At 43.8% G+C, this 63,624-nt stretch overlaps 3 protein-coding genes across 4 annotated transcripts; 2 read left to right on the top strand and 1 right to left on the bottom strand.

Moving 5' to 3' along the window:
- The first annotated feature begins 4,855 nt into the window (after positions 1-4,855).
- Positions 4,856-39,234, top strand: dlgap4b (discs, large (Drosophila) homolog-associated protein 4b). 2 transcript variants are annotated; one of them, XM_030776538.1, is made up of 12 exons: positions 4,856-5,282; positions 5,732-6,540; positions 8,937-9,163; positions 11,008-11,106; positions 12,294-12,447; positions 16,073-16,343; positions 31,829-32,229; positions 32,769-32,857; positions 33,716-34,221; positions 37,028-37,119; positions 38,411-38,566; positions 39,014-39,234. In XM_030776538.1, the coding sequence occupies exons 1-12, from the start codon at positions 4,856-4,858 to the stop codon at positions 39,224-39,226; spliced, it is 3,444 nt and encodes a 1,147-aa protein (XP_030632398.1). In that variant the 3' UTR covers positions 39,227-39,234. The 2 variants fall into 2 exon arrangements, with proteins under 2 accessions (XP_030632398.1, XP_030632399.1); XM_030776539.1 differs by lacking the exon at positions 11,008-11,106.
- Positions 39,235-46,815: 7,581 nt separating this feature from the next.
- Positions 46,816-52,035, top strand: tgif2 (TGFB-induced factor homeobox 2). Its single transcript, XM_030778195.1, has 3 exons — positions 46,816-46,834; positions 49,993-50,252; positions 51,073-52,035. The coding sequence occupies exons 1-3, from the start codon at positions 46,816-46,818 to the stop codon at positions 52,033-52,035; spliced, it is 1,242 nt and encodes a 413-aa protein (XP_030634055.1).
- A 4,459-nt stretch (positions 52,036-56,494) lies between these two features.
- Positions 56,495-62,359, bottom strand: myl9b (myosin, light chain 9b, regulatory). The gene is made up of 4 exons (XM_030776547.1): positions 62,276-62,359; positions 58,407-58,608; positions 57,931-58,092; positions 56,495-57,671 (listed from the first exon to the last, which is right to left on the bottom strand). The coding sequence occupies exons 2-4, from the start codon at positions 58,588-58,590 to the stop codon at positions 57,496-57,498; spliced, it is 522 nt and encodes a 173-aa protein (XP_030632407.1). The 5' UTR covers positions 58,591-58,608; positions 62,276-62,359; the 3' UTR covers positions 56,495-57,495.
- Positions 62,360-63,624: the final 1,265 nt, after the last annotated feature.

Raw genomic sequence — 63,624 nt, 5'->3', positions numbered from 1 at the left:
CTGTCAGCTGTATGCTCAGGGACCAGATGGAAAAGCTGGTTTGGTGTAAAAGAAAAAAAAAGACCCATTGCATGATTACAGCTAGGCTGTTTTAACTCACTTTTACATTTATGATGAAAAGACTTTCTGGTTTTTTTACTTATTTCTTTAGTTATGAGAGTTTGGAGCTCTGTGGGAAAATTAGTGGAACTTTGATGCATGTCTTTTATAGGCAAACGAGGGCCCACTGTTGAGGAGGTGTGTGTGTGTGTGTGTGTGTGTTTGGGCATCTGTGTGACTGTTTATGTGTGTGTGTTTGAGCAATATGTGTGACTGTGCATGTGTGTGTGTGTGTGTGTGTGTCTGTGACTGTGCACTCATGTGTGTGTATGTGTGTGTCTGTGTGCGTGTGTTTGTGTGCAGATAGCTTGTTGTTGCAGAATTAAAAATAAATAGAAATGTTGGAACATGCATTTTAGTAGCTTCATACTCTAAGTAGCAACTCATTCATGTTTACATCGCCAGGTTCCAGTGGCCATATCAGTGCTGTTTCTCCCTATTTAACATTTAAACAACTGTTTTTCTTATGGGGGGATCATCATTAATATGCAGTACTGTGGGTTTTGTATGCACATGTATATATTGTTTTAAATATACTTATATGTGACCTGAAAAACATGACCATTCCCATACTGCATGTGTATGATGTATATGTGTGGTCAATGTGTGATGTGAGTGTGTGTGTGTGTGTGTGTGTGTGTGTGTGTGTGTGTGTGTGTGTCTGCATAAAGTAGGTGTTTATTTGGAGGTCGGTTTTAGGCATAAATTTTGAATCTTTTCTGCATTCAGCACAGTGTGTACTAGAACTCAGCATATGTGATGTGTCTGCGTGTGTGTGTGTGTGTGTGTGTGTGTATGAGATTCTTTTGACCGATAGCCCCCTCTGCTGGTGGGTGCAAATACAGATCTTGTTCATGCCAATGTGGCTTTATCTGTATATGTGCATGCGTGTGCTTGTTTTTGGAGGGGGGGGGCGGTCACATATGTGTGTGTGTGTGTGTGTGTGTGTGTGTGTGTGTGTGTGTCTATGCATGTCCATGCGTGTGTGTGTGTGAGAGAGACACTGAGATTGAGGGAGAGAGAAAGACACTGTGTATGTGTGTGTCTGTATCTGGGTCTGTGCATGTGAGAGAGAGAGAGAGAGAGAGAGAGAGAGAGAGAGAGAGAGAGTCTGTGTGTCTGTGTGTATATGCATGTACTTTATCTGAGAGAGAGAGGTGTGTGTGTGTCCATGAGCTCAGTTTCTACAGAAGGTTGAACACACCTGACTCATATCAACCTCAACAGATGAAGTGTTTTATCCTCCGGGACCACAGAAATACCCCCCCCCCTCTCTCCCTCTCTCTTTCCCTCCCTCCCTCTCTCTAAATGATTGAGAGACATGCTTCCCGACAGTGTTTTATCTTGCAAGGGTCTCTGTGATGGTGCTAAGCTAAGTTAAACTAAGCTAAGCTAAGCAGCGTGGCGGGCTGTGATAGCATTGGGTTTATACAGGGTTTATTGGACTCAGTCTAACCTTCAGGGCTAATGCTCAGAGATTGGATGTGGTAATAGTGTTAAATGAGCACGTGTCTGGTTATTAATGATATCAAGAGCTCTGGCCAGGCAAAGATATGAGTGCAAAAGAGACATGAAGCTAATCATTAGTGCCAGCTAACATCTCTGGATAAATGACTGTTACATTAAGCGTTTAGGATATTAAAAATGTGTGTGTGTGTGTGTGTGTGTGTGTGTGTGTGTGTGTGTGTGTGTGTGTGTTGACTAAAATGAGATTAATCTCATTTTTGTTGCACACGATAGCGACTTTAATCTAAAACGAATGTGGATTTAAATTAATTGTGAATCTCATTATGCATAATATATTTGCTGCCTGCTGGCTTTTAAACAGTCGCTTCACAGAAGTTATGGTGAAGAAGTCGTGTTTACTGGTTTTTCTGCTGTGTTGTCCCCATTTTAATCATCTTTGCAGCACACAGTATTGCAGAAACGTCGTTTTTACTTTGAGGGGGGAAAAACACTGGATGACTGCTGCTTTAATTATAATAAGTATGAGTAAATTATTTAACATAATCCTGAAGCCAGCACTGCAAATTCTTACCCAGGAAAAGAGTTAGAGAGAGAGAGAGAGAGAGAGAGAGAGAAGGGGGGAGTGGGGGGGGGGGGCAGAGAGAGAGAGAGAGAGAGAGATCATCTCTAATTTCATGTGGGGGTTTGGGGGTGGTTGGGTGTTGTTTTGTTTTGGTTTAGTTGGGGCATTTTTTGTTTATATTTCTACCACATTTGGTTGTGACCATTCCGGTGAAGTTTCTTTGAATTTAGATTTCATTGGAGAGAGAAAGAGATTACTTGAGAGAAAGAAAACACAGGACAGCAGAAGGTAGCGTTCACTGGGGTTTAGGCACGGTTGGAAAGCTGAACCACCCCATCAATATCTGGTCTCCACACCGAAGCCTCCTTTACACTGAGCCCAGTGTTCTGTCTCAGCACCACAGCTCTGCCTCTGCCTCTCAGCCCGGTTATGTTACTGACAGTCTCCTGCTGTGCGCAGTTAAGCTGTTTCCTTTTCTCTAAAGACAGTCTGCTGGCTTCACTCATGTCTCTAATCCCAGGCTGTGTGTTGCTACGTGAAAGCATTACAACTCCATGAAAATCATCTCTCTCTCTCTCTCTTTCTCTCTCTCTTTCTCTCTTTCTCTCTCTCCTTTGCTGATACGAGGGTTTTGTGCAGATGCCTTAGGTTTCCATTCTGTCTCCTGGCGACGCTCTCTACTTGTCTGCTGTTTTTTTTGGAGATGTTGTTTTGTGGTAAATACAGTCTTGGCAGGCAGCCCCCTCTCTCTCTCTCTCACACACACACACACTAATGACTAGCACTGAGATAGTTCTCAGGGTGGCTGTGGTATTGTTGTGAGGGGGTTCTCAATTGCTCCCGTTGGCAGCCAAATCCTCCGGCATTCGACACGCAGCGATTTTGTGCCAGTCAATACTGCGCCTTGGTCTGCCGAGCTCCTGAAATGTCTTGGGTGGAAACAAAAGTGGAACGGTCTAGAGGTTTATCTTCTCTCAGTGTGTGTGTTTCCTACAGCTCAACAATAACCAGATTCAGACCTCGGAGAGGGAGAGTCTTCCTGTGTAACCCATTTTTAACCCTGACCCCAGGATTTGGGCCCCACCTTGAAAAAAAAAAGTTGTGAGCATTCTGTTAGCCAGTCAGAGACACATATCCTGTGGCAGTGCCAAAGTTCAAGGTTGCATTCATACTGGTGATTGCTATGGTAACCAAGGTCACGCCTCCCTGTTCTGAGTGAAGTCATGTAACTTTTGTTTCGTTTTATGAGGGGAGTGGGGGTGAAGCAGGGAGGGTGACCAATCACATTATTATGAAGCTGTTCTAATTTCTGCTAAGAAGCTTCCTCTCTTTATCTCTTTAGGAACTAATCATTAGAGCCTCACAATGTTTTTATTTCTAATTGTCTGACTTCACCTGCCCACTGCTAGTCCATAGGGCTAGTCCATAGGGCTCTGAGAATAAAGTGCTTACACGAGTAGAATGGCTTTGTCTTTAACTACTTTGCATTCATTCTGTCAGTTTTTCTCTCTGGTTGTTTGGTACATACTCATGCTTGTAGCTAAACCTGTTCAGACGAATGTCTTAACAGTGGCAGGCTGTGCTCTCTTTTCTGTGCGTGTTGTGGCGTCTGGTTGTAGGTCCCTCTGTGCCAGTCTGTCAAAACGCTGTCCCAGGGCACAGACAGCCAGGGCACCGGTCTCCCGTCATCTCAATCCTCTTTAGCAGGCCGCGACGCCAGTCTCTGTGCCAATCCTCAGCGTGAGACATGAGGGCTGGAGTGAGGAGTGAGGGAGAGGTAGAAAGAGAAAAGAGAAAGGGGGGGGGGGGTGACTAGGAGAGCCTCCAGTGCCAAACAGAGGGGGGATGCTATAGAGGGAGTACCCTAAGACAGCAGCACTCTTCTGGGGTAGATTACAGCTCAGGGATCCCTGGAGGAGGCAGTGAAGCAGAAGGAGAATTGTGTGTGTGTGTATGTGCAGGTGGCAGGTGGTTGACTATCAGGGTCCACCAGAGACAGGTGGTGAGTGTGTTTCTGGGTCAGGACTGGGAAGGAGGGAGGGGGCATATCAGTCAGTCATGAGGGTATTTAGGCAGCACTTCTGTGTATTGACCTCAGTATTATAACAGATAAATACAGTGTGCAGTTTTTTGTTTTTTTTTGTCACCAAAGCAAGGACAGTGTTTGTGTGTGTGTGTATGCGCATGTATGCGTGTGCATGTGTGTGAGTATGTGTGTGTGTGTGTGTGTGTGCTGTTAAATAAGCTGATACATACAGTGTGAATGTTATTCCAGGGGCGCAATACGAAGGGGCAATTTTACGCTCGGTCTTATTGTGATCTCTGCTCACAAGGTATTAGAAATCTGACTCTGACTGATGCACTGATTGTAAGTCGCTTTGGTAAAAAGCGTCTGCCAAATAACAAAATTGTAAATTGTAAAATTGTATTCAACATAGTCAATACCATCCCTGTTGAATCAGTTGATGCCTGATGCAGCTTAACATACAGGTTTGTTTTTCTGCACAAATCTGTCTGTGTGTTTGTCTGTGTGACCAATTTTTTTATAAACTTTACAGCCAATATTCCTCTCTCTCTCGCTCTCTCTCTCTCTCTCTCTCTCTCTCTCTCTCTCTCTCTCTCTCTCTCTCTCTCTGTAGGACTCTCTCTGCGGGGCGTGTCTGAGTCCCTGGGCAGGGCTGTCATGATGTTTTAGAGGAGGGTGGGGGTCTCTCTCCCCGCTCCACCATGAAAGGTTACGGTCCCCAGCGCAGCCGCCATCTCTCTGACGCCTGCGACCCGCCCGGAGATCACTACCCTCCTGCCGCCACCCTACCTGGCAGCCCTTACCTGCTCACCCCTGACCACCGAGCAATGGAGCACTATGGCGCGCTTGACCCCCACCACTTCTCCCCGTCCCCCGCCCCTCCCGGCCTGCCCCCGGACTGCCTCATGCCCCTCAATAACCAGCTCTCCACCAGTAGCACCTTCCCCAGGATCCACTACAACTCCCACTACCAGCAGGGGGACTTCTCACCCCCCGGCGGGGGAGACAGCATCGGTGGCATCAGCACGGGCACGCTGGGCACCTCCATGTCCATGGGCATGGGGTTGGGAATTGGCATGGCAGAGAGTCAGAATGCCATGATAACCAGTGGATCTGCCACCATATCAGGTAAACAGGACTGTTTAAACATGACTGGGAGAAATGCAGGAAACATCAGCTTGAATTGGCTTGTTTTAATGTTCGCTGTTATCAAATAGAAAAGCCTTCTTTGAGTCGATTTGTACTGAATTGAACTGAGGACTGAGGTATGGGGTATTTAACATTTAACTTTTTAGAGTCTTAAGGCTGTCGATTCTGATAAGGTCTGTGCTATACTAGAAAAAAACACGTAAAATCTCTTACAAAATGTGATAGAATTACAATTGTGTGGAGTTGTAATGAACGGTTTCTTTTGCCTAATTTCTGTATGTCACAGCTTTTAAATAATTAAAGCCAAATTATTATGTTTTCTTTACTGAAAACATCTATGTAGCAGGCAGCTATTTTTTAGGAAGTAACTCATAGGGTTATTGCCATTTCTGACTGATAAATATTTGATTTTTCTGTCTCCATCTCAGGCAGGGGGAAGATGAACCGTTTGCCGCCCAACCTCTTGGACCAGTTCGAGAAGCAGTTGCCAGGGCAACGGGACGGCTTCAGCACGCTGCAGTTCCACCGGAGTTCGGCTGTGGCAACCACCAAGCAGCAGCAGCAGCAGCGTACAGACAGTCCCGGACGGATCCGATACTTGGTCCACTCCGTCCAGAAGCTTTTCGCCAAGTCTCAGTCACTTGAGAGCTCTGCTGTCAAGGGCAACCACAGCAGCCGCTCGGCCAATGCCACCTCATCGTCAGGAGGCGAGGATGGCGGCAAGCAGCACCGTCGGAGCAAGAGCAAGGACCGGGCCAAGAGTGAGGGCACCAACAAACGCCGGCCACGTTCCAACATGTCAGGGTACTGGAGCTCAGACGACCTGGACAGTGACATCAGTAACTATAGGAACCCCATGGCGATGATGACACTGGGCCGGGAGAGCAGCATGGGCGGGGTTGGGGGCGGGGCTGGTGGGATGGTCCATGGTACTGAGGGGAACTCCAGGTATTTCATGCATGGTTACAACACCATCAGTGAGCACACGCTCAAGTCCTCCAAAAGCAACAATGACCTGAAACTCCAGGAGCTCCCTGCCCTCTTTGGCCCCGGGGGAGGGACCGGAGGAGGGATCGGGGACGGTCAGTTCGGGAAGGGGAGCCCTTGGTCCACGCTAACCCTCGGGACGAACAGGCAGGTGTGTCAGAAGGGTTCTGCCACACTGGACCGCTCTCTGCTCAAGTCCAAATCGTGCCATCAGGAACTGGCCTGTAATTACCTACAGGTCAGAGGCAGAGTGAGTAGATTCTATGCTCTCTAGTCAGATGACTGTCTACCGCCTGATGGGTGAAAAGTAGGGTGAAAGGGTGAAACTGCTTATAAAGCTTCAGAGTGAATCAGACTGTTGGAGGGTTCGGTCTAATAGGATCAGGCAAGTTGCACTGATCTGTTGGTCATTTCTTTTTAGTTGACTGACAGAGCTGTAACTCGTGTTATCATCCAATGATTGTATGTGGGCATAACATTGCCTGCCATATATGAGCATAACCTGTCTGTGTGTGTTCATGTTACCGTGTTCAGTCCGTAAATGACATAGATTGTTAACAGTGAAAAAAATGTTAAGTGTGAAGGATCAGCTCTGAGTAGCAAGGCTAGTTCAGAGTAAGATATCTGAAAGGCCCTTGTTTTCAGTCCCTTTATTGAAGTCCCTCTGTCCTGCATATCTTTGTTCTATAACCTACATTGTCACAGCTGAATGAGCTAATGAAGGGCTAGACGATTAGTTGATCAATGGACTCATCACGTGTTAGTTCTGGAATAAAACAAAAGCATGCAGGGTGAAGGGACTCCTGAAGAACAGACTGTACTTAGGGTGACCATATTTTGGTTTTCAAAAAAGAGGATTGGGGTGGGGGGCAGGGGGGCAGGGGGCAGGATGCATTCTCCTCCTAACTTATTGGGAAATTTAAGTGTATGTCATTTTCGGTTCCTGTCGTTGCGCATGTAAGGTTGATGCTTGACAATGTAATGTGATCCTGCATCTATACTTAACTGTCACAATGCATAGCCAGCTGGTCTTTAATAAAATAAATAACTACTAGCGTAATAACAGTGGCAAGATGACCTTTTTTCTTTCCATTCAAGTTTTGGTGGTGTTACGGCTTTCGTAAGTTCTTTTGGCTGTTAACGGTAATGAACGGTAATGGCTGTTAACGGTAATGCTGTGTTAACGGTAATGAATGAGATGCAGTTTATCCACTGTTTATGGCATGATAGTGTACATGACCGTCCATTGGTGGCATGCGGGACGTAAAGAGAAAGGTAAAAACAATGCAAACGCACACACAATGAATGGCGACTGTGGAAAGCAAAAGCCAAATCCCGGACATTTTGGCGAAAATGCTGAACGCATTCTTTAGGTCCAAAAAAGAGGATATGTCCAGGAAAAGGAGGACATATGGTCACCCTACTGTACTGGACTAGAGTGTAGCAGAGTGTACTTAACCACTAAACTATGGGGAGCAGGCTTTACTAGACTTTACCAGAGTGTACTTAACCACTAAACTAAAGGGTACAGGCTTTATTAGACTTTACTAGAGTGTACTTAACCGTTTAACTAAAGGGTACAGGCTTTATTAGACTTTACCAGAGAGTACTAGAGTGTACTTAACCACTAAACTATGGGGAGCAGGCTTTACTAGACTTTACCAGAGTGTACTTAACCATTAATCTGTAGGGAACGGGCTGTATTAGACTTTAGCAGAGTGTACTAGAGTGTACTTAACTACTTAACTATAGGGAACACACTTCACTAAACTATGGGGAGCAGGCTTCACTAGACTTTACCAGAGTGTACTTAATCACTAAACTAAAGGGTACAGGCTTTATTAGACTTTACTAGAGTGTACTTAACCGTTAAACTAAAGGGTACAGGCTTTATTAGACTTTACCAGAGAGTACTAGAGTGTACTTAACCACTAAACTATGGGGAGCAGGCTTTACTAGACTTTACCAGAGTGTACTTAACCATTAAACTGTAGGGAACGGGCTGTATTAGACTTTAGCAGAGAGTACTAGAGTGTACTTAACTACTAAACTATAGGGAACACACTTCACTAGACTTTACCAGAGAGTACTAGAATGTACTTAACCACTAAACTATAGGGAATAGGCTTTATTAGACTTTACCAGAGTGTACTAGAGTGTACTAGACCTCTAAACCAGGGGTGTCAAACTCCGGTCCTGGAGGGCCGGGGTCCTGCTGATTTTTGTTTTCACCTCTTAGTTACCTGTTGATTTTCACCTTGAAAACAGGTGTGGACACTCTTCAGCCAATCAGAGATTCTATTTAGTTGATCTACAAGAAAAACAGCAGGACCCCGGCCCTCCAGGACCGGAGTTTGAGACCCCTGCTCTAAACTGTAGGGAACAGACTGTACTAGGCTGTACTATACTGCATAAGAGTGGTTTACACCACTAGATTGTTAGTTTCAGAACCAGCACAAATACAACTATCCGCTTGAACCCACCAAATAAGTTGATCTGTATTCTCTACCAAAAGACCAATTTAAAGGTACATATTAACGTTATTGCTCTCCAGAGCTTTATGTTCACATCTGAACTGTTTTCCTCCCTGGTGAATGGCCCTTTTAAAACTGGATGTTTTTCCATGTTGTGTGTCATTTTGGAAAGATGCCCTCTACCGGCGACTGGGGCGGAACTCTGGGAAGAAGCGGTGTTCCAGGGGAGATCCCCTGTCGTAGGATGAGGAGTGGCAGCTACGTGAAAGCCATGGGGGACCTGGAGGACAGCGATGACTCGGACAGCAGCCCCAAACCCTCCCCAAAAACCGCTGCCCGTCGTCAGAGTTATCTACGCGCCACACAGCAATCACTCAGCGACCAGCTTCCACCTCGGAAGTAAGACAACACACACACACACACACACATGCACACACACACACCCAGACTCACATATATATTCTTTTAGGGTATTTTTGTGTATAGGCTGATACTTGAAAAGAACCAAACTCGTATTCAAGTGAATATAGAGTAGAGGAGAATTCTGTCCACTGTCCATTTGAGAGAAGACTCACACTTATCACTGCTCCACGACAGTTTTTAACCTAGAAGGTTTTGCTTAGAACCGCTCTGGGGGCATGGGAACTCCCAGGGATTTTTTGTTCATAATGCACATACAGAATGAACTGCACTGCAGACTGACAGACAGCTGGACAGAACTCAGATGAACATTGTTTGTAGTGTCCCCCACATGCTTAAAAATGATGATGAAAAGCTCTGAGTTTTGAAAAATTGGAGGAAAATGACCGAAAGTGTGAACACAGCCTTACGCTCACACAGCAGAGGGCTGCTAGAGAGCCAGGAATCCCGCTGGGAGTGGAGGTGTGATCATCCAAAGGATGGAGCTCAGGAATTCTCTCTCTCTCTCTCTCTCTCTCTCTCTCTCTCTCTCACACACACACACACACACACACACAGCCAAGCACACTGTGCTTATTCATGCATTCAGTTAAACATGGCTGGTCTGTTTCCTTCTCCAACATATGCACCCTCTCACACAGGCACTTAACTAAAAGCAATGATATGATCTTTTAAACAATTACACACAGTAGTTATAAACACACACACACACAACCCACAGACACACACACAAAACACACACAGAGCATGCACACAACCCACCCACACACACATACACATACACAACACACACACAGACACACGGAGAGAGAAACTGACAGACAAAAAGACATTCAGTTCAGTTCAGTACAGTAACACAAGGTGGCACCAAACTAATACAGTCAAAGGAAAACACACACGTGCACACATCTACACCCACACACACACACACACACACACACACACACACACACACAGAATACCATGGAATAGTGTGTGTGCTAATGTAGATGGTGTAGATTTATTTATGACCGGTTTAAAGATCAGCATTTCAGACTTCAGTGCTGATCTGTGTTAAATATTCTTCTGTGTTCTAGAGTTTTAAATGAGTTTTTGGTGTTGTAGGTTCTCCCTGTTTTTACATACACAATTGCAGTTAAGAAAAGTGTTGTGATGCAACTCCCATTTATAAACAAAACAGATAAAAATCAGGGTATATTGTCATTAAAAGTGAACATCCACCGTTCCTTAAATACCAACACCTCTTCTCCTTATCTCCTAACATTTCTTCTCTCACTCATTCATCCAAACATATTCCACCTCACCTCACAATTCTTTCTCTACCTCTTCTTTTGATTCTTTCTCTCTTTTCTATGTTTCAATCTTTCATTTCTGCCTATTCTTGGATTGGTGTCTGGGCGGCAACCCCATTGTTTTTGCTCTCTCTCTCTCTCTCTCTCTCTCTCTCTCTGTCTCTCTCTCACACACACACATAAATAAATCAATCTACCACTCTGAAACTTCATGCCCCCCCCCCCACCTCCTTAACATTGTCCACTTCACTATCATCTTCCCAAATTAATCTCTCCCCCTTCCCTGAAATGCTTTCCACATGCTTTCCATACCCTTGCCCCTAAACATACATGCACATACATGCTTTCCATACCGTTACCCCTAAACCCGAACCACGGCTTCTGCACCACTTCTACACCTGTAACCCGAATGCTCTCATTCCTCTCCATAAACTGTCTCCACCCCTTCCCCACCCTACTCCATTCCTGCCACTCCCAACACCAAACCCCTCTCCAAACACAACCCAAACCCTTCGTCCACCTCCACTGCAGTCGTATGTTGGATTACTCCATGCTGCAGGGCGATCTGCAGGCCCTGTGGTCTCCCCTCCACAGCATCGCATCTCTACAACAGATTGGAAGATCTGTCAGGTCAGTGTAGCCCTCTGCCGCTGTCTGGCATCGTCACGCTGGCCGCTCAAAAATGCTCCACTCTGCGGTCACAGCCATCCTGTCTGAGACCTCCTGAGGGACGTTCGACCCTCAGGCTTGTCTGACGGCGCCCGGACGGGTGAAAGTGATTAATATAGCCAGCTAAAAGAGAACCCAGAGGTTCTAGACGCGGACTGTCACGCTGCTCAGACGCTCCCCAGTTGGACAGCTGCTTTTGCTTAAAGCATTCTCTGATTGGACATCAATGTGAATCAGCTCTTTGCTGATTGGCAGTTGTCTACATCAGATCAGTTTAGTAAGGCAGTGCAGTGAGTCGGTCTGGTTTATCACAATGAGAAGATTCCTGCTTGGATGGCATGTATGCTCAGCTTTGGCTATTTCTCAACTGTGTTTGTCTTCATTAAAATCCTTCAGTGAAGTGCTAAAGCATACGGTCCTGTTTGTAGTTCAGGTTTTCACATTATGTTCCAGAATGCCTTCCCAACGGTTGTTCCATATGTGTGTTTTATGGTCTTACCAACTGATTCAGGACATGTGATGATGGACACAGCTAAGAATGAGGAACACCTGACCTGAGTCAGTTGTGTAATTTGATGCAGGTATTCATAGCTGCTTGCCTTGCTCCATCAAAATCCTTTTGTTTCAGTTAACTAGATAAATGGATGGATGGATGGATGGATCGATCAATGAGTGAGTGGATGGATGGATGGATGGATGGATGGATGGATGGATGGGTGGATCGATGGATGGACTGATGGATGGATCGATGGATGGATTTATGGATGACTGGACTGATGGATGGAACAGATGGACAGACAGATGGGTGGTTGGACTGATGAATGACTAAATGGATAGGACCTTTATATGGACAAAGCACATTAGTCAGGTTCTGTGTGTAATTTGAACATGTTGCAAACCTCATATAAAAATAATACGTATACGGTCATGCTCTTTTTCACTGCAGAGAGCTTTAAGTGTGTGCTTTATCTCTTTCCATGAGCTCTTCCCATGTGTCTGAGGAGTAACATCACATCGCAGTTTGATGGGACATACTGATTTTCTCCTCTGCTCTCGTCTCTACCTCCACCCCCCCCCCCCATCCTCTCTCTCTCTCTCTCTCTCTCTCTCTCTCTCTCGCCTTCTTTCTTTCTCTCTGCCCTCTCCAGTTGTCTTCCCTCTCTTAGAGAGTTCTCTGGGAACCGTAGTTTGGATAATCTGGACTGTATCGGGGGCTCGTCTGGCTCTCCGTTCCCACGTTGGGATGACGACGACTTCAGCCAAGGCTGCAGTACGCTCGGCCGCAACAGCTGCATCAGCCAGGTCAGAGGTCACCTATCCCAATACACACCTACGCTATGGACATCACAGTATGACTGGTCCAGCTGGTGTTAGGCGAAATTACAGCTGTTGTGTACACTGTAGTCAGCACCTTATCAACAAAAATTGAAAAGCTGTCTCTTTCCTGTGGCTTTTGTCTCGCTCATTCATAAATATCAGTCAATTATAGCCTCTTTATCTGGTCCACGCGTCACTGGGTGAGATAATCATTCCTACAGTGGTAATGACCGGAGATAATAGATTGGCATCACACAGAAATTTCGCAGCCCGTTCCTGAAAGCGAGTCATCAACCTGTAGAATTAGCCCTCGTCTTTTCTCAAAGAGCTTTACGTCTTCCCCCTTTCAGATCCACCCTTCCCCGCCCCGCCCCACCCCATGCCTCCCTCTTCACTTTGCCTGAGTGAAAGCAGAGTAGTTTTGGGCCTGCAATAAGAGCGAAATGACTAAAGCCCCCTTTTATAATGGGAACATATCTGGGCACTAATGCATTGAGTTGTCGCAGTGATATAGTGTATGACACTAGCTCTGAGAGGAGATCCCATTGGTCCATACACAGAGAGCCCATTAACCCTACTGTCAACAAGGTCACTCCAGTCACTCTGACGCACATCCCACAATCCAACGTTTATTCCACACAGGGCTTCAGTAAGAAGGTCAGTCACAGATACACTGCACAGATGTATCTCTGTCAGGTTCTTTACAAATGAAAAGGTATTTTGTGCCTCTCAGAGAGCTACCTGCATTTGTCACTGTGCAATATGTGTGCGTCACTCACGTCACATTAGACAGACGGTCATATCGGAGAAGGTAGATTTAAAGTAAACTGAGGCTGTGTTATTACACATGCATGAAAAGGTTAACTAATATAATTACCAAAAGACTTAGAGACCATTAAGCATAAACATAAAATTAATCAGGACAGTGTTTTTGTGAAACCTTATTCATGCGTACTTTAAGGCTTCCAGTGACTGGTCACTGGACTCATGGTATCACCTGATTGCTTTTCTTTGTGTCAGTGTATTTCCCAGTGTCTCAGTTCACCTTCAATAACAGTCTCAATATTATATTTAACTTTCCTTCCTCTGCCTTCCTACACTCTGCACCCAGGAGGCCTTAGAGGAAAATGATTATTTTTGACTTTGTAAGATGTGGTATATTTTTGTGTGTCAGAGATCTCACACGTGCAGCGCCTTTATCACTGATTCAGTCGACTCTTTGATTATTGAGAACTTTCTAGAGAGGGCTTATTCTTGGACGACAGTGCTCTCTCTCTCTCATCCCTTTCACTGTCTTACAATTCTGCAGCAGAGTTCTCCCCTGTCAAAGAATTTTTTAAAAGGGAAAAAGAAAAAGAAAAGAAGCACTTTTAAGATTAAAATTTGAGTATGGTTGAAAATTTGACTTTCATATTGTTCAGATTTAATCTAAAATAAACTTGCTTATTTATGTTGAAAACCCATGCTTGTTCTTATAGCACGGTTTAGATTAACATCCAGTGAAAGTATTTCAAATTTTTTCACAGCAATTTCTCAGACATGTTCTTGTATGTGTGGGTTTTCCTAACATAACACTAGAATTCTAATTGTGCACTAGGTAAGCATGACAGACACACACACACACACACACACACACATATATATATATATATATATATACAGAGAGAGAGAGAGAGAGAGAGAGAGAGAGAAATATACAAATTTCAGATGTGTTTATCTCTCATACTGCTTAAACTCAAAGACCTTCGTCTTCCACCATCTTGGATTTTTGCTGTTTTGAATTTCTCAAAATACATCTAATGCAAACCAGCTCTGGAAATGCTCTGTCATTGAAATTGTAATGAGGTCCCTATGAACAGAGGGACACCACAGCTTTGTGGGAAAATGCATAATAAAGCTCTTGTTGTGACCAGAGAGTGAAAAGTCTGGACAAATTGGTCTGGCCTTCTTATTGTCTGGAATTTTGGATTAAGTTTAGACAGAGACTTGATGTGTAGTGCAACATGTGAAAATAAAACAGTAGTCATTAATTAATCCTGGATGGAGAGGGTCGTTTTGTTCGTCAGACGCAACAAAGACCTCCCCTGTGATGTTTCAGCTGGTGAGAACAAATTGTCTTTAATTTGTCTGGCGTTTGATTCATCCAGCAAGTTAGTCCTAGCCTTTTAAAAGAATCCCTCTCTTCTGTCTTCTCTTAATCTTTATCTCCTGCTCTCTCTCTCTGGCAATCTCCCTGGCATTCTTCCTCCACACACACACACACACACACACACACACACACACACACACACACACACACACACACACACACCTCTGAGCTTTGTTCTTAGCTATGACTCACCCCTCTGCTGCTTTATTGGATCCCAGCTGTGTGAATGACAGATAGAAACACTGTGCTTTCCTCCCTGTTTCCCTCCAAACAGCTCTCCCAGGAAGAATGGCCACATCCCCCATCCATCCATCCTAACAGCCCTTAACCTCATTTACCTCATATTTACAGCCATTTCTCTGTCTCTAAACTCAATTTAATCTGATCTAACCCAATATAAAACTCACCTCAGACTAACAACATTTAATTACAGACATAAATAAATATCAGTCTATAGCACAGACTAATCAGTATTATTATGAAAAATATAAAAAACTAAATTTAAAAAAAAAGGGACACAGGAATCCCTAAGGTACAGAACTGTATTGGCTGTAATGGTTTGTTACATGGATTATGTTTCAACTGATTATCATTTTATTCAGTGTGTCAGATGAAAAGAGCTTTATGCTGTTTCTAGAGGAATTCACTTGATTTAACATTTAAATGAGCATTTGGAATGAATGGATATTTTGTTTATTTAATTGTTTATATAAAATTGTTGTATATTATTATTAACTTGTAGTCCATTGCGTGTTATTTAAGAAATCAGTGTTAGTATATCTATCTTGATGCATCTCAGAAAACTCCTTAAACTGTGTTTGTGGCTCTGTGAAGGCAGACGTGTCTTAGAGGAATGCTATGCTTGTCCATTCTGTTTGCTATAGTGCTGTTCTGGGCCCATTTGGTTCAGTTTTAGTGCTCTCACAACAGCTGTTCCGCACAGGTGCGTCTCTCACTCGCTCTCTCTCTCTCATTCTCTCACTCTCTCCCTCTCTCACACACACACACACACACACATATGCACACGCACACTCCTCACTTCTCTTTTCTTGTTCTCACAGGATTTTGAGTGAGAATTTTTGTGGTTGTTGTTGTTTTTAATATACTTGTGGCTTGTTAGAAGGTAACACTACATTACAGTAATTTGTTCTTATCCTTTAGAGGTTTCCCACAGGAAATTACATCACTGAATGCAGCAGAGGTCCATATAGTTAAACACCACCGCCACACCCACACCCACACCCACACCCACCCCTGCCACTTGTCAGCTGCAGAGCCTTGTTTGGTTTATATTTTCATTCCTTTGTAGGGTTTGTTCAGAGTGTCTGAGCAAACTGATCAGTGACAGCCACAGCTCCTCAGGCCAAAATCAGTACCACATGCTCCACCATGCACCACTGTGAATCAGGCTCTTATCACACCAATCTGGCAACCTGTCTGAACCTGCCTTTGTTCCACCAGGTGCGAGACCTGGAGCTGAGCCAGCGTTACGGAGACGAATCCTGCTCGGAGTCTGTGTTTGGGGAAACCCACATCCACACTCACTCACGGTCCCACTCGCGGGCTGACGAACCCCCTGACCTACCCATGCCCACATGCTTCCGATCCCGTAGCCATAGCTACCTACGCGCCATCCAAGCAGGCTGTTCCCAGGACGACGACACGGCCTCGTTGGACTCGGATTCCCCGCCTCCCACTGCCACCACTGTACGCACCTACAGCACCAGCACTGGTGAGTTCACTCAGAGATATCTGGTAACCTCTGCATACCAAAGAGCTCTGCGCACTAACCCTGTGAGGGGCTATGACATCATCACTTCAACCACACACTGGTCATACCAGATAATGTGCCAAACGTGAGTTTTGTTTCATGGTCAAAAAATACATGTTATGAATAAACTGGTCAATTAATGAATGAATTAATCAATTTTGATTCAAATTTATTTACTAATTTCAGTCTCAATTAAAATGTAATTTGAATTCAAATTGAAAAAAAACATTAAGTAAATCAAACTGGAATAACAATGAAATTACAGGCTGTTAAACAGATTTCCAGTAGATTACATGTAACTCCACTCTGTGGGCACTGAGCACTAGTAGAGTTTTTTCTAATTTGAATGTTTGAGCAGTTATTGAGAAAAAAATGTATTCAAATACATTTCAAATCCGCTTTCAGAGAGCAGCTTCTAAAATACAACATAAATCATTCACATTAACTCTTTTTGCAGAACAGTATGTTTTCTGTCATGTGAAATGAAAAGGTCTCATTTACCTGAGTGTCTATAAACGAGACTACAATACTGCATTCTCTATTTTATTTTATGCTGTACTATTTAATACAATTTGTATATTCAATAATTACAGATTACACCTCTCTTGGTTCTGAAACTACAAATAATTTCTTTGAACTGAATTCAGTTTCTCGCAATTCCGATTCAATTCTGCATTCTCAACACTGAGGCTAATTCCAGCTCCAGTAGATTACAGCAGTTTTGCCTATCAATAGAGTTGATCTAATCCTGTGAGAGACAGGACTGTTATGCTACACTTACAGGGAACGGATTTCTGAGGAGTGAAAACATGACCCATTATTTACATTTTGCAGAGCATTTTAACAAACAAATGCTATGAGTTTACACAGGAGATTCACACCAGTGATGTTAACTACACAGAGCCTGTCTCCCATGTGCCTGTGAGAGCTTGTGTTTTGCAGTCACTGTGTTTCTGTTTGGGAGTCACCATTTCTGGGTAGCATGCTGTTGTGTTTAAGACAAAAGACAAAGTTTTCGATATCTCATGAACCTTCACACGTGTGTCCAGTAGAGGGCAGTCTTAGTTAGATTGTGTGTCACAGTAGGTCTGAGGCTCTTTGCTGTATAGTACAGGTCAGTCCTCATATGCTGTGTACTAAACACCTTACAGCTGCCGCAGATTGCAGAGAATTGACCACGGCCCTCTAAGTCATAAATCCTGCTCACTGACTTCACCATACTGCAAGTTACAGAGCATGTACTAAAAAAAAAACCCCTGAACTTTTGTTATTGCGAGTTAAAAATATCGAGGTGCATTACTTCCTGTTTTCCACAATTTCAGTAAGGTCAATGTTCATGGAAAAACAATGCTCAGGAGAAGATACTCTTTCTTAAATTTTCTTAATAATGTAATAATGTCACAACGTCATAATTTCCAGTAACTATGTCATATGGAGGTAGGATGTCTTTGAGTAACCACATGGCGTCTCTGTATGTGCGTGTGCGTGACCATGTGTGTGTGTATGTGTGTGTATGCGTGTGTGTGTGTGTGTTTGAACAGTCCACTCCACTGAGTAATCCTGTATGCTGACTAGGGGATGTCTGCTCTGTAGCAGGGGAATTAGGTCAGTACTTTGCTACTGGATAGAAGCTTTTAACTTTATTCATTTAACATGCACTAAAGTCTTTCGCTTATGTACTCTAAACCCGTTTGGGCCTTGTCTGTCTGTCTGTCTGTCTGTCGGTCTATCTATCTATCTACCTATTTCAGAATTGAAATATTAAGATATTATGCCCCTGCGTTTTGATTTGTGATCAGTAGCGCCATTTTATTCAGAATAGCTAAGACTGAGGATAAATGGTTGGATAAGCTGTGTCTTCCGCCGCACTCCTCTCCAAGAATGGAGAAAAGCTGAAGTCAAAGCACCTCATTCCCTCCCTGACTTACTCACAGGCACACCACTAGCCATTTGCGTCAGAGAGGGCGGGAGCTCAGCGGTATTACAAGGATGTTGCATGCGAGGTTTTTAAGGCGGGGTCTACTGAATTATAGCCCAATTATTACGCCTATAGCAATAACTGACAGTTTGTCTGCCCTATGCGTGGTCTCGATGGTAGGGTTTCCTTAAACAATACTCCAATACACAGTATGGAGGGTGTGCCTACAGAATCCTTTCTTTCTGAGACGTGGACCGCGGTGCTACACTCAATTACGAAAATAACGATTATCTAACGGAAACATCGTCTGCAAATACATAATTCCCAGGAGTTATCTGGTTAGACGATAAAGAAAGATAACGTCTCGAGAGTACAGACTGCTAAATTTGCTCCAGAGAAGCGGGATGCAGAAACCATTCACTGCATATTTGATAAGGCAGCGTGGAGAACATCATTCTTGGATTCGGTAAATGCCTTCTTACCTTCATCATAGAGACCGTTAGTAGTTTTATTCCCCTAGTTGAAGTTTCATTCGGGTAGCATTTCTGTATGTTCTTACTGGATGCTCTCCACCAGCGAGACTACCTGCTGGTCTACGCCTCGTTAACCTGGACTGATCTTAGATGGTGTTAATGAAGGCGATTAAACTGACTGTTGCTCGAGCGTTTTCCACGCTGTTTAACTCCTATATTAACCGTCCCGTCCAATGTATATTATCGCAAAGGGATAAACTGCGTACTTTGCTGTGCCTGATGAGGGCTACCCTTGTTTCAGGATTAGTGAGTGAGAGGAGGTACGGCATGATTGTGCCTCCATCTGCCGACAAGGCATTGCGGTCTTGTGACACGAATTAACGGTTAGCTCTTTGTGTAAAACTTTGTTCATTATGAAAGCAACTGTGACATTCATGAATAAAGTGTGCTAGGTTTAGCTATATTGGTTTCGACTGTATATTGTTTTCCTGTGTCAAAATATGTTTCACCGTATTGTTGCCAAGTTCATTTGCACGTGTAGCTTGCATGAGCCCGGCCACAGAGAGGCGCTATTCGCTCTACCGCCACGCCTCTTCCTACACATACCGTTCCGCTCCTTTTAAAGGGATAGATTTCTTTATGGTGAGATATAGATGTGTAGTAGGAGCATAGATTTAACTTTTTTCACTTCCTTGGGAGTGGGTTTCTCTTTCTTAACCTGTGGTGTCCTATGTATTTATCACCTTTCGTTGAATACCCCAGTGTGCCCAACCTCGTCGAGTTAAGACGGACACGGTAGGTGTAGAACTCTGCTAAACTGGTGGATGTGGGAGGAAAATTGTGACACTAACAACTGGTAGTACTCTAATCAAAGTGAACTTTGAGGCGATCGTTTCGGTCGTTTCAATACGAAACCGAAACTTTTAATAGCATCCTCATATATTATGCTGACAAACCGTATTAGCTTGTTGTAGGTAAGGTTGATTTTTAGCAAATATCAAACAGAATGGCAAGAGTGGGTTAATTGCAGTAGATGCAGCCTCTATAGTTTCGCCCTCTGGTCTGCAGGTAAAAGAACAAATTATTCTTGTGGTTTATTGTTTTGGAGTCGGAGTTCATTTTATTAATACTGTTGGTTTATCTATCCGATAGACTGTTGGAAATTTCGCGTGACGTTGCTTTGGTGTACTTGTTTTAGAAATGCAGTATGGGCTTGCTCCAGTGGCCACTTGAACGGAGAGACTGTGATAGCTGAAACCGGTCTGCCTTTAGTTTTTGTATCGTAGCGACCCGGTATAGTTGAGGGTGTCTCTAAATAAAACAAACTGTAAACTTGGTGCTGTGCCGCTTGAAAAATTGCATGACGACCTGATGTGTTTTCTCCGTGCTCCTGTCAACGGGTTCCATTAACCGCTGTATTAGTAATGTCATTGAAAGAACTGCATGGATACTTCAAGTCTGAGTCAGCGCTGCAAAATGAACTTTGTCACTGAAGGAGTGCTTCTGTATTCCGTCTGGAGTGGTATTTAAAAAGAATGAGAAACCTTCGCCTAGTTTTGAATTGATAGAAAGGAACATTGTGTTGAGAGAGAGAGGCAGTTGAAGAAAACTCTTGACCTTGTGCTACCAAAGTTAAAAGTGTGTAATAAGTGGAAACGAATAGAAACCCATACTTTATGATAACTCAACATACTCAACATACACACACACACACGTACACACACACACCCGCCCGACCGCCTCAATGGGGTGTATAGCATGTTGCGGCATAGCTTGTGATTGAATGATGACTTTACATGCAGTACTTCTGTGTTACATAAATACCCAAAGATCCAATCCGTTGTTCCATCTCCATTCGTCTTCCCGGGCTTGTCTCTGAGCCTCGCGGATAAGCACTAACGGTCGGTCTCGGTTTTAATGCACTTAGAAGCCCGTCAATTATTGAGCGAGCTCTCCGGTCAGGCCTGTATCCTGTATAGTTTTAAAAGCCCTTCGATGGGAAGAGCTGACGATAAGAAGGCGTGTAATGAGGTGTATGTGCTTAGGAGAAGAGGAGAGCTGATGTCTTAAAGCAAAGAAACGCCTGGTTAAGTGAGATGCGAAGTCACTAAAGAGATGGAGCTAACGACTGACCATAATAGCTGAACCTTTTGGTCTTCCCAGCATTTTTGGTAGGTGTTGTGGTAAACTGTGGTCTTTTCAGATGTTCAAGAAGAGTTTAGCGGATGATGGTTTGGTCGCACCCTGGGAGTCTGCAGAAAATGAACAATTAAAAAAAAAAAAATTAGAGAAACCATATTGTCATCATAACCACTTGGTCCGAAAATTTAACGCAAAAACAGTAACTTAAAGCGCAGTTGTAGATATTTGGGAAAGATGTATCATAAATCCACAATGTGTGTTTTTGCAATTATTTGATGTCATATTCCTTCTGTGATGTGTATTGTTTTCACCCCTGGGCGACTGGCTATCAATAGGAATAAAACATGTTATTTTGATTGGTTTTTTTATGCGTTTTTCTCCATAGATTTGGGATGGTCTGACAATTGCGTCTGGGAACCCTTTTTATTCTCTGTTTACAGTATACAGACTGATCATTACCTGCCGTTTGCCTTGTGTATCCTGATTTTCCAGTTGGTTTTTTCCCGTGGTGGTGTGGGTGGGTGCGTGGGGTTTAGGTGGGTACTGCGTTTACGATGTGGGAATAATAGAACACTCTTTCCTTTCCTTCAGGCTGTAGCTTTTACAGTATAGTGTAGTGTAGTTGATACGATAAACGGGTATGCTGTGGTCCAAGTGTTTAATCTATAGCCAAGCCCAGACGCACTTGTCGTCTTTCTGTTATTCTCCCAGGCCAGTTTATCCCTGCTGTTTCTCCCAGTGTGTTTCCTTTTGTAAAATAGTGAGTTCTGTTTTTTCTTCCTCTTCTCTTTTTTTAAATAAAGCTTGTCCGCACGCCAGCGTAAGTACAAACAAGCAGGAGAAGTTGAAGATTAGAATTTAATTACAGTTTGTCTTTTGTCTCTTTGCGTAGAAGTTTTGCCAGATGGTGGTGCGGATGACAGGGTTTTCTTTTTTTTTTTTTTTTTTTTTTTGGCAGGCGTAGGTTGGGATGTCAGGGGTGTGTGTGTGTATGTGGAGGTTGATGATCTGAGGACAGTGGCTGGTTTCCAGTGCCTCTTGGCTGGGATCTGTGGTGTGGAGCATGAAGCCAGGGCTGTGTAAGTCTGTCTGCAGCCCTGCACTGTGTAACGGTCGGATGAAACTGTTGTTCAGAGAGAAAAGAACGTGAATCCTTGGCATGCCAATCGCTGGAGTAGTGGATACAGATATGATTGAGAGGAAGAGAGAAAGAAAAAGAGGACAAGAATAAAAGAATGAAGGCGTTTCTGCTCCCGTCACCCTTTCTCCCAATGAGAAGGAGTTTGTTTGTTTGTTTGTTTTCTTACTTATTGTTAGCCAATTCTGTTCTCCAAATGGCCGTCTCCCTGATTAACAGCTGTTTGTTTGTGGCATTTAAAGCAATAACGAACAGCAGATGAAAAATGCTGACAGAAAGCTGTTGAAGGGTTTGGAGGCCTGTGTGGAGGAGGAAGCCAGACCGAGGGCCTTGTCCTGGGGCAGAAGCGTGAGAAAAAGGGTTTGGCCGTCGTCACATGTCTCCCTCCCCATGCTCCACTGCTCTTCCAGGGGTTGGATTTTAGCCTTAACCACTCCAAAGGAACAATTCCCAACAATACCCTCGTAAATAGTCTTGCAACCACAGGGTTTAGGGATGGACTGAATCTAACAAGCCAAGGGAATTGTGACTTGTCAACACTTTTAAGTATTTACAGTAATAGAGTTTGTGTTTATGACCACACAAATTTAACAGGATTACTGGTTACGCCTTCACATGCATGAATCATTCTCACTATTAGCCAATGTGCTACGTCACAAAGACGCTAACTGCACTGCTGTCAAGAGTTTTAGTCAAATACGGGCAATTTTCTAGGGCAGTATTTTTCTGTTTCAAAACTACACAGTCCTGTGAACATGGTTACCTTGTCTAAAGAACAAAAGGTCATCATCAGTGTACTTTCTTTCTTTCTTTCTTTCTTTCTTTTTCCTTTGATGACAGAATTACTGTTTAATGGGAATTAGTGTCCAGAAAAAAAGCAAAAAGTATCGTACCACATAGCCTATTATTAAAGGGCTTAAAAGTCTTAACCCACGTGCGAAAAAGTCTTAACCCTCGCCGGGGCTAGTTCTCAGTGGTTCATGCAGTACTCTGTGCTTTTTGGCTGTTCTGAGGGGGGGGGGGGGGCCGGCATGTTTTGTTTTTTTTTTTCACTCAGTGCAAGTTAACACTCCTCCACATTCCCTATGTTCCTCTCATGTGTTAGTAAGATGGTATTAGCCCGGGATGGGACGGCACAGTGGTGCTGTGCTGTGGGGGTGTCGTGAAAAGGGAGGCGTGTTGGTTTCCTCTGAAGTCTAATTGTAGTGGAGCTGTCGTGTCACCACACTGTTATTTCCCCGACTTTTGAAGTTTGGGGAAGGTCCACATTGGGCTTAAAGTATAACGCAGTCTGCTCTGTGTGTGTGTACACGCGCGTGTTTTAATTTGTGAATGCTCAGATGTTGTGTGTCTTTGTAAATGTTCAGAGGTTTTTCGGTTCCTTTGTGTTCCTGTCATTGGTGTGTCAGAGCTGTAACTGCCTGTCAGATGGGCGGAGTCAGACAAGGTCAAATAAGGTGTACTGTAGTGTTAGGTCAGTTAATGTGAGTTTATGGAAGTGCTTCAGAGAGACATGCAAATGACTGTGCTTTCACACCCGTGAGAAAGCTCAGGACATCACCTCACCCTGTGTGTGTGTGGGTGGGAGAGAGGGAGATGGGTGTGTTTGTGTGTGTGTGTGTGTGTGTGTTTCGCTAGAAGAGGAAGAAGTGAAAGCCTCGTTACATAATTTGGTGCAGAAAGCACATGCCTCTGTGGAGGACTGTGTCTGGTCAGACTGCGAGATCTGCCTTAGACGCACAGTCCTTACAGAGCGGTGTGCAGCAGTGTGCAGATGTGGAGAACATCCGTACCTGACCCGAGCGTCTGTGGACAGGTCAGAGAGCGTGAAGGAGCACTCAAACTCAACCACCGTAACATGGGCAGGCATGTCTAGAGAACAGCACTCAGCTAGAGATTCAGCACTGAATGCAAACAGAGACTCAACTTATAAAGATTATTTGGGATTTTTACCTGATGTCTGTTAAACTCTGATGTTCCTGTTTGTTTGTTTGCGTGTGTGTGTGTGTGTGTACAGTGTGAGGGAACAGTGTGTGTGTGTGTGTGTGTGTGTGTGTATTGGGGGGGGGGGGGTGGGGGGGGGTTGGTGTTGTGTGGTTTGGGTGTGTAGGCTGTGTTAATGAATTTGCAGAGCTTACATCCAGTATTTATGTATGTATGGAATTCTGTCAGACCGTGTGTGTGTGTGCGCGCGCGCATGTGTGTATGTGGTGTAACAGAGAGCAGGTGTGAAATGGCACTCATAGTGAAGACAGCTGCAGGACAGCATGGCCAACTCTGTCACTCTAACACCCTCTCAATATGTCATCATGCTTCTGTCTCACCAACACCATCAGAGCTGTCAGCAACCTCACAACTCTGAGTGTTTGTGTTCTCACAGTCATTAGCAAGACATTGAGTATTTAAAAGGAGAGAGAGAGAGAGAGAGAGTGTGTGTGTATATGAGTGTGTAAAGATCTGTGTAGGGATCTGTGTAAATGTTGCTGTGTTTGTGTGTCGTTTTTGTGTGTGTTAGCAGTAAGTCTTCCTGTGTTAGTGACTCCACAAACATCCTCTGTAAGGAGGTGGAGCAGAGCGTATCTGCTCATTAGACCGACCCTCCTTCCACGGGACGTTTCCAACGCGGTGACTAGGACAGCTCGTCTGTCAGCACACAGGATGTCTGACCGAGCGCTGCCATAGCCAGCGACACAAAGCCTACAGCATGCACGCAGAGTCAAAAAAGCCCCCCCGCAGCCTTCGTTTCAGTGGAGTAAAGCACGTAGAACAAAGGGCCTTGTTTGTCGTTAGTCCTTTTAGTCACTGTTTGTTTTCCCTTTTCCCTAAAGTAGGAGAGGTTATGCATTCTTCTCTAATAGGATTTATAATGCATGGAGCCACTAATGTGGATGAAGGTTGTTAAACAAGAATGACATGCAGACCTCATAATCTGCCATGGAAACAGGGCAAAGACCGTGTTCCACTTTAAAACACTCAGTCAAACGCAGAACAACTGACATGATGTATATGTAGACTGTGTGTGTGTCTGTGTGTTTCCAGCATTCTCACTGACCTTATTTAATGTGAGAGAACTGCGATTTCTTTTACGTTGACAGACATAAGTTATCTAACAGAACAGCTCTGCAGTTTGTCATAATTTCAACTTTTATTTTTGTGATAGAGACTTTGTGTGCAGAGGCCAAGATCTGTACATTTGTCCCACCAAATGTTCCACTTGTTCGTGATTGGACCCTCTGTCACCAGGGCGTGAGGATAGTTTTGAATACTGAGAGATAAACTGTTCTCTGTGATTAGGCTACATGTTTCCTTCTTCCCGTTCTCCCCGCGGATACCTGTTTGTCACCTTGTGTTCCTGTGCACGCCCACAGTGATGACGATGTGACCACACCAAATTACACCTGAGAACTGATAAAAAAAAACAGACAGGATTCTCTGACAGCAGGGTAACAGGAAGTCCAAATTTAAGACTGACCAACTGAAACGGTCCAGCTCCTCTCCTATTGGGCTGGTTGGAGTTTTGACTTAACATTATCCAGAGAATTAGAAAATTCCCACTGTGTTCTCTAGAGCTACACCCATCCAGAATTTTCCACAGTCTATAATGGAGCACAGCTTGATATTTTATGATAAACAGAAAATTCTGGAAAAATCAGCCAGAGAGGTTCCTAAAGGAGTAGTCCATCATCAGGTGTCCCTGACTGACAGACTGTTATAAACAGTTTTGAAAACTCAGGGCCTTTGTTTCCTCTCAGGGAAGTCAGATCTCACCGGTTTCACTCTCTTTCTCTCTGAGAACACAAACACCTCCCATGTGACAACCCCACCACCCCACCCAAATTAGACCACAGGGTGTCACAGCCGTAATGTGTCCTTTGCCCCAAGCACACGTTTATGAATGAGCCTACTGAGAGACGGTACTCAGACCATCTCTCTCTGAGCTGTGTTTGTGTGTGTGTGTGTGTTTCTCCACACGAGGTTCAGGCTGAAAATCAGGTTTGACTGACATGTTCTTTTGATGCTTTGTGAGGCAGTATGAATGGAAATACAGGAAGCTTTAGTTCTTTAAATCACAGGAGGTCAGTCAGACTGCGGCTGTTGACATGATCAGGAGCACAGCTGATCCATGTATACAGCGCAGAATGAACAGACATACACGCGCACGCACACACAAACGCACACACGTATGTAGACACTGCCAACAGACATCTGGACGGGAGCCAGCTTTTCACATACCCATCATACATATGACTCATAAACTGTGTGTGTTTGTGTTTGTTTGACTCCTTCATTATCATTTCTCCCGTAATCCAGCCTGTCATCGCTGTCTCACTCTCTTGGGTCGTATTTGTTTATGATATCATCATTCCATGAACGTATAAAAAGTATTCACACACACACACACACACAGGCATCCGTGCGGCGAGGCAGTGCATGGCCCTGTCAGCTGGCTGCAGTAACACATACATCTGTGTCCAGTGTGTCTGGGCGGGGTCGCAGGCAATGCCGCAACAGCACTGGGCACTGGAGCTGTCCTGCCATTTGTCACAGGAATGCAGGGAAGAATTTTAACAGCTTAACTAGAAACATAAGGGATAAGAGAAAAAAAACCATTTAAAGATCCTCCAAGCCTCTGACTTAGGCACTGGCATTAGTAATGCACACTTGACTGGTTGTTTTATTTTTCTTTTCTTTTTTTTTTTTCTTTTTAGGTGTGTCCTCATCCTAATTACTTTAGTCATAACACCTCAGATAGGGCTTGTCACTCAGGTAATGTGTAAAGAAAAACAGTTTATGCTTCTTATGTTTTTTTGCCTCTTGATGTCTGTGTGTGTGTGTGTGTGTGTGTGTGAGCGTGCGTGCGTGCGTGCGCACGTGTGTGTAAACTTGCAGCTGTAGGGAAATCCTCTCCAAAATCCTTTGACTAATCGGGGGAATTACATGTAATTACGAGAAGTTCTACCGAAGGGAACAGTGGAGGACGCTGGCTCAGCGCTACAGTAGCAGTCAGGAGAGATCTGCCTCCAAGGGATGTACTTTTGCACTCAGGGGAAAAAAAAAAAAAAACGTGGTTTGCATACTAACAGCCAACCAGTCAAAATTCCCTCTCTGTTCCAAGGCAGAAGCCCCATGAAGCAGAGAGGAATTGTGGACTTATAAAGCACGGAGTTTGTGAGTTGCAGTTACATTCTCGTGTCTCGCTAAACTAAACAGCTCCTTCATTAAGTTCCCATAGAGAGACTGTTGAAGCGAACGGGGAAAAGAAGAGAAGAAAAATCTGCCCTGCATTCTTAACCCTTTCTGTCTGAAGTGTTACGTTGGCTCAGAGACCCACAGACAGCACACTGAGCACGCTCAGACAGGGAGTGTCTGGAGAGGTGGAGTACAGACTCACACAGTCAGGATCAGAGGGTGTCAGATCTGTTCTCTAACAATGGAGATGGCATTAATCGTTCCGCTGACATGGTTCATAAACCTGGAAACATTCCCAGACAAACACACAGTCCCAGTGTTAGCTCAGCTGACTCTGTGTCACACACACACCAGGCCTTCTCCTCCACGCTGGAATGTCTCATCCAAAGACGGAGGAATTCCTCAGGAATGGCCCTGTCGTTCCAGACAAGGCCACGGCACCTGGTTGTCTCCCTGTAGTCTGGCCTTTGAGCTGAGGTTTGGTGTCAGTGCTGTGTGTGTGTAGAGTGTGAGGACAGTGTGCGGACAGTGGCGTGTGTGTGTGTCGAGTGTGAGGACAGTGTCCAGACAGCGAGTGTAGGTATACACAGACAGCGGGTGTAGGTATACACAGACAGCGAGTGTAGGTATACACAGACAGCGAGTGTAGGTATGCACAGACAGCGAGTGTAGGTATGCACAGACAGCGAGTGTAGGTATACACAGACAGCGGGTGTAGGTATACACAGACAGCGGGTGTAGGTATGCACAGACAGCGGGTGTAGGTATACACAGACAGCGGGTGTAGGTATGCACAGACAGCGAGTGTAGGTATGCACAGACAGCGGGTGTAGGTATGCACAGACAGCGAGTGTAGGTATGCACAGACAGCGAGTGTAGGTATGCACAGACAGCGGGTGTAGGTATGCACAGACAGCGGGTGTAGGTATACACAGACAGCGGGTGTAGGTATATACAGTTGCAGCCCTGAGTTCCCTCCACCTGAGCAGACTGCAGACAGAACAGGACTGTGGACCAGTGTGTGTTTGGTATACTACTGATCAAGTCCATGCCCAAAGCGTTTGACAGAGACCTGTGGCTTTTTCACAGTCACTACAACACAGTTACAGTCGCTGTGAGACAATCACAGTCGCTATACCAGAGTCACAGACGTCGTGTGACAGTCATTTTAACGCAGTCTCAGTCAGGGTCGCTGTACCAGACCAGTTACAGCTGTAGTGCTGCAGAGCTGGAGCTCACACTCAGAACTTTTCACTGTCCTGTTTGACGACGCTCTTACAGCACTTTTTCTCCAAGCAGGCCTCTGATTTTTTTAAAGAGTGCAACATTTTTACTTGTTTTTGGAGTACATGTACTCAAGTTCAAGTTTTTTTTCGTGTCTTTTTGATACCACATGGATTTTGTCAGGCTCTGGGGAGTAAAGAAAAGGGACTGCTGCTCTCTCAGTGAAACACAGCCCTGCAGGGTCACAACAACTGCTGCTTCCTCAACACCAAAATGTTAAACTTCAGTAAAAACATTAGTGTTTAAAAAGCAAATAAATAACTTTTTGTAGGAAAATAAATAAACAAACAAAAAGACATAGTGCTATAGTCTTGGCGAACAGCATGCTGAAGGCTCAACCTTCCACAGAGGCTTTTGAGTTCATACATCTGATCATTGATACTAATGGCAGAAAGCATAGAGATGTGAGTTTCTCAGAACACCGTGGATCAAATCTAACAGCGGGTCCATTGTTCTCTGTGTTTGCCCCAATCTCTTTCACATGTTTGTTCTACACTTACCAAACGGGTGCAGATTTAAGGGATCTGCTGAGGTAAACATTGAGGAGAATGTGGATAAGCTTTGATTGGGACTGGCTCTTAATCTTCTACATCACCTTCCAGAAGCTTCTCTGTCGACGGCAGTCACCGCTGTCGCTGTGTGTTTAATACTGGTGTAAATGGTTCTAACTGTGAGATTCTAAGTGTGTGTTGGCACTAAACACACTGCTGTAGGTACCGAACACTGCCGTCACTGTGTGTTTAATCCTGGTGTCAATGGTTGTGCCTGTGTATAAAGACAGTATACTGGTTTAAATGGTTGTAACTTTGTGTAGTGACAGTACTATGGTGGGAGTCTACTAACAGAATCACATTTAGAAATGGTTTCTGTAGAGGAATGTGCCAGAAAACACTAAGGGCAGAGTAATGAGGGTGTTGTCCACACACCAACGCGCACACACACATGCGCACAGACACACATGCACACACGAGGTGGCATTCCTGTGGGCTTTCTCTTTCTCTCTCTCTCTGTCTCTCTCTCTCTCTGTCATCGTTTCCTCCTTAACCTCAGTCGGCCATCTGCCAGCTCCACCCAAATCCCCCCAAAACACAGACACCACATGCTGAGACACACACACACACACACAAATAGCCCAGATGCAATGGGCATGCACCCTCCCGGTCCTCATAAGGGCTGGAAAAACAGTGGTACTTTTGGAAAAGAGGGGAACAGGCTGATGGTCTATGTGCGTCAAAGCTCCCTGCTCGCATAAACACTCAACGCCCCATCACACACACACACAGACCAAAAAGGCATCAAGACGCCTGCAACACACACACACACACACACACAGACTGGAGGCTAGAATTCCTCACAGGCATCCGCTGCTTTAGACTTTAACATTCGGCATCGGAGACCAACCTCAAAGCCAGCGCACATGTTAAAAATGCCCTCTGAGAGAGCGTTACGCAATTACCAGAGAATTAAGAGTGTGAACACACAGTGCTGCAGAAGTCAGCCTCGTTTTTACCCCCATAAAACTGGAGTGTGCTATTGGCTCGCTTTTTTCATTATATTTAGTGCACACTGTGTTTTTTGTTTGTTTGTTTGTTTCCAATGACATGGCCTTAATAGGTGATTAATGAATTAATTTATTAAGTTAGTGAGAGAGATGGTAAATTACTTCTCTGCTACAGTTCGAACTGTTTGTATCTTTTGTGTGTTAATCGAATGTAAATGTATCAGTATAGGGTGAATTCTGTTTGTGTTGCTGTTGGTGTGTATGTATCTGTGTGTGTCTGTGTGTGTGTGGAGTGGATCACTGCAGTGTGCAATCAGATCCACCCAAAGTGGATTACAGGCAGAATTATCTCTCTGTCTGGCTTTTTCTGTCCATCGATCTGTCTATCTATCTCTCTAAACAGAGAGGACCTTGTTCTGTCAGTCGGTAAGCAGAGACAGCTCTGTCTGTGTGTGTGTGTGTGTGTGTGTGTGTGTGTGTGTGTGAGTGTGTGAGTGAGAGAGAGAGAGTGTGATGCATGACTGACCGCATTGTCCTTGGTCTGGGTGTGTGTGTATATGTGTGTGTGTGAGAGACTGTCACACTAGATCTAATCTACTCCAGCATGACTGCTGTATATTTACAGAGTGTCGAGGTAAACGGGTTCTGACTCTTCTGGCAGACCGGTCCGCTGGGGTTCTTCCCGGTAGAACACCAGCGCTTCATTAAAGGGGCAGTGTGTTGTTCACCTTACTTTGCCCACAGTGCCTGGCATTGTGAGGGTGGGCGCAGAGCCGTCCTCCGATTGGCAGGGCATTGGCACAGGCTCCATGGGCACGGTCAGAGTTACGGACAGTGAGAAAATAAAGAGTTTCTCCATAGAGAGATTTAAACACTGCGATTAAAGAGAACGGCTGGCACGCACAGTCTGAGACCAAGATATGATACTGGGCCGTAAGATGGATTTCTCAGTGTTTTAAACTGATACTCTCACTCTCTCTCTCTCCCTTTCTGTCTGTCTGTCTCTCTGACTTTCTCTCTCTCTCTCTCTCCCTCTGTCCGTCTGTCTCTCTCTCTTTCTCTGTCTAATTCTCTCTCTGAATGGAGGAAGACAGATGTACAGAGACATGAGGATGAGAGAGTTAAAGGTAGAGATGAAAGGATTGGAATGGAGTGAAGGAGAGTGAAAGGAAGAGAGAGGGAGGGATAGACTCATTAAAGGAGAAGATTGAGGAGGCATATTAGCGTTGCTGCTCTCTCATGAGGTCATCATTATGATTGGAGGAGAAGGTAATCGTCTGCATTTCCTGTGTTTTGGGTCATTAGGTTTCTTTTCCGGCGAACACTGAGTGTGGACTGGCTTTCAGACAAAGCGGAGTCTACGTCCTCTCTCTCTCTCTCTCTCTCGCACGCGCGCACACACACACGTTTGTGTTGGTTTGTGTGTAAGTCCTGTTTCGGTGTAATGACATTACAGATTGAATGGGTTTGTCATTGGTTTGGAGATGCAGACCAGTGAGCGGAATACACCCTGACTCTGAAACAGGATATATCTCAACGTTGCTATTTACAGTTCCCTTCTGTCTCCTGATTAATTCAGGTGGCATCTGGTATCATGTTTGAAATGACTGGATTTACTCTCAGCCAATGTTCTAGCCATTGACAAGACTTGTTCTTGTCAAGACGAAAAATAAGCTGTATTCTTGCCTGGCATTGTCCCCAAACACATTTAAATGCTTACCAGAAACCTTATGGTGGTCTTACTTCATTAATCAATATGTTTCTCTCTCTCTCTCTCTCTCTGCCTCTCTCTCTCTGCAGTTTCTACCTGTATAACCACCTGTAAGAAAGTCGCCCCTCCCCCTGTGCCACCTCGCACCACCTCTAAGCCCTTCATCTCTGTCACCGTCCAGAGCAGCACCGAATCAGCCCAGGACAGTTACCTCGACAACCACGACAGAAAGAGCGAGGTCAACAGCCAATCGGGTCACAGCAACTCCTCGGACAGCCTCGACAGCACGCGGGCTAACAGCTTGGCCAAAGGATCGCGTCCCCAGCTTCCTGTCGCCACCCCTCGCGAGACCCAGACCCCCTCTGCAGTAGTAATAACCCCGGAAACTCAGCACGACTCCAAAAATGATTCGGTGAAAGGCGGTCTCGGTTCAGACGAACCTCGGATAGAACCCGTGCCACGCCGAAAACTGTCCTCCATCGGTATACAGGTGAGTCAAAATCCCAGGGGGTAGAAACTGAGTCAAAACTTTGCTTTGGCATGCTTTGACTCCTTTGCTTTAACATTCCTTGACTCCTTTACTGTGACAGTCTATGACTCCTTGGCTTTTATGTGCTTTGACTCCTTTTGTAGGGTGGAGTCATTTTCGCTATAACATGGAAGCCCTTTCTTTAGTTTTATGCTCATTAGTTGTGGCAGTGGGACTGGTGTGAGTGGATTTGTGTCAGTGTGTGTTAATGTCAGTCTCTGCCTGTGCTTTCACCTCTAAGTCATGGCACTCTTGGCTGAGTCTGTTTCTCTGGGTGTTTGTCCATGTGGTGAAAGTGCTGAGTATTGCATCTCATGTTTATTCATTTGTTTATTATTTGTTCATGGTGCGCTAATATATTTTAGCACCCAGATGTAGGGTGATGTTTAAAGGGGGAAAGAGAGAGTAATGTAAGTGAACTTTGAGGTCAACAGAAGGTCAGATGAATCCTGTTCTTCTAAAGGAATTTAACTCACTTCAGTCTTTTGATTGGTCAATAGGTGGACTGCATTCAGGAAGCCCAGAGAGTAGAGACTCCGCCATTGGCCAGATTCCAGTCAATTGGCGTGCAGGTGGAGGACGGCTGGCAGTGAGTATTTCCTGTCCCAGTCACACAGTGACACCCCTTTCCCTTTCCTGTTACTACTCAAACACAATAAAACTCAGCAGGCCAGTTTGTATTGGAACAGGAGGGTGTTTTCATACAGCTACTCTTTTTTTTTTTTTTTTTTTTTTTTTTTAGAGAGAGAGATTTCTTATTTGCATAAATCCAACGCACAGTAATTGATAAAGAAATTTTACTACCACCTGTCCAGATGTGTGTAGTCCATTCCAATCCACACACTGGAAGTTTTGTTTAAGAACTGACATTTCTTTTCTCGGTCAGATATTTTTGTCAGCTGGTTGAACTTTGCATTTTGAGGTGGAGTTTGAATACAGTTGATAGGTGCTTTTTGGGTTTTTTTTCCCTGAGTGAGAACGAAGCGAGCCTGTAGTCTTAGACACAGTGCACTTTGTGATACTAACACACAGGCCTACTTTTAAAGGCACTGGTATTCAGTTTGCTGTCTTAGCGAGGTAACTGATCATACAGCACTGTTGGAGACGCCTCAGTCTCTCTGCTCCTCTGTCTGCTGTGGTGCTACACCCATATATTCCTCTGTTATAGGGCACTGTCTCAGGTCCACTGTGTTTTTGTGTTTTGCTTTTTTTTTTGACTATGACAGTGTGACCGTTGACAGTCATTCAATGGCCGTGGCAGGACAGTCACAACTTGGCCGTGTGTGTGTGTGGTTATGCTAAGATAAAGTAGTCTATGTCATATTTAGAGTCACGTTAGGTCAGTGGCATGTGACATTAACTGTCATTTGGGCTTTGATCTCTGTTTCATGAGTGGTGATATAATGTCTGTGTGTGTGTGTGTGTGTGTGTGTGTGTGTTTCTCCAGACTCAGCCGGTCCAGTAGTATGGCATCTAAACAGGAGACAGACTCAGACACACAGGACCTTTCCCTGACCTCTGTCACCACCATCACTAGTATCTCCAAACCCACCGAGAAGAAAGTCATGGTTAACAGCGCCAGCCAGTCGGTTGACTCGCCCACACAGCTCTCCCTGGACAACGGCGAAAATGATATCGTCACAACCAGCGGCCCATCCCGACAGCTCCTCACCAATCGCTCCACAACCAGGAGCAGTTCCTCCTCCTTCTCCGAGAGCCTAGACCCTGCCCTCGACCCCTCCTCGCTGCCCCCTCCTGACCCGTGGCTGGAGAGCGGGAACGGGACAGGTAACGGCGGAACCTCCCAGCCGTTGTCAGGGGCAACAGGAGCTCCGGCGTGCAGGAGGGACGGGCACTGGTTCCTGAAGCTGTTGCAGGCGGAGACGGGAAGGATGGAGGGCTGGTGTCAGCAGATGGAGCAGGAAACTAAAGAACATCAGCTCTCAGAAGAGGGTAAGGGACACCGCACCATCCCTGGTCCAAAAAAAAAAACCAAACAAACACACAAAACTCTGATCATGTGATCGGTCTCTTGCTAAAACATTGGTCTCTATGACACTTCATTCCGTCATGAGCGTCTGCAGGAGAACGCATAGAATGATTCAGCTCATGCTCTTATGAGGGATGAACAGCCTGTACTGTTAAACAGGAAAGGGAGAACAGCCGAAACATCCTATAATGAGCAGCTCAGATGATCAGTGGTGTGAAGGTGGTAGTGAAAGGAACAGTTCAGTGAGGATGCCTAGGGAACAGTGTGCAATTCAAAGACCCAGCTCAGCTCATGAGATAGAGGAAGGGGTCTGTAGCTGCTCTTAATGGTGTGTGGGTGTGGTTGTGGATATAGGTGTGGGGCAGCATATAGCAGAGACAGAAGATGCGAACTAAGGGTCATGAACCAAGGGTCACTACCAATGTCTGATTCCATAGGTCATTTTCAGATCACACACACACAGGGTGAGTGGATAATACCTTGGGTTAGCAGACAGACAGGCGTGTAATCTGAGGAATTACAGTAATCTACTCAAAACCTGATTAACAGACAGATTAGCACCGCAACATCAGGCTGACAGCATGCACACACACATGCGTGCGCGCACACACTTCTCTCCTATGCACATATATACACTTGAACTAAATAAACACATGCAATTACACATCTTGGTGAGAGAAGAGGAACACAAGGTCTCACACACACACACACACACACACACATTCATAATTGGTAGAGATTATGGGTCTTTGGCACTGATAAATGCAGTGATAATTATCGTAAGTATCTTGTGTGTGGTAAATGGCCATGTAACGACCTTATAAATGACCTTATAAATAACCATATAAATAACCGTATATTGCCGTAAAAAAATGAGAGCATGCAGAGCTACAGGAGAAACAGCCGTGATTGACTGTCGTAGTGGTGTTGTTTTGGCTGTGTTTGCCTAACACACTCTTCACAACATGTTCCAACAGTCTTCACACAAGACAATGCCCGTTCTCCAGATCAGACCTGTCCTTACGCATCTACACAGAACCTTCCACAGCTCTGAGGCCCTGAGTGTGTGTGTTTGTGTGTATTTTCTGAATCCACCCTCCATATCTGGAGTATCAATGCTGAGAGCCTTTTAAGGCTTACAATGTGCTGTGTGAAATGAACTTAATGAAAAGTTTCAGTTTCACACACACAGATTGGCTGAACAGCCTGTCAGTCTGTGGGGCTGTGAGGTCACTAGGTTCATTCTGAGAGCGTGTGTGTCTGCTAGTTTTAATCATGTAGTTTAAGTCAGTGTCATTAGATCATGGTGTGATTTTGACATGCACGCAGCCATGTGCACACGCACACACACACACAGGAAAGCCAATGATGCTTAGCCTACTTATCTCACAGGGTGAAAATCTGTGAGTAAGTGACAGTGAGTGTGAGGTGTGTGTTTGTATGTGAGAAAGAGAGAGAGAGAAGTGTAGATGCTTTTTTAAAGAGGATCAGTGGACCATTAAGAGTGTAATCTGTCAGAGCGGTCTTTATGCTGGCCAAATTCAAACGAGTCCACGGCCCTGTAAACATTAGTGCCAACACTTCACACACTCCATCTGAAATACGGCAAACAGATGAGTGCTTCTCAGTGAGTCTTGCCATATTTCAGTGTACCAAAGTTTTTTGGGTTTTTTATAGCTTTCGATTTCTCTGTCTTTCCCTCTCTCTCCCCTTCTCTCTCTCTCTCTCTCTGGTTTGTGTGGTGTATATGTGAATGTGTGCACTCTTACCAGGTTAGACGTTACTGGGTCTGTAGTCTTAAACCACATTATGGCTGAAATGCTGTTAGTGTTTCCATTGTAGCAGTTGCTCTCTCTCTCCCTTTCTCCGTCACTCTCCCTCTCTGTCATTCTCTCTCTCTCTTTTTCTCTTTCTCTTTCTGACAGGACACTGATTATACTGACAGAGTTGCTTCCTATATGAGAGTTGAAGTCATTCACACTAATGCCAATCATCTCATCAGCTCCTAATTCCTTCAGGGTGTGACAAATCTATCCCAGGATTCTCTGGCCTTATCCCAGACTCATCCACTCAAACACTTAACCACATTCACGCCAGAAAGAGAGACGGCTGGGGTCAAAGACATACTTAACCACCGTTTTGTTATTTTTCATAATTGTACTTTTTTCTGAATTCCCTCCCTGTGTGGGAGACCGATTACTAATGTGGAGGGAGTTGATTATTGTTTGATTAAGACCATTATCCATCCGCAGTCATTAGGCCTCATGAGATATGATTTCCCCGGCCCAGTGAAGTGAATGTTGTTTTAGTGTGTGTAAAACACAGTCAGTGCAGCAGACTGCAGACCATATGTAGATCAGAGGTTTTGGTTTCCTTCACCCAAGGATGTTCAGCTGCTCTGTCGATTTCACTACACACACATATATACATACATGCACACACACACACACACACTCACACACACAAATACACACATATACACGCACACACACTCATACACACACACTTATACACACACAAACATACAGACGCACGCACTCACACACACACAGACACACACACACACACATTTATGGTTTTCCAGTACTGAATTATTACTGCAGTCTGCAGACAAACGTGTCCATTTGGTCTGTCTTGTGTTCATATATGTTCAACTGTCAGCATATTTCTCTGTCCATCTCTCTCTTTCTCTGTCAGATATTTTTACATATGTAATGCACTGAGTTGTCTTCTGTTAATCCCTCTCTCTCTCTCTCTCTCTCTCTGTAGTGTTGGGGAAGGTGCGCAGTGCTGTAGGCAGTGCCCAGTTACTAATGTCTCAGAAGTTCCAACAGTTCAAAGGGCTGTGTGAACAAAACTTGGTGAGTAAAACACACAGCAAACACACATTCCTTCTGTAATCAGATCCTTCTCTCTCCGTCTGTCTCACACACACACACACACACACACGCACACAACCTGATCATTCATCCTAGCATAGCCTCTTTGACTTGGCAGTGATAAGATACTGATGAGTCACAGTTGAGTCACTGATAAAGAGTCTGACCAGGGTGCAGAGGAGAAGATGCACATTATCCACTGCTACAGAGTCCCAGGTTCGAATCCCAGGAGCGCATGTCTCCAGCGCCCACACAGATGCGGCCATCAGTGAGAATGCTGCAGTGAAGGGGAAATGATGGGGGAAAACACTGCAGCAGTCACTCCCACTGCTGGTCTGGCCAGTAGATGAGTGGATCTGGGGAGTGCAGCATGAACCCTTACGTATGTGTGGGCTTCCCTGAAAAGTCCTCCACCATCCGGTGAAAAAAAAACGGTTGGTGATGACCCCCCTTGTATTGGGGGAGATGTGTGGTGGACCACGCCCTTCCAAGCCTGCGTGGGGGGGTTGTGTGATAGAGAGGGAATAGAATTACACTGCGAGATATGATGCAGTGATCTATGTTGCAATAGCTAATCTGATAGTAGCCTATCAATAACTCAATATTCCTCAACCAAAGCAGCTCTATGCACAGACAAACAATACAGCCAGCAGCCAGGCTGTGAGGAATTCTTTCAGGTCAGGGAAGTCACTGGTTTGTGTCCGTTACTGCTGTGGCCATGCAGTCCACAAAAAAAAAACAAAAACCAAAGCATACAGTAACAACACTGAGTCTCATTAGTCACTGTGGGGCTTTGTGAGGTTTTTGGGGACGTACACGAGGAGAGTCCTCAGACGGTTTTGGACTTCAGTGTGGCCTAAAAGGGGGAACAGCGGGTCTCTTTGTATCTGTGTTAAAAAAAAAAAAAATTGCCAGAGAGTCTCAGACGACAAGGACATCTAAAAACTGGGTCATTTTTCAAGCTCATTAAAAGCATGCGGCATCCCTCCAGATAAACAAGCGTTCTGTGTGGAGAGGATGGCTCAGATGTTTTTTGGAGGGCTCAGGGGGTTTGTTGGCCCTGGAGCTTTGAATTGGGGTGAAGAGGACACATACACACAGTATCAGCTTTAGCTCATTACAGCTGCCTAGAGCACCAACGTGACAGAGCAACAGTTTTATGATGGAACAGTGCCCTCTAGTGGTCAGACTGAGCACTACATCAGGTGGACTTCTTGAACCTCATTTGAAACCTCTGTGTTGTGTTTGTGTGTGTGTGTGTTTTGTGGTGTAGAATGTGAACGCCAACCCGAGACCCACGGCCCAAGACCTTGCCGGGTTCTGGGACCTGCTGCAGCTGTCGATAGAAGACATCAGCCTCAAGTTTGACGAGCTGTATCATCTCAAAGCCAACGACTGGAGAGTAGACCGTGACTCCCCTGACAAACAGGTACAGAACACAAAACACACTCTCTGCTTCACTTACTCTATACCGTGGAATACATAATAGTCTCTTGCTTTTTTCTCTCTTATAGACAGACAGACACACACACACGCATGCACACAGCTGTGCTGTCTCAGATGACAGTGAATGCAGACAGACAGTCTAGGGACTGATAAAAGCTGAGACTCTTGTGTTTTTAACACTGTATCAAATCAGTGTGGAGTAGACCATCTCGTCACATTGACAGGATTTGCATAATTAAAACACCCACACAGATGTACACACGCCACACGCACTCTGAGGCCATGGCTAATCTTTCGTTCTCAAACCCCCCCACCGCTCTTTCTCTCTCTATCCCTCTCCTTCTCTCTCACTCTCTTTCTTTTTCTCTCTCTCTCTCTCCCTCTCTCTCTCCCTCCCTCCCTCTGACTCTTGCTGCTGTGGTTCCTACAGGAGAAGGCGGCCCCTCCAGTGCCAAAGAAGCCAGGGAAGAGTAAGTCAGGTCCAACCCGGGAGAAGAGCAGTGAGTCGGCAGACAAGCAGAGGCAGGAGGCACGGAAAAGACTCATGGCAGCCAAGAGGGCCGCGTCGGTTAAACAGAACTCGGCCACAGAGAGTGCAGACAGCATCGAAATCTACGTCCCAGAGGCCCAGACCCGCCTATGAGACAGACACACACACACATGCACTCACACACAGATTCACATATGCACGCACACACACGCACAAACGCGCGCGTGTGCACGGAAGACAGAAAAAGAGAGAGAGAAGAGGAGGAACAAAGGCTTTCGACCACTACAAAATAAAAAAACGTGTTGCTGCTCTTTTTTGTCCCCCGTGGCAACAACCCAGCACAGAGAGAGGGAGAAAAACAAACAAACTAGTCAGTGAGGACTGAAGGATATATACACACAAGGAGCACTCTTTTCCTTTCTAAAGACTGCCATGGAGAACCTCAAAAAGACTTCATTATTAGTACTCTAATTATTATTATTATTATTATTATTATTATTATTATTAATAGTATTATTGCTATGGTTATTATGATTAATATTATGATTACTATGGAAATTGTTATTGATAATATTATTATCTCCTAAAATCTATATCAGACTGTTTTAAATGTTCAATTATCTTGGATAAGAGATCTTCTAGTATATGGATTTATACCTGTGTTATGTACCATTCACCTTTACCAAAAACCCTGGTCTTTACTCTGTACGCAAAAAACACACACACACGCGCGCACACACATGCACATGCTCAAACATATACTCTCAAAGTCACATGCATAAACATACATATGCGTACGTACATATACACTTTCTCACACATACAGAAGCAAACGCTCTCGCAGTCATGCACACACACATATATATATAGCTGTACTCAGAGGAATCCTCTCCCATGCCTGCCCCTCTATAATCTCTGTCTTCCTCTCACTTGTTTACTTGTTTGTTTTTGTTTCATTTTACACCTGTTTCCCTTTACTGACCTCCACTCTGCACACAGGCTGTGTCCGTCTGTCATAGAAGAAACACAAATGAGAGAAAAGTCGGGTTTGTCATGGCAGAAAAGCCGCTTTGAAAAACAAACGAGAGAAAAGTCGGGTTTGGATATTGAACACGAGATGGAGTCTATAGAATAAGCTTGAGAAGCACTAATACTAAAGGCAACACAACCAACATCCTCTTTCTCTCTCTCTCGCTCTCTCTCTCCCCCCTCACCAGCTTTTGTCTCTTCTTCTTCTCCTTTACTTTCTGCTGCCTCCCTCCTTCCAGCCCATCTGTAGATGAGAGGACTGTAAGCTTTGTGAGGAGCGGGTGTCAGGTTTGTGTTGCAGGCGAGTTCGGACGTAACCTCTGTCAGGAGAGAGACTTCCCATATGAGAGCTCACCGTATGTGAGGTGTGTTTTAGTCTTGGACTTTCTCCTGGCCATGTTAACCCCACCCGCCCAGTCCCAGCCTTGTTTTAACTTGAAATGTCACATTTTCTCTCTCTCTCTTTCTCTCTACCTCATACACACACTTATTCATGAACCCTTTCGAAAATCTGCACCAAGATTAAGCAGTAAGAGCTTTTTTTAGCTCCTCTCCTTTCGGATGCCTCTGATTTTGGCTCAAGTTCTATGGATACCCCTTTTTTTGTCCACGGAAATTTGGAATAGAGTCATATAGGGACTCCAGATGAGAGAAAAACTGCTTTTTACAGGTCACTCCGAAACTAGGGTTTTGGAGCAAAACATTTTTGTTTTTCCCACCCAAATATTATTTTAGTTCAAGACTTAGACTTTGCTCATAGATGTGATAGACAGTGTGTTTTGTTCAGCAATACTATGGAAATTTTCCTGCGATTTATCAGGGTCAATACTCGTTAGGCAAATCTCTTCTACACCGCAAGGACTAAGACATACTCTAGTGCTCCATCTAGTGGTCATTCGAGGCAGTAGAGAAGCGGCATTCTTTTCCAAGGGCATCTTTGACGGTATTGACTCTGTTAGATTGTTTCGGTAATACAAGGTCAAAAGTTTTATTTTATGACTGCTTCTTTTCCTGTTGTGCCCATTTTTGTTTGTTTCTTTCTTTCTTTGTTTGCTTTAAGTCTTACATGTTATTATTTGTCCTCAAAAACATCTGACAGCCCAAGTTTATTGTTTTAAATTTTTTTTCTTTACTTAACAGATCATTAAATTGACTTACTCTGCATTCTTCTGTTGATGCATTTGCAGTCATACTCACACACCAAGCAGATGGAAGGAGTTTTAAAGACAAATATGAGTCATGAAATCCTCAGGATGGTTTGATTCTGTGCAATTATCACACTGTGGCCAATTAAGATTAGTTTTAGTGCAATTTTTTATACATTCCTCTTTCTTCATATTTCACATTAAATTAATATTAGCATCAAATGTTGCTTGTAACTCACTACATAGTATTAAATCATATCCATAAAAGTTGAAAAAACATTTCTGCAGCCACACCACTTAGCATGCTTAAATAAATTACATTTTAATGATATTTAAGGACTATAATTCAAATTCAGGGCAAGGGAATGAGCTGCACTCATGACTTTTCATTTCTCTCATTTCTCAATGGCGTCCAATCTCACCATCACTGATGCGGACATCATGGTTCGTAAAGCGATTACTTTATCTATGGTGTGATCTCAGAAACACTTTCCTCCTCCCTAAAACGTGGGAAACTGATTTTTTCTACTCAGCAGAGCCAACCCGCCCTCACTTGAAACGGATGCACATTAAACCAAAAAAAACTGACATCGAACCACCCTCCACTGTAAAAATTAGGAGTACAGGTGTTTGGCTGACCCAGAAACAAAAAGGTTAAAAAAACTCTAAACAGCCTGTACAAAAGACACTGATAAAGTACATTTTACACAGAGCAGATAATTAGACATAAATTATAGTGGTACTTTAAGCACGCAGACGTTCAGAAACATGAGATCACAGCCAGGCCACAACCAAGTCATAATTTTCCAGAACTTTCCATGCTAATGCATGGGACATTGTTCAGTGTTCCCCCTTTCAGTTGATGTTTCATGACTTGTCTGTGTGTTGGTGGAGCTATTGGGGGGGGGGGGTCAATTATCATGTTTAAGGTGTTAGACAGTCTATTGTGTTATTTAGAGATGTTGAATGGACGTGTTGCATGCCCAGATAATGGCCACAGTAAAAAAAAAAGGATGAGATCTCTCACCTTCCTGTAGCTGTCAGCGTTAAACGCTTACTTCAAAACCTTTTCCACCGCGTCTGGAAAAAACGCAAAGCCAAAAAAAAAAAAAAGAAAAAAAACTCCTGTTCAAGTCTGATTCCACACGATATTAACTTGCCCATAGGCCATTGCTGAGCGCAAACAAGTCCAGTCATTAACAGGTGTTTGTGTTTTTTATTTGTTTTTCATTGTTTTTGCTTGTATGGTTATGTCATTATTCTTTTTTTCCAGCGGTTTTTAATCTCCCTTTAGGAGTGCTTGATCTCCAGGTGCACCCATATCCTCCTGGGTCAGTCAGTTCTTTCAGTCTTCAGTGACTGGAGACATGAAGACTATGTCAGTGATAAAATATTTGTTGCTAAACTGAGTAAAGGGGGAAAAAAACCTCTGACGCGGTATTTCATGGTACATAGTATAGCGTCAAAGTGGCACTGTCTCTGTTCTGTGGTGAACCGTCACTTGGTTCTTCAGTCATTCTGTTAGCTCCATAACTGTGGCGAAGTCTTTTTTTTTTTTTTTACACGGAGAAAGATGAGTATTGCTCCTCACCTCCTTCTTCACCCCACCCATCCAAACGACACTAAATGGCCCAGTGATTGGGCTCTATTGTTTTGGGTGTTTGGTGTGTTAGACTAGTCAGTGATGGTTCTTTTTTGCTCTGTTTAACAGGCCAGCAGAATGTGTCATCTCCTCTACATGTCTCTCCCTCTCTCTCTCTCTCTCTCTGCCTTCCATTTCTCTCTCTATCTCCCTTCCATTTCTCTCTCTCTCTCTCTCTCTCTCTCTCTCTCTCTCTCTTTCTCTCTCTCCCCCTCTCCCTCTCTCTGTTTCTCCCCATTTGGTTGGCGGAAGGGTCGTTGACGCCTGTGGCTTTGTGTGTTAACAGCCAGACGTTGGTCTCACCACAGGGTTTAAAGTGCTGTCAGCCCAAGTGCTGCAGACTCACTGTCAAATGCCGTTTTGATCCTGCTGTAATAGAGGAGTTAGATAGGAAATTGCCTTAGGGAGTTTCAGCATGAAGGTTCTGTTCTTGGATGTTTACTGGAACTGGGCAGGGATTTTTGTTTCTTTTCCTTTCTTTTTCTTTTTCTCACAAGACAGGGTAGGGTTTGAGTGTGAAACTTCAGTGCCACTCACAATGTGAAAGTGGACACACACGTATGGATTCTGTGTTTAATCATGTATTTTATACGTGTAATTGCTGCATCATTGTCTGCTCAAGTTTCATTCTATCTGTTCTCCCCTTAAGGTTTCCATTTCTCATTAAGTGTTATTAGTGATGAAGGTAAAATGAGGACAAAGACAGTTGAAAACCTCCTGCTGTCTTAGTTTTTAGTTTGTATGTGTATGTGTGTGTGTGTGTGTGTGTGTGTGTGTGTGTGTGTTGTAAAGGTACAAATGTTCGGATAGATAGAGAAGTACTTAGTGTATTGAAGTAAACATACCAAACGTCACTGACAGTTGGCAGATTAGACTGTCAGTTCTGGCTTGTGCATCTCAGCTGTGTCTCTACCTGCCGCTGGAATTCAGGCCTTTCAGTACCGTGTGGGGAGATATCTGGAATTCAGGCCTTTCAGTACCGTGTGGGGAGATATCTGGAATTCAGGCCTTTCAGTACCGTGTGGGGAGATATCTGGAATTCAGGCCTTTCAGTGTCGTGTGGGGAGATTTCTCGAATTCAGGCCTTTCGGTATGGCATGGGGATATTGGTAAGGTTTCACAGGCATTGTGCATTGGTTACCTACTACAGCACTGATTAAATTAGTGTCTGTTATAACTGTGGATGTAAACAAGGAAACAGAGTGAGAGAAGGGAAGAACGACACAACGAGAGACAATATTTCCCCACATAACTGCAACAATACAGAAGTCATAGTTGTCTAAAAATTTAGATGTGTAAAGTGAATGCTTACTGTAAGCTTTTAAGCATTTATCTCATTTCACTTTCCTTTAGCAAGAAAACATATCATTTAAACTGAGAGAGACAGAGAAAGAGAGGAAATGTGTACAGATAACTGTTATGTTAACGCTTTGGCTGGGTTTCATGTCCGTATTACAAATGTTAAAGAGAAGAAAATGCTTCAGGTCAAATCCAGTCATTTCAGTGCACACTGTGTGTGTGGACACCAATTGGTGCTGTGGATATAGCTGATGTCAGAAGGAGATATTTATCAGTGAAACATATTCTCTCCTGACCCAGTGTATCCAGGACCCAGTGAAAAGAGATCCTGTGCCCAGTGCAGACGTCGTATCTTTGACCAGTCCTGGTCTGTACTGGTCAAGGTTCTCTCAGCCCCTGTTTTATTTATTTATTTATTTTTGTTATGGAGGCTAACCCAATGACGTCTTTCCTGTCATGATTTGTCTTTTGTTACCAACACACACACAAACACACCTGTCTCTCTTCAGAATTAATTTCATATGTTTCAAACACTAGTTTGTTTCTTTTCCTTTTTCTTTTTTTAACACAGTGTTTCTTTCTCTTCTTTTTCTTCTTTCTTAGTGGTTTAGCTTTAAACTCCGGTAGCATTGTCTAGATCACGGACTCGTAATTTGTCTGTTATGGTCTAATTTTACTTTTCCTCTTCCGACTTGTGTCGTACTGTACTAAACCAGACTGTGTGAACCTGTGTCTTTTGTACATAACAGAGGGCTTCCCTATGGACCACATTGGGCCTATACAGCCTGTCCTGTCACTGGACAGTTTAGAATGGACAGTCCATATCTCCTTTTTGTGCGTTTTTTCTACATCCTCAGCGTCTCGGAACAAACAGGTGCCAGATTCAAAGTAAACTTTTCTGGTCGACATTTTTCTCTGGTCCTCCCTTGCCTCCATGCTGCTTGGAGATCTTCAGATGTTTTGATTGTTTTTACACCTCGTTTGTGACTGACTGCCTGCAAAAAACGATGCTAATGTGGCTAAGCTACAACTACTGGACTCCCGCTCTTCTTGTCCACTGCTGGGGTCTAGGGAAGCCCAGATATGTGATCATCCACTCGGATGCGCCCTGGTCGTCTCCCCCGTGGGTCTCCTAACTTGCAAAAATAAGTCAGCCACTGTCTATATCCTGTTTTTCTTTAGATCTCTTCTACTTTGGGTCCTTTAAATTATCATGGGCCTGGAGGGATCAGGGATCTGTACTCTTACAGCAAAGAATTTGTAGCAAAAAAGTAAAAAAAAAAGAAAAAAGAGAAATGAATATAATTACTACAGTAACAATCAGTTATCAATATTTTATGAGACAAGCACATATTTTATTGACTAGGAATCGTTCATTACCTATAATGCTATACAACGTTTAGGCTGTGTATGTCAGAATTCTTGATTTAGTAATAAATATAATAAAAAGGAATTAAGAAAAAAAAAGCGATTGACTGTTTTTACGACGCTTCTAGGAACACGTCCTGTGTAGGTCTTTTAATATACAGATATTCAAATATATGACATTTTGGTATTTCATTACTTGAATCGTTCCAGAAGTGAAACGCACTCTGATATTTTCTTATCTTCGGTCTAGTTGCTTAGTGCACTACGACGTTGTTTTGGTACTTTTTCCAACATTACCTCAATCAAACCGCAAGTAAAAAAAAAACAGTCGCTGTCATATAGTTAATGGTAATGACACAAGCCATCTACAAAGAAGGGACATCGGGTTGACTTTAGCTATTAAGTCGCCAAAAGTCGCGTTTTCGTGAGCTCCGCAGCTGCCGCACAGTGAATTCCTGCATATGAAAGAGTGTCCAAGATGAGCCTTGGGGCACGTTAGGATGCGTCACTTCTCTGTTTGTTCTACCAACAGACGCCAAAAATTAAAAACTTCAAACAAAATCCCGTCTAAAACATGTTTTCCTACACATCTAACCTTAAAAAGAAAACAAACAAACAGCATTATAATAACAACCCAAAGTACTATGTGACCGTATTGACTTCTTCATTTAAGTTTTCGTGGAAGAATGGGATCCTGAGAGGTGTGTGGGTGTGTTTTGATGAACTGAAGCCAAGAATTTCTATGCTGGGGCACCAAACAACTGTAAATACAGATTCAATACATCTCATTGCAAACAGGCTTGAGTGAGTTTTGAATGAAATGGGTCCTCTGACACTCAGTGAACGGTGATGACACGGTGTTGTCTAGTGGAAATCTCGGACTGTGATTGGATTGCAGAGCTAATAGAGGAGGGTTTAGGCGCTACTGTCACTGGCAGGCTAGCCAAGAGTTGGCGTAGCTCACTGCAGGTAAACGGGACCGAACGAGACATTTGTCAACAAGAGAATCAGCTTCAACGCGACTGGCCATGGAATGAGAGACGAGCTCGATTAAATAATAAATATACAGTGTACTGCAACATAGTCGACGATTCAGAGAGTTCACAATAAAAGCTCTGTAAAAAAAGACCAGCAGCGCAACACCTTGTGAGAAGCTTGGCAAGAGAGATCCCGTTGTCACCGCTTTGTCGAAGGCATACATTTTCGCAAGGAACTTCGAAGCTAGCTGCTTTTTTCTTCCAAACATCATCCGACAAAGGATGAAACCGTTAAAAAGAGGTAAGTTTAAATATAACCTTTCGTAGTTTCCCTTTAGATATCATTGCCTGCCTACGACCGCTGGCGAAGTGTGTGCGAATGTTGGTTTTAAAAGGAATGTGGCTTTTTGTTGCGAGCAAATGCAGCGTGTGTTTGTGTTTGAATGTAGAGGGACAGCTAGCTAGCTAGCTAGTTATCACTGGAGACAGGCATGGTGTCCATCTGGCGGTGCCAAGGAGCGCGGCTTGCTTGTTCGAGAGAGCGCATCTACATGTATTCTTTGTATGTGTGTTCGTACTTTGATTGTTAGATGGCTAGTTAGCGAACTCGAGCCAATGTTTGATTAGAGATCAGTGGAGTCTCATCGTGCCACTTTTTCATCGCGTTGCATAATACAGCTAATTGATATCTGCCGTTTATTGTTCGCTGTTATGCAAACTGATGACTAGCCTCAATCAGTCGAAGTGCTGAGTTTGTTAGAGAGCCTGCGGAATTTCAGGTCTCGACATTTTCTAGCGAGTTAACGATGTGAGGCAACGACTTAAATTGGCAATGCTTGCCTGCGTGTCTTAAAAGTTTGACTCTACTCACGAGCCGCCGCGGCCCTCGCGCTGGCATGCGTTATTTGTTAAAAACAATGCATTTCTATTTTGTGATGTTTGTATTCACCAGTAAATCAGCCACAATTTAACAAGTCATATTTTTGGTTTTGTTTTAGAATAATATGACAAAGAATCGAAACTGCTTGAATCGAGAGGTCAAAAACACTAGCTGTAATTTCATTTGAATTTGTTAATTCAATAATCTGGAAAGTATTTTTTAACGATATTTTTTTCTTCATACTCTGAAACAGTTTGGGAAGTACTGAAACTTCTTAACAGCCGACTAAGCGGTTTGACAGGGAAACATAACCCCAACCCTACCCACGCACCTCCCAAACCCGAACATCTGTCAAGCCTTTTTCTTTATATAACAATATACTGTATGCGGCTGGGTGGGTGCCCTCTCTCAAGTTCTCTCTCCCGTTCACCAAAAATAAAACGCGAAAAAAAGAGAAAATATACTAAAATATCTGCGTTGCTTTCGCATTTCCTTTAAAACAGAAAGCTGCTTAAAGATATGTGTAATCGTTTCAGGGGCTTATTTTAAGATGTGATCGACAGACACGGGTCTTTTTAGAGGAAGTGTAAAGATGCATGTTCGCATCAGTGACACCGATACAATAGCGTGTGCTCCAGTGTCCGAAGGGAGGGAAAATGCCTTGCCTTGTCAATGGGATAGACCTCTAAGAGTCTCGCCGTTTGAGATGGATACACACACACACAATCTCCTTTGTTCGAGCGGAACGTAGCAACTCCCACATTTCAAACTGCTCTTGAGGGGTTCGGGTTACAAGAAGGGGAAGACTTTCTGGGCTACTGCATATTTTTTCTTAGCTAGCTGACTGTCCGACCTGTCGAAACAGTGCCAAGATTCGTCATTTAGTCACGTTATTTGTTACTCGTTTTAAACATCTAACGATCTAGCATTTATGTATTTGACTAGTAAAGGTTAGTGCGATAACCCAACGACGCATGTTTTGAGTTTTTAGTCATATGAACAGGCCGCGTGAAGTGATTTTGAAATGACACTTTAACGTCCTCAAACTACACAAATACAGGATGTAATCGAGACTTAACGCTGTCAGAAAAGGGAGTGCGATTTAGAGCACAACTTTGCAGCAGTCATGTCAACAAACAGTTGAGTTAAATACCGCGTGTTTATTTTCCCTCCCAAATGGTCGTAGGTGTTGACTTTAGGTGGTGAGGGGTCTTAACAGAAGTTCTGCTGAGAGCCTACGGTAAAAGCAAGTTTTATTTCACCCAGGGACGTTTTTAAATTGTACTTTAGAAAAGAAAGAAAAGGCAACGGGGACTTCAAGAAAAAAACATTAATTGGAAATTCAGTTTAGGCCTACGGGAATTTATCCTTGAAGTGAGCTGAGACAGAAAATCTCAGACTGCAGTAAGACGTACATTGTCAGTTCTGTGAATAGTCTACAATGCAATGTGGAGGGAGTTACCATGCTACATTCATCATAAAGAGCACTGACCTAGGATCAGCTGCAAAGACCATAAAATAGCTTTATTACCCTGATTATACAGATCTCTGAGCCCGGTGTTGTTGTTCTGCTCAATGGATAAGTTAGGATAGATATGTTGACAAAATGGCTCTTTAAAGACACAAATTAGTTTTTGGCAGTCCCATCTCTGGAGGACGTACATGTTCAGATGAACCGTGGTTTTAGGTCATGTTCTCTCAGTCATGTCTAAAATAGAATTTCCCTTTGTGACACTCCCCCTTCATAAAACTACTAATCAGAGAAGACTTAAGATTCAAGAGAACAGTACTGAAATTCAAAAATTAAATGCACTGCTCAGTGCTTACTCCCACCTCTAATAGTGAAGAAACCCAAGAATTAATCACTTGTGCAATGACACAATCATCAAATAAAAGGTGTGAGACAGGTAGCTCTGATAGTGTTGAATTGTGGGTGACTCTGGGTTTGGATTCGGTCAGGTGTAAGTTCGGTCATTCAGTCATACTATCAGCTCCTCCATCACTAGTCATCGTTAGCTCTGGCTGTTGATTCAGGTGTGCTAGGGCAGGTGTTGAGGTATGTTGGTAAGGAAAGGTGTCGATGGAAGAACTGAGAGACTACCCAGGGACAGTGTCTTCAACAGCCACTTCATGTGAAAAACATTCCATGTGTTTCCTGCATGTGCTGTGGAGGTACAGCGTGGCATGTGGGGGGTGAAATGTCTTGCGAGGTAAAATAAGAGATGTTTGTTATGGAGAGTAGGCAGATGTATGTAAAGTAGATGGAATGCTGCAGGAAAACTACTTTCCTTAAGGAAGTGGAGCATAAACATTGTCACGTTTTTTGTTTCAGACATATTCCTTTTATTACTGTTCTCTATTGGTTTGTTCCAAAAACTCTGGTTAGAAGTGGTGTGTAATTCTGTGAGAACTCTTGGTTTGCAGTCGACTTGTCCACTGGATCAGAATAGAGGGAGAAAGAAAATATCTGGACAGTTTTTAATGTCAGTGGCTGCTTCAGCCTGGATGGAGCTAGAAAAAACGGCAGTAAAATCAGATGTTGGTATATTTAAGAGCACCATTTTTCTTGTCTCTCACAGTTCTTGAAGAGGAGACGCGTGGTGCAGGTGATTTTTCAACCATGTCAGACAGCGACGCGTTTGATGATGACGGTTATCCTCTTGACCTGTCCAGCGGAGGAGCAGCAGGGGCCTCTGGGAAGCGCCGTCGCCGTGGCAACCTCCCCAAAGAAGCAGTTCAGGTTCTGAGAAGCTGGCTGTATGAACATCGCTTCAATGCGTACCCTTCAGAACAGGAGAAACTCAGCCTCTCTGGCCAGACCAGTCTTTCTGTCCTACAGGTAACACACACTCACACACACACATACCAGCAGCCCCACACAGCAATAAGTTGGTCTCAAAACTCCTGTATCACCTCACTCTTACCACCTTTAGTCATCCTAAATTCAAGATATCTACTTTGACACACAGAAATGACTTTGATAACTTTTGTGTGCAGTAGCAGAAAAAGCTGTGTCTTCCACACACAGACGTTCGAGTCTCAGGCAGGCTGTGTCCTTGACTGAGTGGATGGCTGTAGTGTTGTCAGTGTGCAGGAATGCAGGCGCTGAGGCGTTTTCTCTGTGCCTCGGTAGATCTCTCCCCCTCCACAAGCCTCCATTAGACACAGCTGTCTGAGCTCACTCACATTGGCCTGCACGTGCTAGTCCGGCCCACTAGAGGGCAGCAACATCTGATCAGACTGTTCAATGCCCATCTCTGCTCTTAAATCACCTGGGCCTCCCTTTATAGCCAGAAATTACTAAACAGGTTTGGGATTATAACTAGCTTATTGCTTTCACTCATCCAGATGTGTGAGCATGCAAAAGAACAGTTTACCATGGTTATACATATATGACATTAATGGGTAATTTGGTGTGGTTTTTGGTATGTTTTTAGTCATTATGGAAAATGGGCACAGAGAAAAGTACAAGAAAAAATCCAAATGTCCCAAGAAATGTTCTGGAACATTACCAACAAACACTGATGTCAGAGTTATAACAAACCTAATTTCTTACAAGGGTGATGGTGTACTTGAAAAAATGATATCTAATGAATGAAAGTTTTTTTGAATGTGAAGTATCTCTATGGCACTAAATGTTTTGTGTCTTTTTTTGTCAGATCTGTAACTGGTTTATCAACGCCAGGAGGCGGCTTCTCCCAGACCTGCTCCGAAAAGACGGCAAAGATCCCACTCAGTTCACCATCTCCCGCCGAGCCGCAAAATCCGACGGCCGACCAGCCTCTTCACCCGAAAGCCCCGCCCCCCCTGCCCTGTCCTCATCCCGCCCCTCTGTCATCCGCCCCGCCCCCACGCTGGATCTCAGTCTCCTGGGGAAGACAGCCACAGCCATCCTGGCGGGCGGGGGCTGCTTGTCTGGGCCTGATGGGGCGGGCAGAGACGCTGGGGTCCGAGCTCTGATGCAGATGGACGCTAAGGGTTTGCTAAGGAAAGAGGGCCAGGCCGCAGCCCGTCTGGACCACCAGACCTCCATCCCACCCCCTGCCACCTGCATCCCCAGCCTCGGTACGGTGAGCCCTACAGGGGGCCTGTTCAACACTCCACCCCCTACCCCTCCGGAGCTCTGCCCACATGACTTCAGCGACCTGAAATTGCTGGTAGATGCGGCGCTGCAGAGGGCGGCCGAGCAGGAGAGCCAGAAACGCCAGCAGAGACGGGATGAGGGAACGCCGGCCACTGTGTCGTCTGGAACTGCCCAGAAACCAAGCGAGGATCCAGGACCAGAGCGCAACTCCAGTGTTACCAGCACCAGCCCCAGTAACACGAGTCTGATTCCTGCAGGTGCCGCTGGCTCACCTCCCAGCCCAGCGGAGAAACCAGTTCTCCCAGTGTCTGTCCCAGTGCCAGAGGCCCATGGCCAGCAGGATCCAGTGGTGGCAGATTCAGGTGTGACTGGGAACAGTGGGAGCCTGACTGTGGGAGCGGAGAACTGTTCGCCATCAACAGGCCTGTGGAGTGTGGTACACAGCGAGGTCAGACAGACCAGCCCAGCTCAGAGTCCAGTCACACCCGTCTGGGCTCCACCTCACACACGCCACACTGTCAGGGAAACCGTCAACTGAGAGAGGACGCCTTTTTACGCCTGTGTGTGTGTGTGTGTGTGTGTGTGAGTGTGTGAGAGAGAGAGAGAGAGACAAATGCCAAAGCTCATTCTTGCAGGGCATCAAAACTCCTCAGTCATCTTGAACACACAGGACTGTGAAAACTATGAACTCTGGTTTGTGGGAGCGTGCTGATTGGATGCCTGTCTTTAAGGGGAGGAGAAAATGACACTCATATTAAACTCTGACTGGAGGAATGTGGCCGTTGAGCTGAAGACCCTTGCAGCGGTCCTCCGTTGTCATGGAAACCCATTGTCCTATGCTAAGCGTTCTCTGAGGAGTCACAGTTCCCCCAGTCCACGGGAATGTTTCACCAGAGGACATGTTTTTAAACGAAAACTTTTCAACCCTAAAAAAAACACAACTTTTTTTACACAAGACATTTTTAACGGATCTTTTTTTATTATTATTATTATTATTTACATGAAGGAGTGGTATTTGTTCCATTTTAGTAGGATCTCCTGCATCTCAAATTCAGCATGCTTTGACTCAAAACATTTAGGGAGGGGAAGGTACGCCCCCTCAGATAAGAACTCAGAGTCCCCGTCGTGTGGACTCACTGCACACCAGGTCCTTTTTTACACGTTATCACTACAGAGAGGAAAAGAAAAAAACTGTGAAAGAACAGAAAAGACAGTTCTCAAAAAGTACAAACACCAGCACCAGCTAGATGTATGATATAGTAGATGTACACCTTTCAGTGCTTGAGAGTGTCGTTTTGATGGTAGGCACTGTGTAGTTGCTGAATCTCTATCTAATGTAGCTTAGAAAGTTGGCGGTTGTGTCTGTTGGTCTACAGAGCTGACATGAGGAGTTTGTGAAGTGGCTTTTTGACTCTGTGTCCCACAGTTTGAATCAGAGGTTATTCTGTTCCACACCAGCATTGTTGATGTTACTGGTATGTGGATGCGCTGGGAATGCTGTCTTAAGTCAGTGTGTTATTGTGTATTTGGCATGAGTCTTTAATATGCATGATCGTTAATCCCTCGTTGTGGTTAAGCATGGGCAGTCCCACCACAGGCCTGGTTTTATAGTAAAGACTGAGAGGAATCACTGCTAACAAAACCACTACTCCCCTAAGTCAGCTTTATATACGTGTGTGTGTTTGTGTGTGAGTCAGTGAGAGCGAGATGGAGTGTGTGTGTGTCTCCTGTCATTCATTCTGCACTTTATATTTGGGTCTCTCCGTTCCAGTGCTGTCAGTCATGTTCTAAATGAATTTACCCTGGTCATCACAAACAGTGACACTTATACAAATGTTACGAGTTTTTCTCTCTCTCTCTCTCTCTCTCTCTCTCTCTCTCTCTGTCATTCTCTATATCTGTCATTCTCTATATCTGTCTCTCTTTCTCAGAATGTATAATTCAGGTGAAGCCTTGGTCTCTAATCTGTCAGTGAAGGCCAGAGCTCTAGAGCTACACTCTATCAGACAGGGAGAGATCCAGATAGAATACAGATATGGACTCTTTGCAGCATACCTGAGCTCTGTACAGTCTCTCTCTGTCTCTCTCTCTCTGTCTCTCACTCTCTCTCCACAAGATCAAAACGGGTGGGGGGTGGGGGGGGTGTTGATTATACTGCAGAAGGCTCAGATGCTGTGTGTGTGTGTCTATGCTGTGACGCAGTATTGGGGTGAAGACAGAGACTGTATTGATCCACTACAGCCTACACTAACGTAACAACAGTCTTACCTGTATCCCCCTCTCTACTGGTGGACGTGTCTTTTTTTTTTTTCTTTTAAAAGAATGTCTTTTGAGGAATGTGTCTCCCAACTGTTCTTTCTAATGATTGCATTGTATATAATATCTAGAGATTTGTGTTTTGGTATGTTGGATCCAGGTGGGGAAAAGCTGAGTGGGTGTGGTGTGGTGTGGTGTGTGTGTGTGTGTGTGTGTGTGTGTGTGTGTGTGTGTGTGTGTGTCTGTGTGTGTGTGTGTGTGTATGTGTGTCTCCTGTAACTGATGTGTGTAACCTCACTGTAAGATGTTAAAATGTTGTGAAATGTCAGCTCAGTGGAGGGATGACATCCTCGCTAATCCACTGCTAGCGGGGAAAAAAAAAAACAACATCCTCGGCAGTTTGCTCGACAGGCCGCGGGGTTACGTAGTGTCACATGTTATTAAAGCCCACTCTACATCTTTACTCTTCAAATCATTTCAGATTTCAGAAGCTCGGGGGCAATGTTTTAATGCGTACGCAAGAAGCAGATACTTTTCTCCCCGACCGCGAACTACGCATCCTCTGACCGACCCCACCCTGTCGGGTGTGTATCGTGTCCAGAGACGGTGTGTGTCACAGCCTTAGTGTTCGTCTGAAGACAGCGGAGGTGACCGGACTGTGGCTGCAAGGTCTGATCAGTCAGTGTGTGAACAGTTTCACACAGTCCTCTTAACTCCCAGATGTCTCCCGCCATCCATGAGTATTGATGTGTAACAGAACTGTCCCGTGGGGTCCAGGCTACAGAACGATTTAGTTTGAGGTCATCCTGTTTCAGAGAGAGAGAGAGAGAAACCATGGATATCTGTACAGTGTAGAATTTCAGTGCATTCGAATGTGATAGATGGCTGGTGTTCTCTGATTTTATTGGTCACAGAGTTTCCATGACGACAGTATTTTGTGAATGTCCATGAGGATAGAGCATGGGGCTTAAGTTCTGAAAACGTTTAGTATAGTGTTGAGAAGGACTTAAGACTGGAGCAACTTCTTTCTCAGACTTCTGTTTTCCTTCACAGTTACGTAAAGGTCCTACTCGGTTTTTTACACTATCATTGTAGTTTCCATGAAACAAAAGTATCATTTACTGTAGGCCAAGCAGACTGTAGCGCTAGTTTAAGCTTTTCTTTTTCATTAGTTGTGCCTTTTTTTCTTTTTAAATCGTTGTTTTGTGTTGCAAGACACGTTTCTTGAATATCAGACAGTTTACTCCTTTATCGGCTCTCATGCATAGGTGCCTTTTTTTCCTCTTTCTTTCTAAATGTTTCAATGAAATAAGCTGATATGTAAACGTATGCTGTCATAGAATCATGCAAGTACTGATGGGTAATTTAGATCCCGAATGGTGGTCTGTGGGCGACAGTTTTCAGAGGTCGACATTACTGTACGGACGTTGGCGTGCTCTGATTGTTTCCTTTCTCAGTGTTTAGCTTTTCTCTCAGGTTGAGCTGTGTGTGTGTGTGTGTGTGTGTGTGTGTGTAACTGTCTCTCTGCTGGCTGTCCCAGCCCAGGTCCACAGGATCTCTGAGTGTTAGGCATGGTTAATAATAGTAATACTAAGAAAAAACCTCTTAGATGGCTACCTCTGTGGGCCAGGAGAGGGCAGTCAAGGTTTGGAGTCAGTCTGTGGGGGTGTGTGTGTGTGTGTGTGTGTGTGTGTGTGTTTTGGTCAATTGCCTCCTCCTCTTTGATGAATTGTATGACAAAATGGTTTACCACTAACTCAAAGCCACTGTGAGAATTCTGTCAGATGACTGAGGGACTGGAAGGCTGTTGGGTATTGGATGAATTACATGTATTCTGTTCTCTTTTTTTCCAGAAAAAGATCCATTTTGTCTTTCTTTTCTCTGTTTTGCCTCAATGGTCAATCTTTCTGTTCCAGAATGACTGTAGTTACTCAGTCTTAAAACATGCCAGTGTGAAACGCATGTAAATAGGTGTTGTTGGGTCCGTTTTTTTTGTTGTTGTTTTGTTTTTGCATCTGGCATAGAAACTGCTTTTATCAGCATTGTGAAAATGTGTGTAGCTCTCTCACTATGACCAAATACCTTATGATGGATGTGAATGTTTTTTTGTTTTGTTTTGTTTGTTTTTTTCTTGTTTTTGAATTTTTTTTTTCTTTCTTTTGTTTTTGAAAATTTTTTTTGTCCCTTTTTTTGTTTTGATGGTTTTTATTGCATTTCAGTATAATCGTCACATGAGAGGAACTGGCGTTTGTGCCTTACCACGGGAACAAGGGAACCTTCCCCGCTTTCATAGGAAAACTTCAGAATAGTCTGTGCAATATAGGCCTTAAAACTTTAAACGTGTGTGGGTTTCTCTTTTTCTACAAACATTTCAGAGAAATAAAGTTCCATTTTCATACATTGTGCCTGTGCATGAGTGTGTCTTCGTCTGTGTCTGCCTTTCTGACATAGGTTTTAATTTACTATCTCTCCACAGACCGATCTGTAGGGAACAGAGGTTGTTGTTTGGTATGTTAGGCCATTTCCCAGGGTTATTCAGTTTTTTCTCAACCTTCTGACAGGGGAAAAGTAAGAAATACTTACTTAAGAAAACATCTCCCAAATATCAGCGGATATATTGCTCTGTTAAGGTTTTAATGCAACTGATAACTAAAGGCTTTAAGAGAAGAAATCTTGGCAGATCAGAAATGAAAACCAAATCATATTGATAAGGGATCATGTTTATTTAACCCAATATAAAATACAGACTGTTGCTCCAAGATGTTTACCTTTAATCACGTGAACAATAAAATGATGTTTGCCTCCAATACAAACATCTACAACCATATTTCTGTGTTCTCTCTCTGGTCCCATAGCGACATGCTAAATAAATTTACAACCTGGATAAGAAGCTTCGAAACTATTTGTAAAAATAGTCAGATTTACGATAGATTTTTTTATTTCCTTTATTTCTTTCATATCGCAAGATCCCTCGGACAGTTCCACCCGAATACCTCAGCGATTCTTCGATTGTCCTGAACAGACTGCAGACTGCATACACCTTCAACGAGTGTTTTACTGACCCCCCCAAAAAAAACGATGTATCTGAGGTTTAGGTCACATTCAACTTCTCTGTTTACATCTTCTACGTGTTGTTGTTGGTTTTTTTTTATAACTTTTACACATGACTGAAAGGAAGGTCACGTTCCTTCACAGACAGGCAGGTGTGTGTTTGGGAAATAACCCAGACTGACCGAGACTGCTTGGCATTTTCCTCACTGGGGTCCAGTGATAGTTTCTCTCCTCTAAAACTGAAGGATATGATTGTCACCTGGAAAACTAAAAATTTTCTGGGGGTGGGGGGATGAGTTGTGAAAGAAAGAAAGATTTAAACTGGTTTTTGTAAAGGAAATACAGAAAAAGAGAGGTATATTTTGACAATGAGAGCAGCACTGTGCACAGTCTTATGAAGCATGTGTACGGATTTGTAGAGCATGTGTAAAGTACTTCCTTTTGTGTGTTTCTCTGATTTCTCTTTGTGACTTTGAACTGTATGTCAGCGAACAGAGGAGGCCTGGAACAATCTAGAATGATTTTCATTGATACACAGGGCTAAATAGACCTCCATTCATCCTTCATTCACTGCTTACATGGACTTCACATAGCTGTATATTGTGCACAGTGACTGAGGTGTGTGTGTAGGGGGTGTGGGGTGGGGGGAAGGGCATGGAACGTGAAACGTGGAACATGTGAGAGGGGTGTTTTAAATGTCGTCTTTGTCCTTAGCGCCGTGTTTGAGAATGCGGGTGAACTCCGCGTAGTTGAAATTGCCCTTCTTGTCGATGGGAGCTTCTCTGAAGAGTTCATCAACCTCCTCATCAGTGAAGCGATCACCCATGGTGGTCAGCAGCTCCCTCAGGTGGTCCTCGTGAATCACACCTGCACAGGTACACACACAGACACCATGCAATTTTCATGTGTGTGTGCGTGTGAGAAAGAGACAAAGGAGAGTCTAAATGATCATCTGAGGATACTTTTACGCCCCATGGTAAATAAGTGTGTGTGCGCGCACTTGCCATGTACATCCGTAGGAACTCTCTGATCTGATTTCTCTTCGAATTCAGGTCATTATGTCTACATCCATGCACTGTTGTGTGTGTGTGTGTGTGTGTGTGTGTGTTTCCTCGCTGGGTCTCACCGGATCCCTCCTCATCAAAACAGGCGAAAGCATTCCTGATGACGTCCTCAGGATCGGTTCCGTTGAGACGTTCTCCAAACATGGTGAGGAACATGGTGAAGTTGATTGGACCTGGCGCCTCACTCATCATTCCCTCCAGATACTCGTCAGATGGGTTCTTACCTAATCACACACACAGACACACACACACAGAGAGCGAGTCAGCACTGGACCGACTCAGAGATTTAGCGCAACAAGATGTCCTTCATGAAGGCCACAGTGTTTTTTCTCTCTCACCATCGAAAATAAATAGGAACATTTTAAGTTATATGAATTTAAAATGTCTATTTTAAAGAGCAAAAAAAAAAGGCTTCTCCACCTCAGCTACTACAAGTTTTAACACCTTTAGACACTAACCCTCTAAGATTCACTCCTTCTGATAGACAGAATTATAAAAAAAAAATGACTCTTTCATTATCTTGGTCCTCCTTTCTTACCCAGAGAGGCCAACATGTCGTGCAAGTCCTCTTTATCAATGAACCCGTCGCGGTTCTGGTCGATCATGTTGAAAGCCTCTTTAAACTCCTGGATCTGAGACTGGTCAAACATAGCGAACACGTTGGAAGTGGCCCTCTGGGGCCTCTTCTTGGTGGTCTTCCCCTTGGCACGTTTGCTGGACATGGTGGCAGTTGGGTTGACCTGGGAAAACAGGATGGAAGAGGAAACTGTGAAATGTGATGGTGACAAGATGGTCATTTTGGCTCTACATGGAGGGGTCACTGGTAGGTATTGATCAGATTATGGAGGAGAGACCATTCAGTCCTGCATTACATAACTTGCACTGCAGTTTTGTCAGATATTGTAGAGTCCAAGACCTAACCTGTTTTTGTGTGGGTGTGTTTATGAACTGTAGGTGCGTATAAATGTTCATTCAACAGACAAGTCATTTGATTTTTAGTTTTCCCAGTAGTCTAAATTCCAATAGTTCAGTTCAGGCCTCTATGTTTGTTTGGCAGGAGTGGTAGCAGTAGGATGACAGGCTATATAGACTTAAAGAAAAATCAGTAAGTAATTTACAATGACTAATCCCTTCATCAGGTGCGTCAGTCGTTCTGGGCCTTATTTCATGTACCACTGCGGAAAGGGGTGTGTGTGTGTGTGTATGCAACTTTGGTGCCCCCCCCCCGCTGCTTTTAGGCGTTGACTTCATTTTCACTTCAGCTGCCAACAAAGGAAGGAATAAGGCATTTCTGCTCAGACAGAACCTACGCCACATCATGAGAATAAAACAAACACAGTTAAACACGGTTTATTCTCATTACTTCCAGCCTAAAGGATTTCAGTTTTTTAATGTTTGACATGAATTACATATATCTCATCTATATTTTGCAATCACCTCTGTGTGGAACAGATCAATAGATTGAAACTACTGCCATGGTTATCAAGTCATTTGCAGTCTGTCTCAGATTTGATATGTACTGTACTTCATGATCTATGAACAATGATGGTAAAACCAGTCTCTGAGTTATTTGTACATTTGGTCAGTTGAAAAGGTCAACTAGAAATAAACACAGAGGCCAGGCCAGAGAAAGAATTAAAGGCCTCACTCCCTAATGTTTGGAACAACTATTTCCCGTGTGCGAAACTCATGCTACCGCTCCCATTCCACCCAGACTAAAATGCATCTGATACTTAACAAACAAACTCCCTGATATAAACAGCCGACAATGTCGTCGGGGTTGATGTCTCAGCAAAGCAGCCTCAGACACCTGCGAGTCAGATACCTATTTAAGACCACAGTGTAGAGACAGGTGTCTGATGAGAGATGGGGACTGATATGACTCATCCAGGAATGTGGGTGATTTCCTATGACAGCTGGCCTGGGACTCGCTCCATTCAAGAATGCAGACCACATCTTCTACAGCAGCTGACTCTTAAACAGGGTCACAGCAGACTGTTACTGCATCTCCACAATTAGATTTATTTTTGACACGAAAAGAGTGTCATTTGAAAATTATTCACAAAATGTCATGTAATGAGGTGATATTTCTCTTTGCAATACAACCTCTTAAAGGTTCTGTCAACTGTTTATCCTTTTATTAACACTATTAATGTTTGTTGAGTTTTGCTGAGTCTACCCACTGACATTAAAAGCCAAAGTTCGGAAGGGAGTATAATGTGTCCTATCAATCTAGGCTAAAATTACACATTACGCCATCAGAAAACACTGTGTAACATTAAGGAATCTCCACCGCAGAGTTATAAGGAATGATTAGCTTTCCTGTCAAATGCTAAACATGGTTGGCTATGCTAATTAGCACTCATTTTCTTATCAAAACTCATTTTCATCTGCACATAGGGACAGTTGTTTCTTGAAAGTCAGTAATCCATATGAAAGGCAAATGACTTCTTAAATGCTGTTTGTATTTGCCCCGCACTGGGCTGATGTATCATGCAAATTTACAGACTTGCTCCGTAATGATTGGCCTCATCACTCGAGGGGACTGTCCAATGAGAACCAGGAGTTAAAATAACATTGCTGGTTAGTGGCAAGGTATTTGTCTTACACCAGACTACTCAGGGCTGTATCGCATGACATATTCACATTGAAATTTCCCATTTAAAAACAACAAAATCACATATCCCTTTACTGGTCTTAATGGCACTGTCAAGTCAAGCATGTGCCCATGGTCTTCTAATTACTTCAGCTTCTCCTTTACATTGTTTTTTTTTTTCCCTTGTGTTTTTCTGTTTTTTGTTTGTTTATTTGTTTCGGGGTAGTCCAGTCTGAGTGAGTATGTTAATTAAATGCCTTTCTTTTAAACTCTGTGTCTGTGTGTCTCAGATTCTGTACGGGTTTGTGTGTGTGGGACAGTGTGAGTGCCTGTGTGTCTCAGACTGTGTGTGCCTGATATAGTGGTGGAGGAAGCTGAAAGTAAAACAATGTGCAGTTCTGTTTGAAGGGGTATGCAGAGGAATTGTACACTGATAAGGTAATTATCCTGAGGGCTGGTCAAAACGACTCGTTTTTTCCCCCCCACCAGCTTTCACTTCTTCCCACAGAGTTTAAATTAAAACCATGACGACAACAGCAGCATCTCCATACAGAAGATAACACTTTCAGCTTATCTTTGCCTAAATCTTCATGGTTGGAAATGAGAACTAAGTGTGTAATGTATTGAATGCTAGCAAACAGTAAGTGACAGATGTCTTTCATTCCTCAGTCATTACACAGCACACAGACGGTGCTCTCTGTCTTTATAAGGATGTTAAATTAATCAAACTAACTGATAAGGCAAACTCTCTGAGGAGAAGATGATCAGAACCCCAGTCTCTAACACAGAGACCTTTACAAGTTTAATACAGACCTTGTATACTTCTTTCACAACATCAGTGACCAAACCGCAGATTCAATCAATGCTTATACTAAACAAACTGCATTCTCCCCTTCTATAGCACCTCTGATATCTAATCTTACAGGGCCCAGCCTGGACTAATGTATCAGCAGACAACCCATCAATCACTCTGAACCTCTGATCCCCTGTCTAAACCAGCCATGCCAGGGGCAAGACTCAGCTAGAGTGATGACAGTAAGTTGGGATCTAAATCAGCTCATTAGTCAGTTGAAGACAAAACACAACACGAGAACAAGGGCTCTCTCACCAGCTAAAATGAAAAGAACTGAACACACTATGGAAGGTATGGCATGCACAACTGAGAGCTAAAAAAAAAACCAAAAACCAAAAAAAAAAAACACAGAATGTATCTCTAATCATGGTGCAGTGATAGTGGATAGCTGTTCCGTAGATGAGTGAAGTCTTGAGTCTGTCATAGACATGCATTCATGGTTACCAAAGACTAATAATCCAAACATGGGCAGTCTTTATGATTCAAAGCATGATACTGAGTCCAAATGCACCCCTCCACACACAGACACACATAAACACACATACTCTTGCGTTCACTAACCATCTGCTGGGAAAACACACACAGATCTGTTTCACTTTGTGACACAACAAGAGAGAGGCTAAATGGGTCAGAGACCCAGAGAAACTCTCCTTTCTACTCGCCAAGCCTGCCCTGTGGATCCAGTTGAGATGAGATAGGCGTTCTGCTGATCCCAAAACAGCCACTCCTAACCTCTGTCTTGACAGTTAGAAGGAACATCAACTGAGCCTAGTTGTTATAACTTCACAAACCAAGAGTTGTCAGTAAAGGCTGCTCATTCTTCCCTGTTCTGTATGACAGTTAACTGTTGCTTTTTACAATACCACACCAATGCTTAAACTCTAAATTAATCTAAACCTTATTTTACCAGATGAAGGAAAAAATGTGTAGAACAAATAAACAGAAAAAAGGAACTCACTTAGTTTCAGGTGATGAAAACAGCAGCTCTCTCTAAACCTTTGTCTCGATCAGCCGTTAAGGAGAGGGAGGGAGGCAGTTAAACTCGCTGGACAAAAAAAAAAAAGTTTGTTTAAAGCATCGGCTTAGTAATGCAACCCCTCCTATTTCCCTCTCAGCCAATGGCGTATCCCGCTCGTACCAAACAGAGCCTGCCCCGAGCAGGGATTTAACCATATAAGGGTAAAGAATGTGTGGCGCCCCTGCCTGCCTTTCCTCACCGCAGTGAGAGAGACTGGGATACTCGGAGGAATGGGAACTGAAATGACAGGAACTGAGATAAGGCTGCCTTATTTAGTGAAAAAGAGACGCGCTCCCTCTTTCTCCGCGTCTGTGTGGTTTACATATGAAATGAATGGAAAAGACCAGGCTTGCGTCCTCTCTGCAGCTTTGCCTGCGTTAAGGGCTGAGCAGACCTTAAATAGGCAGTGGAATACCTCAGGAGTTTCCATATCTCGTTGTCATTATTACAAGAGCTATTCTTTACACCCCTCTTCAAATGGCATTTTCTGGAACCTAAAACCCAAACATATATGACATGCATGTTTTCAAGTATAAGATATTTTTTAATCTGGAATTGTCCCATGTAATTCATATTTGTATGTTAAACTTTTTTATGGTGACAATTTGCATTAAAATTTTCCTAACCACAGTTTTTAGACCAAGCTTTGCTATTATGGGAAATTGTTTTCATATTTAGATTTTAAAAAAATGATGCTCCTTAAAAAAAGAAAGAAAAAAACATTGATCGTTTCATTACTTTCACCATATGGCTTTTCTACAAGGAATGTGGCTACTGTTAAGATAACAACTCCCATGCTACTATGAAGCCCACTGCTCTTACAAACAACCACTGAAGTTTTGACTACAAAGTTAGCCCTCAGGAAAGGACCGTACATTTTCAGATATTGTCCTCTGCTTTGTCTGGCACTTATAACGCTAACATCAAACTATATTTTTATTCAAGCTTTGATGGCCAATAAAGAAGTATGTCTACTGCTTATACATGTGATGTTCAGTGCAGCATTTGTTTCAGATTATTGAATTTACCCAAAACAATTTCAGAGAGTTTTAAGTTCTACAACAAACCAAGCTATCACCGCCTCCATAAAAAAAAGTGGTTACACAAAGTCCCATTTTGTCTGCTTCTGGAAAAAATATTTTGAAAATCCAAAAATCATTGACAGACAGCACTGGAAGCAGTTCAGGAGTTGTGCTTGACCATTTTTGAGGAGATGACAATGCCTGTATTCTTGTTTAGTCTGTCATCTCTTAAAGGTCAGTGTGCATGCAGACTTTTGTTCTAACTCT

The sequence above is a fragment of the Chanos chanos genome, chromosome 6 (assembly GCF_902362185.1).
Source record: "Chanos chanos chromosome 6, fChaCha1.1, whole genome shotgun sequence".
In the NCBI taxonomy this organism is placed as follows: domain Eukaryota; kingdom Metazoa; phylum Chordata; class Actinopteri; order Gonorynchiformes; family Chanidae; genus Chanos; species Chanos chanos.
Note: the sequence above shows the minus strand (reverse complement) of the source record. Positions and strands in the feature narration are given on the sequence as shown.

Excerpts from the sequence above, each read along its gene's own strand:
- dlgap4b (XM_030776538.1), top strand. The coding sequence starts at position 4,856 with ATGAAAGGTTACGGTCCCCAGCGCAGCCGCCATCTCTCTGACGCCTGC. Across the intron at positions 16,344-31,828 it reads CACCTACAGCACCAGCACTG|TTTCTACCTGTATAACCACC; the intron begins GTGAGTTCACTC and ends CTCTCTCTGCAG. Across the intron at positions 32,230-32,768 it reads TGTCCTCCATCGGTATACAG|GTGGACTGCATTCAGGAAGC; the intron begins GTGAGTCAAAAT and ends ATTGGTCAATAG.
- tgif2 (XM_030778195.1), top strand. Across the intron at positions 50,253-51,072 it reads CCAGTCTTTCTGTCCTACAG|ATCTGTAACTGGTTTATCAA; the intron begins GTAACACACACT and ends TTTTTTTGTCAG.
- myl9b (XM_030776547.1), bottom strand. The coding sequence starts at position 58,590 with ATGTCCAGCAAACGTGCCAAGGGGAAGACCACCAAGAAGAGGCCCCAG. Across the intron at positions 58,093-58,406 it reads CGACATGTTGGCCTCTCTGG|GTAAGAACCCATCTGACGAG; the intron begins GTAAGAAAGGAG and ends GTGTGTGATTAG. Across the intron at positions 57,672-57,930 it reads TTTTGATGAGGAGGGATCCG|GTGTGATTCACGAGGACCAC; the intron begins GTGAGACCCAGC and ends GTACCTGTGCAG.